The sequence below is a fragment of the Gambusia affinis genome, linkage group LG18, assembly GCF_019740435.1.
Source record: "Gambusia affinis linkage group LG18, SWU_Gaff_1.0, whole genome shotgun sequence".
NCBI classification, from domain to species: Eukaryota; Metazoa; Chordata; class Actinopteri; order Cyprinodontiformes; family Poeciliidae; genus Gambusia; species Gambusia affinis.
In genome coordinates this window covers 12,305,789-12,377,877 of record NC_057885.1, presented here as the reverse complement: position 1 = coordinate 12,377,877, position 72,089 = coordinate 12,305,789, and the positions used below count along the sequence as shown (strand labels likewise).

At 39.3% G+C, this 72,089-nt stretch overlaps 1 protein-coding gene and 1 long non-coding RNA gene across 6 annotated transcripts; both read right to left on the bottom strand.

Moving 5' to 3' along the window:
- Window positions 1–15,463: 15,463 nt before the first annotated feature.
- On the bottom strand, window positions 15,464–59,410 carry LOC122819825 (NACHT and WD repeat domain-containing protein 2). 5 transcript variants are annotated; one of them, XM_044096790.1, is made up of 10 exons: window positions 58,665–58,747; window positions 58,348–58,477; window positions 58,190–58,263; window positions 57,587–57,758; window positions 48,639–48,727; window positions 38,359–38,475; window positions 30,636–30,839; window positions 29,398–29,548; window positions 26,462–27,051; window positions 15,464–22,992 (listed from the first exon to the last, which is right to left on the bottom strand). In XM_044096790.1, exons 4-10 carry the CDS (start codon window positions 57,735–57,737, stop codon window positions 19,096–19,098), a joined length of 5,199 nt encoding a protein of 1,732 aa, XP_043952725.1. In that variant the 5' UTR covers window positions 57,738–57,758; window positions 58,190–58,263; window positions 58,348–58,477; window positions 58,665–58,747; the 3' UTR covers window positions 15,464–19,095. The 5 variants fall into 5 exon arrangements, with proteins under 5 accessions (XP_043952725.1, XP_043952723.1, XP_043952724.1 ...); XM_044096788.1 differs by lacking the exon at window positions 58,665–58,747 and having other exon boundaries at window positions 58,348–58,658; XM_044096789.1 differs by lacking the exons at window positions 58,190–58,263; window positions 58,348–58,477; window positions 58,665–58,747 and adding an exon at window positions 59,075–59,410.
- Window positions 59,411–63,950: 4,540 nt separating this feature from the next.
- Window positions 63,951–66,922, bottom strand: LOC122820332. The gene is made up of 4 exons (XR_006368767.1): window positions 66,734–66,922; window positions 64,979–65,038; window positions 64,815–64,890; window positions 63,951–64,670 (listed from the first exon to the last, which is right to left on the bottom strand). It is a non-coding gene; the product is annotated as an uncharacterized LOC122820332 (long non-coding RNA).
- Window positions 66,923–72,089: the final 5,167 nt, after the last annotated feature.

Genomic DNA, 72,089 nt, shown 5'->3' with positions numbered 1-72,089 from the left:
GTTATGCATTTCTGCGTGCCAGCCACATAAAAACAATAGAGTAAACCCAGACTAAATACTAAATAAAGTCTTATCTGTAGAATTACCTCATTTAAGGACCCTTCAGAACTTTGCCTTTTTATTTAGTATTTGTTTCACCATACTTATTGGTTAAGTATGGTGAAAGAAATTATGGAGATCATGAAAAGTTCAGAACAGAAGTCTAATTGGATATAATTACAATCTATTTCTATAGACTGAGCCAATAAACAGACAATAATTCCTGAGGAAACTAGAAGAACTATGAGTGACTTGCTTGTGGTAGATATAATATTTATTGCAATCACTCCCAAGTGACTGCAAAATAACTTCAGATTAGACAAGTACAAACTGGATCCTGGTTGGTTTGAGACGTCCTATGATGACAGCTCCTTTTGTAGAGAAAGACCCAAACTCTGGTAAACTTTCCAGTGAATGTCACTTTGTAGATTTGATTTCCAGATTTTAACCACAAAACATTCCTACTCCACCACCCTGTAGAGGCCTCTTTTCAGTCTTGCATATCTGATACCAATTGTGCTGACTGAAATCCATCCATAAGCAATTCTGTTTAGCTCTGAGGATCAGTTGCTGGTCTAAACATTACACAAACCATCACTGAAGACCAAAATACAGGTAGATGAGGCAGGGAAACAAATACAGGGAGCTTAAATAACCTGTTTTGGACAAAACGCCATAGGACTTCCTGATGTGTTCGGGTAATTTCTCCAAAGTAGGTCTCAAAGTGCACAAAGAAGCGGTCCCATTCCGAGAAGAACGTGTTTGTCTTCCAGAGTCAGGTTATCTGAGATTGGGAATATTAACTTATGTAAGCCCTGTGACACATTATAAAGTCATATTGTAGACGTCGCTACTAACCTGGGGCTCATCACAGTATGCAGTATGTGTTTTATGTGTTTGACAGGACAGTGAGAAGGGAGATCATATTCATATGGATGACACTGGGAAGGGTGTGGTAACAAGAAAGTAAGAAAACTGGTATGACATCCATCTCACTGTCTGCTGTTTAAGTTTCTTGCACTTTATCTGAGGGGGAACTTTGCGAATTTAACTCAGAATCAGCCATGACAGATTTTTGGAACATTTTGTAGGTGAATGAATATCCAAAAGCAACCTCAGATCTTTCATCTTCAGATTCTTCAGTGCTTCCATTTTTTCTCCAGACCTAAGATGACTTCCTCTTTAGATATACAGTGGAAATTTTCCTGCAAGCCAGAAGACGTGGTCATGTATGCTGAATGTTAGTGTGGCAGATGGGTGCAGCGCCGGGAAACTTCATGACATATTTATGTGAAATACAGTCGTGTTAAAAGTCTTGAGTCATCTTTCGTTTCTTGACCTTCCTCTTAAGCAAACATACTTTAGTCTTATTTCCTGAACTAGTTATTCTGACATTTGAAAAAGCATTGAGTTTTTCTTTGCACTTTGAGTGCCAAAATGTTAAACGTTTGAACTCATTTTTCAATCCAGGATCGGACTATTTTTTTTTTGTTAAAACTGATCAATGAATAATACAGGCATAAGAAAGGATCACAAACTCCAATGATGAATCATTGTTGCCTTTGTGCATAACCACTTAAAATAACAATTTCAAACTTAATATTTTCCCACAAAAGACATAATTTTTAATAGAATCGTTTGAAAATACCAAAGATAACAGTTTGACAGACAGTATACAGTGGTTTAGGACCAACAAGGAGACTCCCAAAATGAGCCAGAGAGATGATGGCCTTCATCAGCGGTTACTGGTGGGCTACTGGAGGCCAGCAACCAATCAAAACGTTGTTAGCCTCTTATTTAAAACTCCTAAATGTGTTTTGTCTTTGATCTGCCTAATTTCGCTTTTTCTGAAGACACAAAGCTTCGGGATAAACAAAAAGTAAGATTAGTGTCTGATTTTTCAATGCTGCCACTAATGATCCGAACAGGGACTGGCTGACGGGAAAATGAAGCGTGCATAAACAACGTTTGCTTTTTAAAAATTGTGACGGTGAAAACTGTTCACAAGTCTTGCCCTCCGATGCTCCATAAAATCTCAGAAGAATAAAGGGAGGATCAAACACTGACTAGATGAAACATTTACAGTGTCATAACGACGAGAGGCTGGCTTGTGGAAACTGGTTCTTCTACAGAACCAGCTAGGAACTGGTTATATCAACATCACCTTTGTGGGAACACCCTTGAAAACGTGACACAGAGCAAACGATAGATATGATGGAAATTTTTTGTGATGCGATACCATACAAGTTTAAAACCTTGATACACATTCACACACACAAGTGTCTATGGGTAGTCTCTGACGTTTTGTGGCTGGCTGTGAGAACAGGACAGGAAGTTGGTGAAAAAGTAGCTGAAGTCTAAAGAAAAACATTAAAAGACCTTCAGAGAGTCCATACAACTGCTGATCAAGAGTCCTGGTAGAGACAAAAAAACAGTCTGGCTCCTTGTAATTTGCCTCCCACTAAATTCTGGACTTTGAATTATATTTTCAGAAAGTTTGTCTGGAATTTACAGACTGAAAACATATAGTAAAATTTCCTAGGTGACTTTTTGGTCTCTAAGATAACTGACTAATAAATGGTTATAGTCACTTTATCATCCCATTTAATGAGAGAATTTTCTTTCTTTTTTTTCACCTGTAGTTTAATGATGTCAGGCTGGGATTTAATAGACATATTTTTGAAGAAAAAACAGAACAGAATAAAAACCTCATTTAGGCTAAGTTCTACCAGAATCCCAATATTTATTATTCTGGATCACATTACAGCATCCCAGTTTTATATAATAGGAAAAACTGGCTCCAGATGTTCAAAAAACAAAGTATTTAACCTTTTTCAAATACTTGGATTAAGTCGATACACACATGATGTTTTATAGTTGAGGTAAGCCTTCCTTCTGTTTTGATGCTCATGGCTTTGTTCGGCTTTTCTGATCCCCTCCTCTGCAGGGACAGATGGCACACCGAAGCTGCTTCTCCATTTGCGTGTCGTCTTTGTAGGCACTGCATCAGATGTACTATGTTTTTCCCCCTGCATGGTCTTTCCTTACAAATACGCCAGGGTGAGATCCCAGTGGGATTCAAGGCGTGAGGAGCGAGGTGCCGCATTGCTGTTGTGAGACGGACTGGTAGTGACAACTGTGACTGCGGTGTCATCGGCGGTTTGGCAGTCGTAGTAGGAGTGTGACAAAGAGATAAAAATGGCCATTTTACCACCTTATCTCTCAAGCTTCAATCTCTAAACATGGAACAGAAGAACTGTACTTGCTGCCAGTTTTACAATAACATAATTTAGTTGGTGTGGACACAAAACATTGGCAACTGACAACAGTTTTTATTGTATTTAAGTATAAATTTCCACCCTTAGAGGCAAAGATTCTTCTGTATGCATATTAGCAGTATTAAACTAATTTCTGTCAAATTTTGGCCACCAAGGAGTGGATATAAAGAGGAGGCACAAGTGGAGATGTTTTTAAGTAATAGTATTTTCATCACTCATGCATACAATGTCTCCTGTATTACACAATATCTGTCAACGACTGAATACAGTCTGTGGCCTTAACAAAGCATCAACCATTCAGGCTGTCATGTTTTTATGAGCAGAGAGCACCATAAACTGTTCTAATTAGTTTTACCATAAACTATTTGAAGTTGATGGTGCCTCATCTGCTTAAGGCTCTTGTTGTGAAGGTTTGTAGGAACAGTGTCGAGTCGTTGAGATTTCTTTCAAAGCCTTTTGAAAGAGTCAAATCTGCTGTATGACTGTGTTTTAGATTTTCAAAAAGTCTTGAGGAACGGCACTTTGAAGATTATTCATCTGTCTCCACATTGAAAAAGAAAACAAAAGCCCAGAGGGAGACAGGGATAAAATAAGTCATCTGCTCCAACCAGTTATACTACTCTAATGCAAAGCAGGGTGAATTTTAAACTCATTGTTGCCTTTGGATCAAGACACTTCATGTTGTTAATTTAATTTCATTGCTGTCAAACATGTTTTGCAACTCTGACCTAGAGTTATGAATGGCTGTAAACCTATTATGATTGGTGGAATTATAGCATGCAGCTATTTCCCTGTGCTCTTCATCTTCCTGACAGTGTTAATTAAGGAAGAAAAAACTTCCTGTGACACTCTGTATAACAAGAACCTTAAACAGATTGTCTATAGTATCTCCTCAGGTTGAGACAATATGTTCAAATGGTTCCGTTTATGACTTGACCAGGTCTTTAACTTCTAAAATACATTTACAAGCTGCATAAAAATAGTTATTTGTGATATCCTTATTGTCTACAATGAGACTGAGATCAATGTTTTCTAAGGTAAAGTTAAGAAGCTGTCACTACATCTTATAAACGCAAACACCTCAGACTTTAGCTTGAAGCAACTTTTTCAATAAAACCGTAATTTTGTGATGGAAATATTAAATTTTACTTAATTTTTCTCTAGTAGCTGGATAGCCTACTTATTATCTGGGTTCTATGTCAGTAGCATAGTAACACTTTTGATTATTGGTTTGTTTATCAGAAGAAAAATCTTAACATTCAACAATTGTATTACATATCTTACATTTTCCAGCTAGCTTTATAAAATGGAGTAATACAAGCATTGCAAATCGAGAAAAATATAAGAAATACGTATTTAAAATATAGAAAAACAGTTCCGGAGATTATAAAGTCTGACATTTGCAACCAAAGAAAACAGAGATGCTTAAAGTTTCATAGTAAACTCAGGATTTCTAACGTGTAAGTGCAGGACAAGTCCATTCAATTCATCTACCAGGCTATTCAATTTCCTTAGTGCCTATTGGCTGTATCCCCAACCGCAGAGATAAGAAAGAGCATAGATGTTCGACTTTTCTAGTGACGTGCTAAGACTGTTTCTAATGTAGATATTAATGCATATAGAAGTATATTTGGTGTTTGAACTATCAAAACAGACAGTTGTAAGTATTTTAAAGTGGCTCTCGTGTGTGAATGTGAATACTGGGGGTTCACTGTGTACAAATACATCCAAAACTCTTTACAGGTTTATTCCAAAAGTTGCCACCAACTACAGTTTGGCAGAGAACATGTAATCTCACATGAGACAAGCATCAAGCTGTAGCTTTAAGACTCATCTGATGTGTGAAGATTATTTTAATTTGTGTGAGCAATCACTCAAATTAAAAGATTTGTTTAACTATCCACCAAACCTTCTCACAGATTTGACGAGCTTTTAGTTTTAGCTGGCTTCAACTGGATTTTTCTATCATTTAAGTGACAAACTTGAAGTCCTGCAGTAATACCGAGAACAATCCCCTTATTGACAGTATTTCCCTGCCGCCTGCTGCTCGTCTGACACTCAGCTGAAAGGAAACCGCAGCATTTCGATAAGATGCTTCATTTTAAGACCTCTTATCAGCTGGAAGGCTTTTAGGTCCAAGCTAAGATGTCAACACTGTATTTGAAAGTCTTTGTAGTGACAGAAAAATGACGAAGCCTCAGCCACAGCTTTGTACTGCTTTTCATAACTTATCATAGCATATGATAAGATACCCCTTCGATAACGCTTCCCATAAAGGAACTGCAGCTTTTCATCTGATTCGTCTTAGTGTGTCACTTTTTCAATTACAGCTCGCACAGAAAAGCCCAGGGAAACTATTAAACGTGTGTCACGGAATGGAAAGACGTCGAAGCTGGGTCGGAACGAGACGACAGCTTTAGATCTGAGTGTTTGACAGGTGTGTTCAGCAGTGTGACCTCGAGGTGGGCTGATTTGAATAGGCCGGATGTGATTAGGGAAGAGCATTCAGGGTGAGTCATACGGAAGATAAATTTCTACAAAGCTTGTGTTGAGAAAACATTACAACCCGTCTACGGATTTCAGACACGGTGAAGCCGACTGTCTCTGCTGGTGTCTTTCTGTGGGTGTGATGCAATGTGCCGTCTCCTAACATGCCTCCCTCACACGGCCCCGGGCGGCAGTCTGCAGTAAACAAGTCCCGTCTCTTCTGTACTACCCAGCAGCCCACACTTATCAATAGCTCTGCCCTGTTCTGTGTTACACTGCAAACAGGCCTGCTGCTTGTTTTGCTCCTCGCCCAGGAGCCCTGAACTTCAGAAGGAAAACAAGTCTGCAGAGCCGCTTTAAATAATGCATGGTTAGTAAAGCTCAGGTCAATAGAAAGTGAAGATCACTATGTTCTTAGAAACTACTGGGCAGAAGTTATTACAATCATCACAAACTTTAATTCATTTCATGAGGATTTTATGTAAAGTAGTGCAGAATTATGTAAAGCACTGCAGCAGAAAGAAGTTATCAGTTGTTGACAAATGCTAAGTGTTAGCAGCATAACGTCCAGTTTTCAAGTTCGACCTGGGAGGATTTTATTGATTGATGATAATGTCTGGGTCTTTGTCGTTTTTCATGGGACCTATAAGCATTCTTAAAAAGACTGGCGCGATGCCTGGTTTTTCTCCTCCCAGAGCTGCTGCCTGGTGGCGGTTCAGAGCGAACAGTGGGGAAGAGCGCTGCAGGTGTATTTATACAGGTGAGCGGATAGACCGAACACTGTGGCCAGCTGTGCATCAGATGATTAACGTAAGTGTAGCTTTCTGGATGAACCGGAAAATTTATTTCATATCATTCCGGTCTCAACAAATGCGGGGCGAAACGCATCGTGACGTTACATACCTGTTCTGTGTGTGACGAACGAGGAAGTCAAATCCCGTCGCTAACAGGAACACAAAAGCTATAAATGTCTGGGCAAGGTGAGAGTTCATCTATTAAATTGACTGGAGATGAATACATAAACCAAAAGCTGGAGTATAGAAATTTTTTATAAGCATATCTGTGAGCCTGCCTCTTTATTACTGAATTGAATATAATTTCTGATTTTTGTATATGTTTTCTTCAGGTTAACTTGGAAAGTGAGCTATTATTGTTACGAGTTAATTTTCTAAAGTTATTGTTAGGGAAGCTCAACTGTGAAAAATTGGACTGACGTTGATATGCGATAGTAATACTGCTGTTATGTGAGATTTACCAATGTTTTACTTTATGTTTTTTTATCCCATTACTCGATTAATCGTAAGAATAATCAATAGTTTACTCGATTACTAAAATATTTGTTTACAACAGCCCTAGCTGCCACCACCATGCTTCATCATGGGGATGATGTGCAGTGTTAATTTTTTACTTTGCATTCATAATGCAGATGTGTATATACAGACACAGGTGTATTAATAGTTAGGCTCAACACATATTTTCACTCAGATAAGCAAACACCTTCTTAGCCTTCGATTTATTCACCAAACTTTCAACCAGTAATGGAAATGTGCCAACTACCTCCAATTAGTAGTAATTTGATTTTGTTCTCCTTGTTCATTAAAAGCGTTGAATGTGAAAAGTCCAACTTTTTTCCTGTGTTCAAATACAACAAACTGTAAAGTCACCGATTCTTGAAGTTGAAGAAAAATATGGCCTTGTAAAACACTGAATGCTTTGGTATCTATGACACGGATATCATTGATAAGATCCTTCTCTGCCTTTTTCCATGATAGTAATCATTTGATAATCATCATTAGATAGTAAAAATTTTGATTAATATCAAATTATATTGATATATGTTTTTAAATAGATAGTTTTTTTTCCATACTTCGACATTTTAAATGGATTGTGCTTTTAGAAACATTTTTACCAAACATTTGTAATGATGCAAAGCATCTTTTGTCGGAAAAGCTGAAGGAGGCAACTTATTGCTTTTGTTCGATAAACAACAATTACAGTGATTATACTGATTGTGAAAATTGCTGCTGCTGCTGCTGGTATTTTCCAGTTAATTTCAAAGCCTTGCTGAATAATTACCAAGACAACGAGCATGAACGTTTCCTCAAAATTATTCTGACCTTCAACCAAAAGGAATTTGATACTAAAATCTTACATTGCCATGCAAAAGTTATCAGACATCTTGAAACTTTCCAGATTTTGTCAAATTGCAGCCACAAACCTCAATGTATTTTATTCGGATTTTACATGGTAGAGCCACATGATGTTTTTTCTGGGATTAAACCAAAGAAAAATTAAGGAATTTGTTATTTGCTTGATGCTTCTTACAGATCGTTTCTTTCATTAAACAAAAACAATGAAGTTTAGACTCTTAACTTGATACTATTGAGTTTCAGGCAACAGACAAGATGAGCATGTGTATGAAACGAGAGATGGGAAGGAGAAAGAATCTGTCTTTTATCAAAAATATCCGTTTGTGTTCAGAGCAGCCTAAAACAATTGCTCTCAGTATAATTTTAAGTATTACCACTCATTGTATTTAACATTTTTATAGGCGTTTTAATGACATGGTAAAAGTCCAACTGCCCATCAAATTTGACATCACTTATGGAATTTTCTAACAGAAAATGCGAAAAAAAAAAACTCGTTTCTAGACGTAACAGCAAAGGCGTGATAGTGAGTGGATTGCAGAGGGCTGGGGGCGATTTCAAATGCACACCACACCTTTCAGATTGTCTATGTAAAAAAAAAGAAAAAGAAAAAAGTGAACCCATGTTTGGTTTCATTCCTCTTCAAAATTGTATGCTTTTTTTTTATGATGGCGTATCAGACAAATGTCAATATAAGCTAACTTCACAAAATGTGGGAAAGTGAAAGAGGGAAAAAAGCACTTTCTCAGATCTGTTCACTTCTTTTAAGCTTTGAATGTTTGCAGTTTCGTCCTCCTGTGCTTTAATATAGTTTTTTAAAAAGGAAACTGGTTTTCCCACTTTTACAGAACAAGGCCTCCCTCATCTCTAGCACACCATTTGTGCAACACGATATCTGAACGCAATGTAAACAACAGTGCTGAGCTCAGGTTTACATCCTGTTGCAGGTGTTGCCGCGAGCTCAGGAGCAACAAAACAAAGCACAGAGCCAGTTCATTTGCATCCACTTTTAATACTTTGTTTTAAGTACTGAGCTGCCACTAAAGGCAACAAAAAGGAGAGGGGCTTAGACAACCCACAACACAACTCTGTCAGAAAAACCTGCCACTGCAAATTCAGGACACCAAGTGATGGGTTACACCTCTGTAATACATCAGTTTGTTCTGGTCCAGGGTTCAGCCTCATGTTAGAGGAACAAACACAAGCCAAGGCCAGCCATGTGTGCAGGACCACCTCCTTCTTTCCCACTTCCACCTATCAGGAGCAACCAAACAACAGCCCTGCATTCACTCATTAACTTCACCTCTGCAGCAGCCCTCTGTTATGGACATTTTTTATGTTCCTGACTCCCCATGGATCAGGATAACACCAAAACAAAGTATAAAAGTCAAAATATAAGTCTTTTTATATTTAAAGAAATATTTAATATTTAAAATATTTAATTAAATTGTGGTAAGGTTTACACATGGTGAAAGCTGTAAAACGTCCGCTTTAATCTATGAATGACGCACGTATTTGTGACGCTTTTATTTATAAATAACGCATATATTTAGTATTTTTAACGCTTTTATAAATATTCATGATGCGCAACAGGTGTACACTGACACCTGTGAAGAAAAGCTAACCGTGGATAGGTTTTCTGCAATAAATGTCAGCCTTTATCGTTACTACAGTGTTTTATTACATCTTGCTGGGAAGTGATGTGCTCTCTGCCATATGGCTAACACCGTTCACCTGTCGACGCTGCGTTAAGTAATGTCTAATAACTCCTCTTTAACTTCTCTTTCTAACTCTAACTTCACCATGAAGCGAATTTAAACGTAAGGTTTTTTTTAAATTATTATTATTATTATTTAAAGTAAAAATGAAACAGAGTTTGAGCCTACCTGTTGTCCAAAGAGAAGGTGTGGCACTTTAATTTGCCTCAGGTATCAGAAACACAAGGATGTCATTTAACGTCTCCTTCTCTCTTCCGGTCTTTCGGCCGAGTGAAAAAGTCTAAAAAACAGGTGAAGAAAAGATGGAGGTTTCTTTTCCAGGACGCTCTGAGTTACTGTGGTGGGTTGCTGAGAAAAGTTCCCCCCCTCGGTGACTCCGCAGCCCCATGTTTCCTGTGTGGACTCGGTCTGCTGATGGGTTGGTTAGTTAGTTAGTCTGTAGAACTAGTGCAGAGCAGTGAAGTTGGTTTTGCGGCAACACGGTGGTTTCCGGTTGTGCCTTTCAAATTAAAACATAAAGTATTCCCCCCCACCCGCACTGTTGAATAAAATATATTAGAAAATGATAGCATGGTATGTGCGGAAGGAGTTCAGGTACTCCGGGGAGTAATAATTCCGATTTTAACCGGAATATTCTTAAATTAAAATCCAAATTTTAACAAAATATCAGATTGAAGTCGTAATTTTGTGCTTTTTTGAGTTGTCCTAATTCTCTTCCGTTTATATGCTACTTTATTTCTGTCGAAGAAATACAAATATTTCAAATTATATTTATTTATTTACTTGTTAAGTTCAATGTGTTCTATAGCAGGGGTAATCTAACTTTACAGTTTCAGAAGCTATTTTACCCTCATCAGGACTAAATTGAATATATCTGGAGACTCAAACTTTATACATGAAAAAACATTATGAAGACACAATAATGTATTATAATGATTTGTCTTGTCCCCTTGATCCTTCTTTTTTCAGAATTTGCTGGCATTTATCGACACTGCATTGATAAATATTTAATTAATAGTTAATTAAATATTTTTATCATCAACTGAGAAGGTCCATTGAAAATTATAATCTCTTCTTCCAGGCAGTCCTGGTTTTGAATATCCATTAGAGTTTCAGATTATCTTAGTTTTTTTAAATCCGGAGGCAAGAAGTCTTTTGATCTGATGGTCCAAGAGTCATTGTGTAAATACAGTCCAAATACAGATTGGAGTCCATTAGCTCCAATCTGGCCCTACCCCAGTCCTGACTAATACCCAAACTGCACAGGACTTCCTGTCTGACCTTGTAACCCGCGTCCAGCATGACGCAGCTTAACCTGAGCCTCCTTTCCTTCAGTCACCACAGTGGATCATATGACTCGGCTGTGATTAAAGAGAAAAAATAACTCTCTACAACTTGCTCACCATAGTCATGGGCTCCTTGGCCTGCCTGCACTTTTTCAAAATGTTATTTTAACAAAACCTTAACCGTGTCTATGTGACATGAGTAAAATTTGGCCAGTTTGTGCACTTTAGGGGGAATTTTCTCTTTTTCTAATACAGATTTTCAAGTCTTTTTGTATGTCTCTGAAACTAAATATAGCAATTGCATCTGTTTTGGATTTTTTTGTGCCACTGAGTATCAGTGAAAAATACACTTTAAAAAAAATACCATTGCAATTTAATTTTAATTTGCTTTTCTTTTTACTTTTCCATACATTTTCCATATTGCAATCTCATTACAGTCTCTTGTTTAGTTGTTTTTCTTTCAGTGAAGAAACTCTAATACGCTGTAAATCAACCAATTTGGATACATGGGAAGGAATTTTTGTTTTTAATTTCAACATCGCACAAATAAAATAAAAAAAACCCTATGATTATGTGACATTAAAATTTTTATTTTTAAAAAAATGTGTGACTGAAGTTAATTGTGGCATTTGTAAAAATAAATGAGAAAAAATATACATATTGACACGTAACATTTCTCTGGCAAACCTAAAAACAGCTATTTTTGTGACAAAGGGACACAGGTGTGTAGTGATTTTTGTGTGTTTATTTAGGTTCCTGTGTTCTGTTGGGTTTCTGTGTTGTCCCTTCTACCCTTTGATTAGTTACACCTGTTTCTTGTTTCCCCTGATTGTCTCCCTGTGTATTTAAACCCACCTGTGTTCCATGTTCTTCGCTGGGTACTTGTTGAATCTGTTTTGTCAAGCTGTCAAGTCTTTTGTCAGCTGTCCATTGTTACCAGCTGCTACCAGTCTTGAGCCTTAGCCTTCTGCTCATCTGTGCTGCCTGGATTTTGGATTTTATTACCATTAAAATCATAATTTCTTCATTCCAACCTGGGTCTGCTGCGTTTTGCCTCGCCACCTTCACTGCATGTCATGACATGGTTCAAAAATGAAGTATTTTTAAAAGATTAAACAGTAAATGTAATGGGAAAATAATTAAAATGATCGAATCTAAGTTTTATCAAATCTAAGTTTCTATCAGATCTAAGGACTTTGTGACACCAATGAAAATATTATTTACAATGCAGACATCGGAGTTGTCTTCTGTGAAGTGCCAGACAAGAAGTCGGTCTGAGTTTGACACAGTTCTACATAATCTGGTTTATTTACACATGAACCATGTGATATTGCCCTAATATGAGCAGAAACAAACACATGATTGCATGCAGGTTGACAATGATTACAAGCTTTTATTGTCTTTTTGTTTCAGGGGATTAATTCCGTAGGTTTGTGTTAAGTGTGGTGGTGAATGAATCCCAATTTTTTTTCAGATCCACATTGTCATTTAAAGCACATCTTTTCTCCTTTGACCGTGGCTGACAGTAAGGCAGCCAACATCCAGTCAGAGACGAAAAATATGACATTGTGGAATATGAAATGTGAAGCAGAGGCAGCTTGGATATTTTAAACGATGGCGTGGAGACCTGGTGACTTCGGCCTTTTCATTTTTTAGAAGACTTTTGGGTTTTTTTTGCAAAAAGTATCCTGTGAAGAATGGAAGTAGGACACAGATGAATGGAAGGCAGGAAAGCATTGATAATACAGGTCATACCTGTTTGCTAAATATCAGGAAGTCTGTGCGCTAATATTAGCTTAAAGTTGGTCAGGAGATGCTCTCCTATGACTCATCATACAGCAAATGTTTGGCCAGCTTTAATGAGCATAAATGTAGTTTCATTTGACAGATTTTATTAATCGCAGGGTTGGAGGAGACTGGTTGATATTTCCCGTGGGTAAGAGGCGGGATTAACACTGGACAGCGAAGCGCAAGGGAAAAGAAACACAAACAGGACAAGTTCCTGTGCATTGCCGAAAATCCCTCTTTGAAATATGAAAGTGAGTCAAGTTTGATTTTAAATGTGAATAAACAAGGAAATTCCTCCTCAAGAGAAGACCTCTTTTAATGAACAACTTTTTTTTACCTGAAACTGAGACAGATCTTCCAAACACAAGCATCTCTCCTCCCAGCATACCTCACAGGAATTAGGTCAAGGCCCACAGGTAGTTATCTTTTTCTGAGGTCTGGCCGTGATGCAAAGGGTGACGGGGAGATGAGATAACAGGGATGGAATCAGTCTTGGTTTTCACCGATGAAATATTGACGTTTTGTAATTTTAGACTTCTTCGGCACATATAGCCGCGAGGCTAAAAACGCCTAATCATGCCTGGTGGATTTGTTGAGCCAGATATTGAGGGCGAAAGGTAAATAAGGGTGACTCAGTCTTTCTCATAACACAAAATACAGGTTACAGGTGAGCACAATGACTACAAAAGCTTCTGGCTCATGGAATTAATGCCGCTGACAAGAAAGCGGCTATTTTAAGCCTGGGTAAATAAAGCCACACTGTACAAAGTGTTTGACCCGTGTTCGACAAACAACTGGTGTAATTACGTGGCTGTGTGGCCCTGCAGGTGGAATGTGCTTGCCACAGAGAAGCTCTCGCCGCCCCGCAACAGACGTGAGCTCACCATCAATACAGAGAGGCGTGGCAGAGCCCGGGCCTGCAGCCAACCTGCGGTTGTCGTGGCAACAGAGGATACACACACCCACTTTAGATGCCTGCTAGCATTAGAGTGCCACCGCTGGGAAATTAAAGCGGCAGCTACAAAGCAACAGGGTCCTGTCGGCCAATCATAGCTGGAACGTCGGTGACTTTACTCTGTGAGGTTGTGTGCTTGGCGCAGGTCAGCGTGAAGGTGTGCAGCTCATGCATCACCTAATTATTATGACGCTGTCAGCCGGCATTGCAGGACTATTCACCACGGTTGTCTGGCATTGGGTACCGAGCGCAGGAGGGCAATTACTGGCCCATCAAATCATTTTACAGCTCTGTGTTGTCTGTTCAAAGGTGTTGACAGTGTTGGTGTTTTCTCATTGCCACTTTGCTTCTGCGCAGTCAGACCCTTAAAAGTGGTGTTGATCAATCTCACCCAGCTCTCTGAAGTCGTTTCGAACTTCAAACACTGGTAGTATGTTGTATAGTGTGTGCAGGGGACAAAAGGAGGGCTGAAGTTGATTTGTTTGTGTCAAAGTATTACATTCTGCCTGTTGGAATTTGTTAACGTTGTTCGGTTGTATAGATTCATCAAAAGAAATAGTTCTATCCTAACAATGCACCCATTTGCACCCACACAGGGGATTTTTTGACTCAGTAACTCCATTTAACTCCTTTTGACTTAAGCTAACTTTAGCCTGATCTCTTTTTAGCTTACAACTAGCATCATGTTTGAGAGCTGAACACTGGCAATTTTTTAATTATCCCTCTTTCACTATATCTTATGAGAATGAACAATTTTCAAGTAATGTGGCCTTGGAAGTAAAACATATTCTGGTATGATATGATGGTATGATGCTGGATTGAGAAAGTGTGCAAAAGTAGCCAATATACAAAGAAGAACCTAGCAAACATATTTCCTGAAAGAATCTGTGGCTGCCAAGTAGCACATAAAAAAAAAAAAAAAAAAAAAAAGATCAATTTATGTGCTGTAATTCCTCTTGGGTCAAATGAAAAATAGAATATTCCATACCGAATTGTACACAATTACAATTGACAGCAAAATAAATGTTCAAGAGCAGTGTGGAGGCAAAAAGTGAACCATTTTATTACAGTAAAATGTTTCATACAAACAATGCATACACACTAGGTTCATATTGCTTCAGACATAAGTTTCTTTTCTGTTTTATGTACAGTTAAACAACTCTGTAACAAAATGTAAGTACAACATTTATGAAAATATAAATCTCTAAACAGGTACATCAGTCCTGACAATAAAAAGAATACCATAGAAACATTCATTACCAGTATGTCAACTATAAGTTGCAAACATGTAAGTTGTTAAAAGTCATTCAAGTTACATAACATAATACATAATAATACCATTTACTGGCTTCCATATGGACACATTCAAATATACTCTTAAACTGGCATTCCGATATATTTTTTTGTAGGAGGACTCTTTTAGACTTTTTAGCAAAGATAGCACATTTTCTCTTAAGATAACCACAGTCGAACTCTTCAACAGTTTGGTAACAATATAATTATAGTACAAGCCTTATAAAATAAGTGAGACAGTCATGAAATAAAACAACCAATAATTAAAACTTTGGCAAGTACATAACTGAATCTCTTTCTGGTTTTTTTTTTTTTTTTTAACTCTTGAGTTAGCAGGAAATGTTAAAGCTCGGTGCTTCTACCCCGTTTGAAATTTTCCCAAGGGCCATTCAAAACTGGTAAACTTATATTAGGATAGTATAGCCCTTACAATGTGGTTGTAAGTGGTTGAAATTGTGTGTTTTTAAAAAAAAAAATTAAAATAAGGAATATTCGATAAATCAGAGATCAAAACTGCTAAAAATAAAATTTAATTTAAGGATATGTAATCTCAGAAATCCCCAAACTGTGTAGATTGTCTGCAGATCTTTATTTCAGCCTGTATCAGGTCTACCGACCGACCAGAATGTCCATATGTATACACTACATGCTCCGTACATGTGCTATTGTTTGACATACCTTTGAGCATATAAACAGCAGCGTGTATAAGACACATTTGTTCATGTTTCTTTTCATAACAAAGCGTGCACTTTGTGTTTTACTGGCTTTTAAGTACGGTGCTGGACGCGGTGGCAGTAGGCATGGGCCGGTGTGAGAAATACTTAATCATGGGATTAAGACTAATGTTTAAAACAAACTCATAAAAATGCCTGATCTAATCTGACTTTAATTTAAAAGCATACCTTAAGTATGAAAATGTTATATTAATCTTTCCCTATATCAAATATTTTGATGAACACATAGTCTAAAGAACAGTGTCTTTAGCGTAATTAGATCATTAAGGGAATTTACAACCAATTTATATACTCATTTTTTATTAATATTTATATCTTTCAGTTTTGAATGCAGTTTTAAATTAATCTCAAGCATTCAATGGACATTTATCTTTGTGTCGCGTTAAACATCAGGGAGCTAAGCCAGTTCTGAAGTATTTGTCAAAAAAATTATAAAAGGTAAAGAAGCTCAAATTTCACATAAATTTGCACAAAATGTCATTAATATAATATGTATGTTTTATCTTTGGCTTTTTGTAAAGTAATGTTGCCAGCTTCACAGTATGTGGTTTATTTCACTGATGTACAAGGTAATTCCTAAAGTTTAATTAGAGTGGTGGGTGCCACATTTTAGCAAGAGTAGAAGTTTTAAGGTTTCCTTTAATTTGTCACTAGGTGGTCAAACATAACAAGAGAAAACACTGCATGATAAAAATGTTCCCTTCCCAAATCAAGGCTTTTCCAAAATCATAATGTATTCATTGGAAAATATCATATTTATCAGATAAATATGATATCTTAATTGTTCATGTTTTACACAGAAAGCATGAAATAAAATAATATGTTTTTCTTGAATAAAAAAATGGCACCTTATTAGCAACACAGAAAAAATAATGATGGGGGTATACTTTCGCCAAATAGATCATCCATGTAACAAACATGAATGAGCTCCATAGAAATGAGCTGGCTGAAAACGGTTTTTACCTTAAATGTGACACAGCGAAAATCTGGGATTCCCATATTTCAATTGTTTCATAAGAACCGGAAAAAACCCAAACCTGAGGGAGGACAACACAACACAGTTCATGCCACAGGTCGAGCAGATAGCTTAAGCAGGGAGTAAACAGCCAGACCATTAAGCATATCACAGATGTTTTTGTGAATATAAAGTCTATCAAATAAGATAAGGCCTTTTTTTAACATGTGTGTTTTTTGTTTTTTTTGTGTGTTTTTTTTAGTATCCTCTGTTAAGACATTTACATAACTGTAGTGTAGGTGAAACACTGACTCAATATTTGGAGGGAAGTAGACCTCCACTATTGCTGCATGACTTGCTAATTTACAGTAAACTTTTCTGATCAAAGTTTTTGGGAAGAACATGTTGATGCATACCTGTGAACATCAATACTTGTCTGAACCAGAATAGAAATTGAAACTGAATGGTGCAAAAAACCCAAAACAAAAAAAACACCTAAGTGCTACAGCTTTTTAATAATCTCCAGAGGGCATCAGTTTATTAGGTGTCCAAGGTTCTGCTTACAGGCAACATTTTTACTGACTTTGTCTAACTCACTAGATACATTTTCACATATATTTTCACTTTATGAACTTTGAAAAACAAGACTAGTGCTACTGTGCCCTTTGTGCCAGTTGTATTGTATTATATTGTTGCATGGTGCCAATTGCATTGATGTTTGAGTTTGGGATTCCTAAAGTTATTATTAGGTAACTTTCTGTTGCATTCTTCTCTGCCTTGTGCTATTTTTTTTAACATACTATTTTACATATTTCTCAATTTCAAATATAGAAATATAACTAACTGTTGTGAGCTACAAGATTGGACATAACTGAAAAGGAAAGGTTTTTAGAATGACGTTCCTTAAAATGAGAGACCGGCCCATGCCTAGACACAACATAAAAACTTTAAAACAAAATCAGAACAAAATGACATATCCTGTTATTATGAAGTTTTAGATGTTTTATACAAGAACTATGAAGCCTGTGCCACTTTTTGTAAAGCTGTGAAGATTTCTTTATTTTTGAACTAGGAATTACAAGTCTAGGCAATTTGTTAAAAATGTACTAATCTGTGCTCAGATGTTCACAAACACTTTTTTTTTTTTTTTTTTTTTTGCTGGGACTAAAACTTTTTTTCCCCCCACATTTGCAAAATTATATTACAACAGAGACTTAATCTCAAAAAGCTTGTTTAGATGTCTCCATCTTCCATTCCATTAGGTATTCTTCTGTAATATTGTAATCTATATACATCTGTAAACTGAGCCAATAATTGTTTTAAAAGAAAAATCTAGGTTTTTTTGTAATTCATATATTTCTGCGGAATAAATCTAAATATATCTCACAAACCACTCCTAAAGTGCATCCACCTATTGACTAAACCTCTAAATATGCTCACTTGGCCAAGTTTTTAATGTAAAACTCATTCTGTCCTTTTATAATGGACAAACAGACTCCACAGAACCTAAAGCAAGTACACAGGTTAAGGCGTTAATGTGCGTGGTGCTATGCTACACTGTATGCTCAATAGTGGTGTTCCCCATAAAAACAGCCTGCACGCGAACTGATGGAACAGCAGGTGAACTTATATTAAAATCTATGTAAACAGTTCCAAAAATTATAAAGCAATCAATTTTCAGAGTTGCGTTGCGGTTCTCTCCTGATGTTGACTGGGTTTCAGTAGAATCGGCATCAAATGCAATTAATATACAACAGTGTGTGTACTATGTTTACAAAGTCCCTGCACTTTCATTAATTTTGTGATCTGTACGTGATGAGCATTTTTTTTATTTATTTCCAGGCACTCACTTTGATTGCATTAAGCACAACGTAACATTTTTAAGGAGTTGCACAAATTGCAGCAGCCAAAATGAGATTTGTTCTATACATTTGTTCATCCTTTTTGTACAGTACCACCTGATATTAATACAAACACGGAAATACACTTTTGGAACAACATTATGGCTTAATGTTTATGAAGAAAATAAAATAAAAAAGGTGGCTAACAAACAGTGGATACAAAAGATCACTGGACTGGATTGGAAAATGCTTAAACAAGACATTTTGATACGAATTTTGTTCTTCAAATGCAAAAGGACACATAATGGTAAACTAATACAGAATATACTTTTTTTGTTTTGTAAAACAGAACATTTTCTAACAGTCTTCATGTTTGAAACTAACAGAAAGTGTATCATATATTGGAAGTAAGTAATACATCATTTGAGTGCAGCGTTAAAATTGTCAACCCAATAACTACCCACAGGGCTGACATCTGCAGCTGAATCACGTGGCTGTAAACAAGAATCAACTGCAACCCCAGAGATTCCTAGCTCTATCCCCCCGTCTCTTGTCTTAACTCCCCCCCAAGTTTTCACTGCAGCAGTTCAGTCTTCTTTGTAGGTGTGGTCGACTCCCCTTCTCCTGAGTCCGACACGTTAATGGGGCTGTCCCTTGAGAAGACTTCTGTCGATTCCCTCCAGATGCAGTCGGCAACAGTCTTGAATGAATGGTTGCCACATTTGGGGCGCACCTTCTGTGAAGCATTGTTGACAATCTGTCGGCTGTTGGAGGTGGCTATCTTTATCTTAAGGGCGGCGTCCACGCGGTCCACAACCGTGTATGTGCCAATGCTACCGTCCTCGAAGCCAATGATGATGTTTAGTGCACGTTGGGACAGGGACAGGAAGGTGGGAGTTTTGTAAAGTGAGCATGTGCCGATGCTCTTGCCGTCAGCAAGACGCATTACGATCAAATTAGACACCACCCCGGCCTCGTCATCCTCATCACAGTTGCGGAAACAAACATACACTAGATAACGGCCATCTCTTGATAATTTCTGACGCCAGATAATACCGGCTGCATGGACAAGCCTTAGCTTTCCACTGTGAAGATCCAGGACATTAATGTTCTCATCACCTTTGGAGACTATTCCTAACTTTCCATTGGGTGAGATTTGAAAATCTTCGAGATTTTTAAGGAAGTTGGCCGGCAACTGGACTCTCCTGCAGACTGACTCATCCGCCACACTCCAGATGAAGACCGTTTCTGTGGACGTGATAAAGACCACACAATCTGGACAGTCTGGAATGAGCTTGAAGTTGACAATGGTAATGCCATCATCGCAGACAAATTTCTTGGATACACTGCCCGACCACAGACTCACAGCAAGCAGTTTATTCTTGGAAGTGCCCACCAGAAAAGTGTTTGCTGTAGTGATAAGTGCATTCTGGAGGCTGACTAAAATGTTGCAGACTTTGTGCCCAGTAGCCAGTCTCCAGACCCTTGAGGCATTCTGCTCACAGAGAGAAACCACAAACTGGTCATTGTGGGTGATCAGCAGCTGTGAGATTCTCTGTCCGTTTATGCGGAAGATGTTTTCTCCGGTGTTGGTTTGCCAGATATACTGACTGGACTTGTCGTCCGAAGTCACCATGAGATCCCCTGAGGAGGTTAGGACACAGTTCTCCACCATGCCCTCGTGTTTGAAGACCGTCTCAATAAACCCGGTGCTAAAGTTCCACTTGTGGACTGCCTCTGAGCCGTCCATGGTGAATACATAGTCCTCTCGCCCAGTCAGCTGTAACGTCTGGATCTTCTTGCCTGTTTTATCGATGTTAGACATGGCTGTAATTATATCAATGTCCCAGACAGATAAAACGCCACTGCTGGCTACAGAAAGAAGCAGGTTGTGGTGGGCTGATTTTATGAGTTTCACAATAGCTCCTGAGATCTCAATCAGGCTGGCCATGCACTGCCCGCTGTCTCTCCTCCAGACAAAAATAGATGAAGTATTCTCCATTGAGGCAACAATGCTTTGTCCATTTTTGGAGAGAACAGCAGCAACAAATCGCTCACTACGTTTAGCTTTGAATTTCTCCAGCATTTTCCATACTTTTGTATCCAGAACCTCAATACTACTGGCCTTGCAAATGAGAATGGAACGCTGATCTTCAGACAATTCAATGCCCACAACTTCACTTTCATCCCCCCTGCAATCATAATCCTCCATCAGCTTTGGGTTGGTTATCTCTTTGGTGTTCCACACTGATAGACTTCCCTCATTGTCAATCATTACCATTTGGCTAAGAGTGTCCAGTACTAGGATAGACTTGACAAACCCCCCAGAGAACTCTGATGTCACAGTAGATAACTTTTCTCCATTTCCTAGATGAAAGACTGATGTTGTGTTCAGGTACTGGCCACAAAAGGCATACATGCCATCTGGTGAGCATTGGACACAGGTTACTTCATACCAGCAATGGAACTGGTAGAGGGGCCAGCCGTACACAAGGTCAATAACACTGACATCCTTACTAGCCTCAAGCCATGCAAGTGCATGGTGGGTAGAAAGCGTAAAACCGTTTATGAAAGCAACTCCTCCAGCAACACCACTGTGCTTTGACCCTTTAATTTCAACCTCTGATAAGAGGCAGGATTTGTGATTATCATAGATGAGCAGAGTATTTTTGGTTGTGGCAACCACCAGGTACTTCTCATCGGTGGTTAGTCTGATTCCCAGCACAACAGATCTGGCTGTGTCAATCTGCCGAAGGAGCTGCCTGCTTTCTACATCCCAAGTGCTGATAGATCCATCTTCCAGTGCTACAAGGACTATGTTTGGGGCTAGTGTGGGTAAAATCTCCACAATCTGTATGTAGCTGGAGCAAAGAGGAAGCCTCTCTGGACTGTAGGTTACGTCCATGGAGGAGTGGAGAGGCACAATGGAGCAGTACTTGGGACCATCTTTGTCACACTCCAGAAGAAGGTGTCTGAGTTTAGGCAGGGAGGTGACAACTGGCAGAAGCCTTTGCTGCAGTTCTGCAGACAGTGATGCAGGATTCTTTAGTACTTTCACCTTAATGCTACGGAGAGTGGCGGCCAGAAATTTTAGCTCCTTTTCTTGGCTGCATGTGTAAGCAAGATCAATATCTGTTATAGCTTTATCAAACTGACTAATCTTGATCATTGTGTAAAGCCAGCTGAAGTTCATAATGACACCAAACATGAGATCGTCGGTCCGGCCACTCCTGGTCAGGTGGTACACCAGCTCTGTCATCTTTCTGTGATTGACGAAGAAGATGTCAGGCTCCAGCAGGTTGCACTGGAAAACCCAAGGCTGTTCAGGAGTCTGTCTGTCGTATGAGTATTTATCAGAGGATGTTTTTTCATGTGACTGTTGATGATGAGGGTTTTTGTGGTGTGAAATATTCAGGGAAGTGAAATGGTTATTGTCATAGGTAAAGATCTTCTTCCTGCCTCCTGACCATGCTCCAAGGAAGTACTCAGCCAAGAGACTGTGCATTTGATGTACATCCTCCTCATTGCTGAGGTAGAGCTTCTGGGCGATGAGATGTAGGTGCCTGTTGGCCCAAACCATCAGTGTGACATTTCTTACTTGCCGCTCAACCAGATAGCCTTCCAGCTCTTCTTTGAGTTTAGCAAGTAGCTCGTAGGAAATCCTTAGTGGATTTTTAAGGTAACTTGGTACTATGACGTCTCCAAGAACAATGTTATCAAGAGATAGGATGTCTTCTAACTCAACCTCCGTTAGCCCTGCCTTTGCCATGGTGACATATCCTAGTGCCCTGAAGACAAATCGTTGGCCTAGTTTGTTCTCCACAGAGTAGAAGAGTTGCTCAATGCTTTCGTGTACTGTTGAACACAGAGATTTATCATCGACATCTTTGTGAGACCTCCAGTGAACTACTTCTCTGTAGATGAGGTTGACAAACATGGGCAAAGTACACTTGGCAAGTGCCTCATTGACATAGATCTGTTGGCCTGATGTTACTTTCCTCTTCACCCCAAGCAGCTGCTGTTTTAACATTTGGCTGCAGACCTTTCGGTCTCGCTGTATTAACTCCACATAGTACCTCTCATCATGAATGAGATGACGCAGCTTCTGCAGAATACCATGTTTGTTGGGCAGTGTTGATACAACTATGCGGACGGTGCGAGGCAGGTGTACGGGAAGCCACCACAGCTTACGGGCCTCGTCAGCATCAGAAAGTTGCTCCATGGCATCCAGGACAATGACCAGGGGCCTGTGGAAGGATGACTCCCCAAGGAGGTTGATTAGAAGCTCCCTCATCTCCTGAATCTTGTTAGGCAAGAAGTGAATCAGGCAGCGGTAGTTTATTGCAATCTGCTCACAGATGCTCTGGAGAAGAGTTCGTAGATCAGTGGAGAGCTGGCTGGAGCCAATAAATCGGACGATGACCACTGGATCTGTTTCTGGACCCATCTCTTTTTGAAGCCATGTGTAGGCCTGGAAAAAATAAGGAATAGCACAAACATAGTCAAAATGGTTTCATAAAAGAAATCTACATACAAAGGTTAAAACCAAATTGGTTGAAAGCTGAACCTTTTCTGACATTAAAAGATCCTTTTAGTATTTCTGTTAATCAAAACTGAAATACTGAAACCAAAACTGAAAAATTAAATTGATTAAATACTTTTCTAACAGAAGTTTTTAACACAGCAAACAAAGGAGGCAATCAATATTCTAATTCAAATAACTTTGTTTACCTTAGCCTTATTTTCTTATATTGCGGACATGGCGGTATTGTAATTTCTTTTTTATTGATGGGAGGTGTCTGCGGAGAAAAACTGCTCTAATATTGAGACTAGCATAATATCATAATTTCATTCATAAATTCATTAAATGGCCCAGTTGAGAGTTTCAGCAAGTATTTTAATGCTATCTGACATTTTTAGGGCAACCCAGATGACTCTGCTTTCCATTTTAAGCTTTGTGTTTGACGGAGACAGAAAACCCCCCCAGAAACATAGATTCTGTTTGGAGATGATTTACAGTTTAAATATGATGTAGAAGAGATCCTACCCTTAAAGTGAAATTACAGTTTTATTCCTGGAAAAATAAAAATGCAGTTTCATCCACATATATGGATTTAAAAAAATAAAACCGCAAAAGTTCTGATTATGAATTAAAAAACCCAACAGAAAATGTATTTCAAAGAGTCATATTCAGTAGTGACGGGATAAAATTGAAGATCCTTGAAGGTAAAATGGGAAACTACTAGAGGTTAACCAAAGCCTTCTGGATGACTGTTGTAATATGCCAGAATTTCAAAGAATAACTGGCAAATTATTTGTAAACATGTACATATATCTACTTTGAAGGAATATTTTCAGTAAATTCATTCAGCCTTTAATCGTATATAATTGCAAATTTTCTTTGAAAATATTCTTTAAAATAAAACTTTCCAGGTGTTAGAGCTATTCAGTACCTATATTCTATTTCATGTTTAATCAAACAAGCTAACATAAAGCCCCAGCTTGTACACTGACTGATCCAATACCAAACATATACAGTACATCACCGCAGGTCACTTTCTGAATTTGAATTAAAACAAACAATTCTTTTTAAAAGTCATGGAATTGAAAACACTACAGAGAGTAGGTATTTTATTCTGGCTGAGTACAACAAAGGGTAGGGATGGAACTACTTGTGAGCTGTCAGCTAGCTGTGTATAAAGGCTGAACACTTTCCCTGGTGGAATAGAAAAATATGTTATCTGGTTAGAACATGCCCTGGCACTATAAAACACCAGAGTACTTCCTATCACTCTGATAGTCTCAATAGCAGAGTGTTTTTCAGGCGACACTCTTTTTGAGACAGGAACAAGCCATAAAATTTATCATATGAATTTGGGTTCATTTTCCCACTTTCTCACTTTCTTCATAAAAAGGAGAACAGCAGAGAAAAATAGATGTACTATTGCTTTAATGATAGAGGTCCAGCAAACAACCAAATATTTGCCAGTAAAACTGCTATGACCAATTATCTACATCGGGAAAATTAGTCTTTTTCATGCAAATAGAAAATAGCTGAATGTTGCTTTAATAGTAGTTTAATGCACAGCTCTGTTCACTTGGAAGAATTTAGTTGCCCTCTTATGTTACACCACACTCTGCAGGCTTAGATGAAGCAAATCAAGTGTAAATTACCTCCAGTGGGACTGAAGTGGAAGTTCAGTGACCTCAGAGCACTTTTCCCTCTCTAGTTCGTTGTGCACAACATTCAATTATCACTCTGTCTACGTACAGCTGGTATCAAAAATCAGAATAGAAAATAAATATTCCCATCCACTTACACTAAAGCAATAATGCTGATGTGAAGTGATATTTGTCTAAATTAGTTAAATGTATCTGTTATCTGTATTCTAACAGATATTTTAAACATTTTCTTGCATCGTCAACAGGAATTTTATGCACTTTAATGGGTTTTATGTGATAAACCAAAACAAAGTGGTGGATACTTATAAAACGGAAGAAAGATTATACCAAATTTTCACTTTAAAAAAAAAAATTAAAATGTAACACGTTTGTTTTAGTTCCCAACCACTCAGATACCTCTAAATAAAATTCAGTACAGGTAAATCTTGAAGTGAAGTATGATGCTTCTATTGCTGTGTTTCACCATAGGGTTGGTTTGCTCAGGGTGACTGTTGTTTTCTGCTTGTTGCAGCATTTTGCATGTAGGACATAAAGCTCAACTTTAATCTAACCAGGCTCTTCCACATTTGCAAACATTTCTGCAAGCTATAAATAAGACTTCTTATGGCTATTGTCCTAAAAAAAAGGCTCTCTTTTTGTTTTTCTTTCAAAAAACGCCAGATTTCTGAAGTTATGGGATTATTTCAGATTCTCTCACCTCAGCTATGGATTTTGTTCACTAATGTCTAATAAACATTTAAACTAAGATTAAATTACTGAAAAGTTGATTAGAAAAAGAAAGTAGTCAAGTATCTATAAGGCTTTTTTCTGAATTACTTATATTTCCTGGAGTGCAATCGACAAAACCATACAACTATCAGTACTTCTGATACTGGTTTTACAAATAAAAATTACCATCAACATTATTGTAATTCCAAAGAATGAACCAAATAACTAAAGATTCTTTCCCCCACTAAATACAACTGGGTTTTATTTAGTGGCATCAGAACAAGAGGGGCTAAAGACAGCAACATTTCGGATATTTATTCATAATAAAAATAGAGAACTTTGTTTTCATTTTTGTCCACATCATCGTAATGGATAACTTTATGTCTCAGTGAAATATGCTAAGATACTTTTACATGCATGTGTGGATATTTTATATTACTCTAAAGTTTAAAACTGTATATTTAATCCCTTTCTTTATTTAAAGAATGCGGTTGCCATTGAGATACTGCATAAAATGTTGACATTAATCATGTTATTTGTCTCTTTAACCTGAAAAGGTGCATAGAGCTAATGTGTGACCCTGGAGGAAAAGATTGAGGACAGCTGTACGGTGATCTTTATGTGGCTGGGCAGGCAGATGGCAGCCACACAAGCAAAGGGTGAAAGATGAGAATAAAAATAAAAATATCAGTAATAACAAGTACAACATTAAAAGTGTCCCTGCCAAAGTTGGCACATGGACAAAAAGTAAAAAGCAGAGTTGTAAAAAAAAAAAAAAATGCATATCAACTTGTGCACACTTGCTTGGCTTCACGGGAAATGAACGACACATGCATGCATGGCGATGGAGTGCCTCTTGGCAGATGCACAGATGGTGAAGCGAGCAAGCGCTTGCGAGAAGATGAACAGTTGCACGCCCCCTCATGCTTTGTTGTACAAAGATGGACACATGCTGAGATCAGACAGACAGACGGAAGCAAGCGTGAACAAACTGAGATAACTGGGGAGTAAAAAGTGCCAGGGAGGACATCCTTTTGTTTACGCCTCACCTGCTTGGCCACTTCGGACAGTAGGAGCGTCTTTCCGGTGCAGGGCCCTCCGTACACCACCAGAGGGCTCATCCTGCTCCCTTTAGACGGCATGAGGTACTCCTGCACGTAATCCAGAGTCTCTGACTTGTACTTATAGAGGGTCGCGTAGGTCTTACACAGGGACAGGTGCTGCAGAATCTCATCATACAGTAGGTCGGTCTCTGTGTCAAAGTTCTGCTGCACGGTGGCCTGGATGATGTCCACCATGTCCTCGTAGAACTGCTTGCAGAGACCTTCCACGTAGTGGCTCTCCACCTCCTGGGAGTAGCCCAGCTTCATGTCGCAGTGAGTGACCGAAGAGTAGACGCGGAGGTTGGAGGCGGCCACGATGGTGGGGATGAACTCGTCGCGCACTTTCAAGAGGCGCTCGTAGGCCTCCTGGTTGCGCATGACGCGGTCGGCGCTCACTACGATGTCCATGTAGCGGGTCATCTCAGGGATCTTGGCGAAGCGGTCGAAGTTAGAGATCTTGCGTATGTAGCAGACGCATTTCCTGAGGAAGGCGGGTGTTTGTTTCCCGAGGGCAAAGTCCAATTCATCCTCCAAAGCTGCAGCGACAAAAAATGAGAGTTTTCAAGGATTTTTGGATGTGAAAAGCACTTTGGTATAACATCTATGACAAGAGATGAAACAATCAGTCAACAAGGGATGAGAATAGTAAATTTTTCGCCTCATCTCCTTTTTTTATTCATTAAGGATAAAATGAAGGTTCAGAACATATTTTGTAATTAATAGGGATTAGAACTGGTAGCACAATCTCTTCCTGTTTATGTGGTATAATCCAAATGAAATAGAAATGAAAGAAAATAAAAAAATTGTATCTGCTGGAAAAAGCCTGCCAGTGAGTGTTATAGCTTCTCCAGCTATAACGCTTAATATCAATCAGCATAAAAGTGTGACGACCGCTTAAATTAGCTTTCCAGTCTGAGGACAACTGAACATCTTTTCAACATATTTTTATTTCAGACTCAGTTGTAAGACAGGAAACAGAGAGAAATCGACTAGCAAGTGACTATTTTTGCTGCTGCTTCAACTTGCAGAGAGCAGTATCCAACTCATTTATGTATCAATCTTTCTGATGTTTCTATAGTGATTCATTTATTGGCATTGTGCATAAAGTCACTGCTTCTCTGTCAGTAGAAATAGGCTGATGTTTACCAATTCTCTCCACAAAATATCTCTATGAAAAATGACAGTTTCTTGTTTCTTTGCAACTTCGTCCCTGTGGTAGAAAGATGGTTCAGGAAGCAGTGGTTTTTGTCTTTAGGCAAACATTTCATCTGACCAGCCTGACTCCTTGATCTTTTACCTGATTGACACAAACCTGTTGCTCAGACTTATAAATGTTATAAACAAACCTTCAAGACTCAGTTTGTGGTGCTTCAAAAGCAGATTAATGTGTTGTTGTTCTGAGTTTATTATAGTTCCACTTTTATTGAAGTGTTTTCTGGGGGATGGAATGCAGAATATTAGGTTGATTTTACACTAAAAATCATTAGGTCTCTTACGGCGGATCAACATTTTAACTGCATATTTGTGCTCAGTTGTCTGCTTCAGTCAAGGTTTTTCATGTAAAGAAAATTTAAAAATATAAGTAACAGCAATCCATTGTAAGCAAACATTTTTGCTGTCTAGTAGCTATATTTAACTGAAGTAAAACTCAGTTCCAAAGTTAAAATTACTCATGTGCTGTATAGTAACAACACCGCTCTGATATAAAGCTTCTGACAGATTTAGGTCTTCTGCTCTTAATGAACAAAAACTACAGGAAAAAAACAAGAACCTGGATAAAATTAAACACATCCGAGAGGAGACTCACCATGAATAAAAGTGTCTAGACAATAGCAAACAAGAAAATGCATTAAAGTTGCTTTAAAAAATTTTTTTGTTTCAGTAACAAAAAACTGTCTTTTAAAAGGTTGTGACAGGCTGAAAGAGTTAAACAGAAGACAAAATACATCCCATCGCTCTCGTCTTTTGAGCTGATGAATCCTGACAGTACTTCATCAAACAAGATGATCCTAAACACGCATCACAACTGCCTTTAAATGGATAAAACAGGCTAACGTTCAACTTCTAAAACAACTCCAACTTTAATATAACTGACAATCTGTGGACTATGCTAGCAAGCTAAGTTAGTTTACCATTATAATTTTCAGCCAGAATTGCTTTAAAACCTTGTTGAAGACCACAAAACTATGTGGTTGCAGAGCAACATGTTAATGGACATATAAATAAATTTGAGTGTGTGTATATTTAAGCCTGTAAATTATTATATTATATTATTATTATATATTGTGGTGGACGGAAAAGAAAGGAATCTGTTGCCTCTTTTCTCTTTTTGTCTCCACACTGAAATGTGTTTCAATTATTCTGCAGCACCAAAAAACAACTGCAACCATTTTTTAGACAATAACTTAAAAAAACAGGGGAAATCCAAATTTCTTAAAGAGACAGTACCCTTTAACTGAGAAGAACCCAAAGCAAAGGAACACAGTGCACAAATAATGTCGCAAAAGGTGAATTATGCTTTCACTAAGAGTTAATTTTAAACCTGCTTCAAAAATGACAAAGGTTGTTTGCCATAATAGGACCCTGGGGGAAAAAAAAGAAAAGAATTAAATACACATTTTAACACAGAGTATTTGTTTTAGTACTTATTAAGTATGAAAAACATTGGAAAAAATATTTTAATTTCAAAATAAAAAAAAGATTTATTATCCAGAGTTCATGAAAAAAGTTTTTTATAAAACAAAAACAGTAAAAGACTCACTTCTGACTTTTATAAGGTCAGAGGTGAGGTTTAGACCATGGCTTAACAGGAACAATTCAAAACATTCGTCTTGAAATCTAAAAAAAAAAAAAAAAAGGGAAACAGAAGGCCTGAATCTCACCAGAGCAAAGGAATTTGTTGGCGTCCGCGCTCTTCATGGTTCCTTTCTCTTGCAGCTGCAGAACCGCCGTCCGGAAGATCCTCTTGATCTCCTCTGACACATTCCTCCAGGCCTTGTCATTCTTGGTCTTTGCTGCGCTGCTCGACTCCATCTAAAGGGGGATGAGGGCCAGAGAGAGGAAAGGCTGACTGTAACGCTCGTCATGTACTGAAGGAAAGCTGCCATTCTTGTCTGAGTGAGTACTGAGCCAATCTGAGCAATAAGAAAGGGGGAAAAAAAATCTATATGTTACTGAAATTTGTAACAGTCCGAGAGTTTTTCTGGTCTGTTTTCAGAGCGTTCTCCAACTTTGAGTCATTAACATCATTAGCATAAGTGCGAAATATTCTCATGTTTTTCGGACGTTTTAAAGTATACTCAACCAATTATTTAATTTCACTCTCAAAAACATAACGTAAAACCTCAAAATAGACCTTGCCGACAAAAAAACTGTTTTTAAAGGATTTCATGGGGCCAGTTGTCGGCTGGGAAAACATTAAAGCAGAAAACATGAAAAGGGCTTAAGAGCTGCCTGAACAAAAACAACTGCACGCGCAAACTTGATGCAAAGCCTCCCTTCTGCAGCAGCAGATAAAATGCGGTTATCAGGCAGAGCTGGGGTGTTTCATAACATGGATATAAGAGCACAAATCTACAATAATGACATGGCCATAAAAATTTCATTCATGGGTTACAAATTCTGTTTGTGGATCTACAAGATAACAGCAGAAAACAAAGCTTCAATTTCCCCCCAAAGTTCAGTCAAACTGAACCGTTCATTCCCCTTGAACTGCTTTTGTAAGTTTTCACATCACAACCACAAACCTTATTGCTTTTCAGAGCAGTGGTAAATGGTGAAGTAGAGGGAAAATGAAATAATATAAATGAAATGATGAAACGTAGTGTGGCCCTAATTCAGATCTGGACGTATTCAGGTGTTGACACATGTACAAAGTATTGAATCACAAGTAATTGAATACATAAGTAAGCCACACGTTAAGACTTATATTGAGGAAAAAAACAAAAAAACAAAGTATCAGTTCAAATGCCCATTAAAAAAAGTGTGAAATTCTGTTATAACACCTTGAAGTTTTTGGTTTTAATGTGGCAAAATGTGAAAACGTCCAATGGGTTTGCATATGTTTGCAAACAGACAGAAAGGCATCTTAATCAGAACATGGTCAGCCGACAGGACTCACAGAGTTCTGGTAGTTCTTCAGCATTTGGGCTTTGGGTTTGAGGTAGTATGCGGGTGGCACAGAGTTTTCATCCCTGCAGTACCACTCCTCCAAAATGTGGGTGTCCAGCCCCGCCTCCACAGCCGCGTCCAGGATCATCTCGAACTCCGCCGACTCCACCTCGCCCGGCACTCGGATGCTGCCGTACTTTTCACCCACCAGACCCTGAGGACGGAAGGATGGAGACGGAGACAACAGAAGATGAGGAACGCCAGAACGCGGGAGCTAACGTGGCTCTTCGCAGCAGCTCTGTTACTGTGGTGCAGGTGGATGGTTAGAAACCCCCACTCTGTGTGGACACAGTTTAATCCTTGACGCGGTTTATTTATGCCACGGCTTTGATTAGTAGAAATATAAACTCAGCCCCAAACCAACAGTTAAAACTCCAAATTAGTTTTCTTCTGAATATTTTTCTGGCCTTTGTTCTCTTAAACCCAAGATTTTATGTTACATCAATACTTCTTATTTTTTCTGATTTCAGCTAACTGTTGATATCTACCAGGGAGTACAAATTTATTCATCATTAAATCGATCCTTTAATTTTACCAACAAGTTTCCTCTGATTGGTAGTAATTTCAGTCAGAGTCCTGACTTGAATCTAAGGAAAAATTAGGGTGATGGCATAGAGGCCTTCCAAAATACCTGGAGTTTATAACCATATTGAAAGTGCTCTAATTGAATTTAAGATTCTCCGTTGAATAAAGCACAAAATATCATGTGATAAAGTAAATCCTAGAGCTTCAGAGCATAAGGAGGAAAATCTAGAAAACTTGAGTGAAATAACCCAGATAGCGTGCAAAGAACTACCAAAGATTGTTGTCATGTCTTAAAACAAATGCAGATTTTAGCGAACTGAGGAGATCTGTTGACTGCTTTATGATTTTTCTACCTGCAGGTATAACAGAGGGTTAACTACGATCCACAGGTTCCAGGGAGGATTTTCTTAATGCTTCTCATTTATCTACAGAGAAAAGAGAGGGAGAGAGTTTTGCAGCCTGATGAAGAGAAATGTGAAGCCTCAGGAGCTAAACATTGGAAGGAAATGTATATCTCTTTTGAGAACCGGAAAGTTGGACCGCAACAAGTAACAATGAAACAAAAGAAGAAAGTCGACTGAATAATTTGGAGATTCTGAACGCAGAAATGTGAAATTAAAAAAAAAAAAAATCACTTGATGTATTATGTGCAGTTATTGTACATCCAAAGTCTGTCTAGAGAGGCGCTGACACCAGGCCTGACTGGATTAAAAGAGGATGCAGATGTGTCCTGTCTTAAGCACAGCTGATGAAAACTAATGAAGTCTTTGATTGGCTGAATGAGGCGTTTAAGAGACACCAGAGGGACCAATGTGACCTTTTTAAAACGGTTCTTTTCAGAAAGGTGAATTTTTTTTTAAGATGACAGCATTCACTGAAATCAAGATTTGGTGCTGAATTTGAATAAAAATAATTTTAGTATTAGTATAATATAACAAGTTAAGTAGTTCTTATGTAATATGTTTACTTAAAAACCTGAATAATTTGGAGTTTTCTTTCTAGATCTTTTTTTTTTATTGGACTAAACATGCTATGAAACACACAATAAATTTGCTCTGAAAGAAAGCAAAGTTTTTACTTATTTCTTTTCAAAAAGTTTTCCATAAAATTATTTACTTGAAATAAATTTGTCCTAAAGCAGAAGAACAACAGGAAGCTCGCTTCCTGCTATCCCTGCCTTGTGAATAATCCTCATTTTGGTGAATGCGGCAGATTTGTCCTGCTGCTACATGGCAAATGTTTTTGAATGACACACTGTTACGTAAAAAGACGCAGACTCGGCCAAATTTTATAATTCCCAGTAATCAGCGGCATTAAGAAAAATGAGCAGATTTTCTTTTTATATCCAAGAGATGGGGTTGTTTGTGGGAGAGAAAAGAAAAGAAGATTTCAGAGGGATGTATGTGGATTTGTAGGTTAGCTGTGAAATCTGATTTTCATGGGGTTTCTTGAGCTACAAGTTTGGGTTATTGAAATGACATTTGAAGTCTGAATGTGGGGGTGAAAATGAGCACATTGAGACATCCTAAAATCAAGCTGTAGCCTTTCCAACCGGTTGCTCATCCATGGATATGAGTGACAGTAGATCCAGTATCACTGGAAATAATCAGGGCAGTTTGTTTCCCTTTTGTCTAACGTTGTCTGCCACTCATTTGTGAGAAGAGGAAAGGCAAAAATAAAATAAAAAAAAAAAAGCTACAGTGACACGACCAGATGATTCCCTTTTCACTCAATGTGCCATAACGCTCATGCACCTTAAGCCACTCCTTTGGGAGGAGGCAAAGCCCGAGCGGGAGACGAGCCAAATGACTGTGAGGTCCAATGAGCAGGAAAACGACGGCTTGCCCCCCGGCAATGACGCTTCAAAGCCACTCCACGCTGGAGTCCTCGTTCCCTTGGCTTTCTCAGTGGGAACAGATGCAGAGAAGAAGCAGAAATCTAATGATGGCATGCCGCATCGTCTGTCGGATGGCCTACTCTTAAAGCCCACAAATGTCCGCTGGAGATTCATTAGCATTTGGGCACTTTTCTGTCCAACAAGCACAAAGTGGCAAAAGTTGATCTGGGCGGTGAAGATGGTTTTCTACTAAGGGAATCAGTGACACCCCCTTTTTTTTTGAAGGGACGCCCCTAGGAATTAATACTATACTTATTTGTTAAGATTTTTGTATTAGATGACATTAAACTGAAAGATGGTGAGAAAAAAAAACAAAAAACAATGAGATGAAGTCTGAATTAAATGGAAAGGTTCATCTAAATGTCAAAAACCGATTTGGTGTAGCAATTTTATAGCAAAGGAAGACTCTGTTATTCTTTGAAAAGAAACATAAGATAAAATAAAGAGAAAAAGTTAAGATGCTTCTCATGTGCCAACAGAGGCTGAAAGGCCAACCTGCGAGGAGGAAGCCACTACACCAAATGAAACACAGAAAGCTGGATTGTAAGTGCACTCATGGACAAAAAAGACGATCATTTTTGCTTTCTTGCATTTTTGCTTATAAACAGGGTATCTGCAATCCTCAGAAAGTCAAACTTTTAAAGAGCTTTAGAATGAAACTGAAGACCAAAGAAGCAATAAATATGGGGGATGATTAGTGAATCCTGCTGCCTTACAATCAATCATAGCAAAGACGGTGAAATTCCTGGGGTCTGTTTGTGACTCTTTGTGCCTCATGTAAAAGTGTTTTCATGCCGAGACTCAGACGGGATGTCAACAGATGTGAGTCAGAGGCGAAAACAAACGTCTTTGTTACTTGGCGATAAATTTATGCTTGCTCCTGTTACATGAAAAAAGTTATCAGGAGCCTCAACTTTTTTGCGTGAGATTCAAACCTTTACAGAAAAAAACCCTGCATATATGAGAATGCAAAAGATTAAGTTGTCCTTCTATGACAATTAATACCTTTAATTAACATATATATATATATAACTTAGATTTTTTTTAAATGAATTTAAGACTTGTTAAGGATGCTTGGACAGACGACTAAAACTTTTCACAGCACTGTACTGTATCAGTGGTACTTTCAAACCACTGAAGGCCTTTTGAAGCGCTGCGCTGCCCCGCAGGTCACCTCATGCTTCTGACTCACGGCTCTGCAGCGATGTGTCAGTAAATGATGGAGGCACTGGGCTAAACGACTGCAATACTGGGACAGAAATGTAGCAGAGAGAACAGAGGGAACAGTCACTCTCCATGCTGCTGACAGCGTTTCTGTCAGTTCGTCCTGTAGTGCTGCAGCAGGACAAATGGAGTGGGTGAAAGCTGTGTAAGATGGGGGGGGGAAACGAAAGTTTTCTTTTCAAATCACAACACAGGTTTAAAAATGCTGACATAAGCGAGTGTGTTCACACCTGTCAACCCAGCTCTCCAGCATAAAGGTTCGCCAATCATCCTGTTGACTTTCAAAAAGGGTAGAGATGTTAAAGGAAAATGGCCCAACGTCCTGATTTTTAGGAGCTTTAACACATCTGTCTTAGCTGGGGAGCTAAAACTATCTTAAACGGATTAACTCATGCTGCAGCTTCACTCTTTTATGTTTCAGTCCATGTACAGTACGTGCTTGTCTGACGTTTAAGAGGGATTTGTGGAGCTCTTATTCCTCCTCAGAGGAGAGGAAGGTGCGAGAAACACAAGAGGGTAAAGGGAAGATAGCAGAGGGGACAAATGCAATTTCAGGGTTTATTGAACTCCTCTTCCTCCCTTCTTCTTTCCTCAGTTTTTTTTTTCTCTCCCATCCTTGGACCGGGTTTTATACTCCGGCTAAGTGCACTTTATCTGATGAACCAGCAGGGAGAGGCAGCTAAGATTGCGCACAGCCACAGTATGAATTAACAAATCAATCAGTCATGCAGTCAATTAATCCACAATGCCCACAGTCAGCTGGGTAGATGTCTGCAGCAGAGGAGAGGCAGACATGATGTTTCCAAACAGAACAGGAAGATCTGATTTTTTTAAAAAGTGTACTGTATTTAATTATTGAAACGTCTAAATTTATTGAACTGTAAAATGGATTCACTTCTTACAGTTGATTGTTTCCTTCCAGCAGGCTAATGTTTAGATAGCGAAAAATAGGATATGACCACAAAACACGATGTTGGCAGCAACATGCGTGACAACTGCTCAGGCACTTTTTCTAAAAATGGGTTGTTGGCTCTTAAAAACATTTTCAAAACTGACCCATTTTAGGAAAAAAAGAAAAATTCCCGTGCGGACGAGGAATTAGTTTTGCTCATTGTTTTCTGTTAGCAAGACAAACTTTATGCAAAATTACGCTTGAAAGAAACAGTGTCTTACAATATTTGACATGACAAGTCAATTTTTTTTATTTCCACATCTGCGTGGAAAGCACAAAACCTTTACAGCGTGGTTATATTTGTCACTGTAGTTCCTATATGATGCTCAGACGAAGACATCATCAGCATGCAAACAAATCTAATCTATGAGTATTTTATATACACAGATTTAGCTTAATGAGGTGCATTAATGTGACTAGAGATAAAATGGAGGTAAGAGACGCGCAGCAGAGTCTTTAACTATCCCCTTTAATGCAGCAGACATCTGGAAGCTGGAAATGTTCTGCTGAAATGAATCCTTCAGGCATTTATTGGATTTTTCGGGTTCTTTTTTTTTTCCCCCCACGAGGGAATTTGAAACTGCTGGAGAAAGAGAGAGAGAAAAGAAGTCATGGCTCATTGTCATGCTTAATCTTCGGGTCAATGACACTATCACCATGCCAACCCTCTCCATCGCCATGGAAACCAGCTTTTCCGGAATCAACGGTACGGAGAAAAGCCGCTCTCGCCAAAGGTGTGGTTTGGTATGTATGTGAACGACATGCGACCAATTTAGTCCTCAGACAGAGATTATCATATCGGGGCTGTAAAGAAAGCCTCCAAAAACTCACAAAACTGGATTTTCCAAGGCGGTCATTATGAGGAGGGAAATGATATTCTCGAGCTCTGAGACAGAGACGTCCTGACAAAAGAGGTGTGAAAACAGAAATAAAACTGCATCAACGACTTCCCCTGGAAGGCTCTCATTCTGGTCCTGCAGGACGGCTCTGCAGAGTCGAGAATGAGGGGCCAGTTTACGTGTGGCACGGAGATTAGAGACGTTTCCAGTTGTTGCACACATCTTCTGTGGCAGCAACAAAACAGCCCTGCAGCACACGTCAGTCACCGTTCCCTGTGTTCTCTCTCTCTCTCTCTCTGCAGCCTGCCTACGCGGGGGGAAATCGATAGTAATTTGGGTTTCCAAAGTGTGTCCTCACTTTATCTTCTGTTCTTTTCGTCTGCTCATTCCTATTCCGTTGTCTGATCCACGCTGTGTGGAAGTTGTCTGGATCTTGCGTGTGTGCGCGGAGGTGACACCTGAGTGGGCGAAGAAGCGGACGGTAACGAGAGGCTGCGAGTGTGTTTTCATCAGAGGAATTAGGAGAACGCACGTGAATGCGAGGATTCCCACTTAACCCAGAGAAACAATAAATTATTCTGACAATTTCTCTTGTACTTACATGCAAATCTAGAGCTACCACCCAGTAAAAATAAACATCCACTCTCCAGAGATGCCTTAGACAACCTAGAACTGTCAGAATCTCATCAGAGAAACCACTACTGCTGTTGCTGCTGCCGGCTTTCAGCTTCCTGGTTCTGAAAACGGGGCCGGCTGGCTGACGGGGAGCCGCACCGAGGGGCTCCGGGGACAGCAGCAGCTGGCTTTGACATGTCTGAATGAGACTGCGCAGCTATCATGAGACCCTCAGCATAAAGTCCCCCCTCCCCATCTCCATTCACTGCTGAAGTAGGACCACTAGAATATGCCATTAAACATTAAACCGGCCAGATGGGGAAGACATGCACCAAGGATCTGTGTGTGTATCTTCTAACAGACTCTGAATGTCACGACACAGAGGTTGTGTTTGAAGGCATGAGAAAGAAAAATGAACTGAACTGAAAACCTGAGATAACGTGCGTGTGCGTGTGTGTGTGTGTGTTTGACCCATCAGTGTGATGCAGCTGGGGGTCAGCTGCACAGAAAAAAAATTATATTTTTTTTGTTATCAATTTAGCTTGTGCCAAAGGCCAGATTACAACACGATGCTGAGCAGTCTTTGTTTCCGATGGAGATTCAGCTGCTTAATGTGAGGCATAAATAAATGACAGAACGATTGTCATTTCTTTGAACTGAACAGAAATGTAATTATTCGAGGCAACCTCTGACTGAAAGCAGCATCTGGAAGCGGTGCATGCAGGAAGACGACGAGATACCAAACTCATTCTGAGAAGAAGGGGTTATGTCTTAGAAATTGAGCTCCTTTTGTTCCAATAAGGCCTTACCTGTGAACTCTCACTTCTGTCTCAACCTTTACACTCAATCTGTTCCATCTGAATAATTCACAATCACTTCCCCTCTCCTGTGCTCTTCCTCTGCACACCCTCACTGACGCTGTTTTATTACTTCTAACAAAGCTAGAAACGATCTCAAAGCCCGAAGCACAGATTAAATGCACCATTAGTTTTTTTTTTTTTTTTATAAATTAGAATACTTTAGCATTTTTCCTGTTTAGTTTAAGGTGGTTTCGTGAACTTTTTTGTATTCCAATGGAGAAAATAGCCTGCAGCGGTAATAACCTGCATTTTGTATTTTTCTTTTTAAACATAAGTGGAACCAAAGCAAACTGAGACAAAAGACTTCCAAGCCACTCCGGACCAAAGTACAGAGATAAAAAGCAAAATGTAAGACTTTAGAGGCACCACTTCGTTTTCTTCTGAAGAGACAAACTTTGGTAGACATTTTTAAAGCTGGCATAAAAAGTTTTTTTTTTCAAAGTCTTTCTTTACTCCAGATGCTCCTCTGAGAGTAGTTTGTGTAAGAGCTAACCAGAGCCCTTGTGATATAAAGCCAAGAAGTGTCAGATATAAAAAAAAAACAGCCAGAGAACCTTGGAGAAAGGCAGCTTTAAAAAGGCTGATTCATATAACTTATGAGAATCAACACAAACTGGCTGTCCAGAGGCAAAAAATTGAAATTTTACAATTTTGTCAATGTAAAACTGCAATAAAAGACTAATACGTTAATGAGGTAAAACGGAACAATCAGAATCCTTTCCAGTTTGTCTAATTGCACCTTGGAAGCTTGCAATACTCACAACAAAGCATGGCCCGGCTGACGTCTTCAGACATTCTTCCAGAAGTTTCATTCGGAGTCTCTGCAGGTCTGGATTGTCCCACTCCTCTGGATCGACTCCCCAGTACAGGTCCACCACCTGGACATACGCAAATATAGCCAAACAGTTAGTCCAATTAAGCTGCAGGACTAATTTTCTCTAGTTTTTCTTGCAAGAGTATTCCCACCCTTGAAACTTTTCACTTTTCCAGGACGAACAAGCGTCCCAGCAGCAATGTCTCAGCATTGGTCTGTTACATATAATTTCACTAAAGTAGACTAAAGTTTGTGGTTTTAATGTGACAAGATGTGAAAGCATTCTGCATAAATTAATACCTTTGCTAGACTAAGTATGTTTAAAATAAAAAAGAAGGATGAACAGCAACCGCCACAGCAGTAGAGAACCGGATAGATGTTTTGTGTTTCTAATTTAAATGCATTCACGAGTAAGAACACCACACGTAATCCTAAAAACCAACCAGCTGACAATCAGTGATCCTACCGCTAATGAAAAACGTCAAGAATCAGTTCAACAAAAGAAATCAGCCCTAAAGTTTGCAGATCAAACCAGAATAAGCAGGTTTTTAGCCAAAACCAATTGTAACCTCTACCACAGAAACACATATAACCTGCTTCCTTCCCAGATTGGAGCAGGGAGACACACTCACAAGCGTCCTCTCTCAACACATTCATCACAAAGTTCTGGCGGTTGACACAATTCCTGTAAACATGCCACAGGGGGAATCTCCCGGTGGAGGAGAGAATCATGACGAAATGCCTGTAAACGTGTGTATGTGCGTGTGTGTGTGGCCAACTCCACGGTGAAGCTGCATCGAACAGGACAACAGGCCCTCCTGCTGCAGCTTCCTGGCTCTCCAACAGCTTCAATCCGGCCGGTTCTGACGCGTGGCTCGCAGCGTCATTCCTGATGGCCTTGCAGTTTTCAAGGAGAAGAAGATAAAGGATGCAGGTGCAAAAACGGGTGCGCCTCATGATCAGCGTCACGTGATTCCTCTCCCCTCCTTTCTGCTACGCGTGGGATCCCGGAGCATTTCTTTATGCGCTTCTGCTCAGAGGAAAAGCTATTTGAAATGACTTCAGCCCAGCAAAGTGAGTGGCACGTCTGCCGGTTTTGGTGGAGAGGATGACTGGCAGGCCACTTTAGCCAGAAATTGAACGCGTGACTCAACTTTGACAGGCAGGGAAACTCTCGCCTCTGCCATTATTGGCACAGGGCTGGAAATACACCTCTGCTCATATACTTGATTGTTGTCATGCACCTGCGAGCAGATGTGCTACCGCCAAAGGGAGACAGCTGTCAACTCTCCAGAGGTTTCCTCACGGGAAGCAGTAGATGCAATTTGAAAGTTGAGTCTAGACACAGCCTTCATTTAGTCTCTGGGGGAAAATCTAGACTCAACTTAGAAAGTTTAGTTTTTAAAACTTAGTTTAGATGCAACCAAAGAACAAGTGAAAACTTATCTCAACCTCAACCGGAGCCTCCACGCGTCTGCTTGCAAAAACAAAGTTTTCTCCACCGTTACTCATGCTAGTATGTCGAATAGCAAAATCAACTGTTGAGATGGGAGAGAGATAAACTTATAGATTACTGGTGGAGAAAAACAATAAAGATGTGACATTTTAAAATATCAACTTCACAAGTTTCAAAATTACAACACAGACACAATTGCGTAGCTGCGCCTGCAGACAAAAATACACTGGAAATAACACTCCAACATATTATGTACATGAAACAACATAACATATACTGCACAAAGTAGTCAGTGCTATGTCTTTTGTTTATGTAAATATTATCTTAATAACCATAAATCACTTTTATGCTGCTCTATGCAGGTGTTCAGTCTGCACTGATGAAGATTACCTCGCCTCAGGCACGCATAGATCCTCAAGTGGTTGATTGAAAGATAACAGGGACAGATAATAAATTACAGATATAATTCCTAGATGACGAAGGGTTTGCTGCGTCAGAATGCAGGCAAACAGAATATATGATTCATTAAATGTCTGTTTTATTTGTGATGGCACGTGTAAAGCAAAAATAACAGTTTGTAAACTGAGAAACTTTTGTTATGTTTGAAAACAAAAACAGTTGGAATATTGGTTTTCTTATAAATATTTTGTTCTAAACTGGATTTATTGTTACTTTCCTATGTCTTATTTTTACTTACTTCAGCTAAGCTTAAAGTTATTCAGATTCTGGGCTTATTTACGATAAAATTAATGTTTGAAATGTACTAACAGATTTCTTCTGAATATTAACATTTTGTAGAGTCCAAGCAAGATGTTTGACTTGAATCTGATGGAGATTTTATGGAGGGAACTTGCCGGAAGGTTTTCCAGTCCACCAAAGATAAACCAGAGGAAATATCCAAAAACTGGTCAGTAATTATTAGAAGGCTTTGGTTGATGCAATGCAAATAAAGACTTTAGATCTGGTTATTGACAAGGATATACACAAACGCAATAATTTGTTTCCGCAAAACTGATTTTTTTCTTCACAATGTTGTATTATTATTGGAAGCAAACATGGTTGAATGAAAGATTTTGGTGCAAATCTGCCTTTGATATAAATATTTTCAGCTTAGCTGCATTTAACATCTAAAACTGGGTTTCATAAACCATTTAATCTTCACTTTTAGCCCAATGCTAGAGTTACTTTAAGATCAAATTTTTGAGGGGGCAGTGTGAGGTTCCACTCTGAAACTCAGAACCTTTGTTGTAGGTTTTCTGCCATTTTCCAGCTTAAAATGCAATGAATAAAATCCACTATAGTGAGAAAAAAAAAAAAGAAAAAAGTCTCAAACAATTCTCAAAGTGCTTGGGCTGTGGCTAAGTTTAAACCAAAAACAAAACAAAAACTAACAAACAAACTAACATAATTGTCTTTGTAAGCTTTGTAGGAATAGTTTGCAATTAACTTTTCGGTAAAGACCAAATTGCTTTGGCACAGCCAGCAGGAAAGTAATTCATGAGAGCGTGGGATCAAAACGACACTTTGGTTGATTAAATACACTTCTTATCCTCTCCCACCAGAAGACTGTCATGGTACATTGAAAATAAAAAAAAAAAAATTAAAAAATATCTCCCACTCAGTTGTGTGCACACTTGATAAACATCCCTCATATTGGCTTATTGTGAAAACCTCATTGCTTGGCACATCCGTCACACTGTATCAGTGTCACTAATCTACTTCCAGAGCGCATGTGTTGGTGGCCGTGATGGGACTTGTTTTGACAAGGACCGGAGGGGAGAGGAATGAAGTGAGATGAGTGCCCCCCTGATTGCAGAAGGGTTGCAGCAGGTGATTGGGAGGATGCACAGTAATTAAAAGCTAAATGAAGACATTACTCATTCCTCCTCGCTGCGTGCATGCGGCGAGGATATTTTTGATTAAATCCGCGCCCTCACCTGCCAGGCTTGGATGGAGAGACCAATGAAGGGGAGAAGGACGAAGGGAAGTGGAAATTAGGGAAACGTTCAGAGCGCCTTTAACAAAGGAGAAGACTCCGGCGGGACTGGATTTGTTTCTTCAGGTCTCTTCTCCCTCCCTCCTCCTCCTCTGTTTTTCTTTCGGGCAACTTTCCTGCTCCTCTCTCTGATAACTTCCTTTTCCCCAAACGCTTCCTGCTCGGCTACAGTTGCGGGGGTTCTGTTGCTTACATAACAGATGAAGCAGCTTCCGCTAAGCGGCTTTCCGATGCCCTTGCGAGGCATTTGCCCATGGCAGGTCAAGTGCAGGAGAAGAGTTTGTTTATTTTTTTTTTAATTTATTGAATGTTACACTATTAGAGTTTGGGATTCAGCCCAAGATGCCCAGGAAGAAAGGGCATGAAATCAGGCGGAAAAAAGCCCAACATGAGAAAGACTCAAAGGCAAGAGACGAGTAAAAATAGATACGGCTCCGACATTAAAGTATTTAAGCTCAGCACTGCCGGCAGTTTTATTAAACACATGTCGTTTGCTAAATAATGAGGTCTTACCAACAAATCCACTGACAAATGTATTTTTCCTCAAAATATTAAACAAATAAGATGGAGAATTTGAGATTACCATCAAATCTTTAAACGTTTCTAATTACCTCTCTTACACCGGTAATGCTAATCGTTTTTACGAGAAATGATTTAGCTTTGTGAATTTCTTACCATTTCTAGTACTCGTTCGGTCTTTTTTTTCGGTGACTCAAATGATATCCCTTTGCGTTGGGTGGTTGCTGCTACTTTTAAGTTTGCTATTTATGGATTAAAGTGTCTTCTTGCGTTCGACCGTGCTCAAACACAATATTCTTGGTTTATAAAATAGAGTTTTTAACAGCCACTCTGTCAAAATGGCCAACAGTTTGCGTCATACTGTTCCCGGGGTTTAAAATCGACTTAAATGAGATGCCAGAGAAAACGGAAATGCGGCTTTCTCTGGTTGAGCTTTGGATCAGGGGAAAAAGCTAGGTAATTCCCATCATATCCTTTCTGATCGTGGACATGCAAAGTTGTCACTTTGGACATTTTTTTCTGAAGCAAAATAATAGAGTGGCACAGGTTTTGTACTACAGGAGCTCCATCCGTAGCTGTTTTGAGATACCACTGTTTCGAAGCTGATATTAGTAAGAAACAATGTGAATTAGAATTATATTGTTACATGTCATTAGCTGTCTAACTTTAATTTACCCAGTGTTACTCCACAAACCGCAAAACTTCAGAACAGACCAACTATCGTATGCAAAACAAACATGCATGCAGAACCAAAGCTGAATTCAGCCATTTTGAACGGCTTTGATTCTTCACTTGCTTTGCAGAACCCATTCTGCATTCAGAGATTATAAATTCAACCATTTGTACTAAGAACAAACATTTTAAAAACATTTTAACAAGGTGTGTTCTGCTCGTTTTGTTGCTTTTCCACCTGCTTGGGTTAAGTGGTTGCTAGAAAATAAAGACAAAATGAATTCTCGGGAATCCTACACGACTTTCTTTCCATCAAAATGTCATCGTTTTCAAAGTTAAGGTTTAGAAATCAACATGTAATATTACTACAGAGGTCTAAATAAAACCTGCAGAAAGTGATGAAGGAAGGAAGGAAGAAAAACTTAGATTTGAACTTAACGTCTTTCAACAAAAACATTTGTTTCTACAATGAAATGTCTTAAATTGCTGAAGTGAGAAGAAAAATGTTGGTAAAATTATGAGAGTAATTTTACTTAATAAAAATTGCTCTCTGGTAGGAAATGGATAATATTCCTATTTCCAGGGAAATGGATAATATTAAGGCTAACTTTACTTAAATTAAGCTTCATACGTTCCCAGAATTTTCTAGACTACATCAAACAAAAATGACAATGAGTGACATCCTAGAGGTATAATACTTTAGTGGACGTAAAGATTAGGAGTGGATACTGTGAATCTTTGGCTCTTTTGCTGCAGTTTTATATTTGACATTCTGAAAGATGTCTTGTTGCCAAATTTCTTTATTTTATGACTTACATCAAGATCTAAAGGTTACAAAAGAAGTCCACTTCTGCACAGATTGCTGTAAGAACTTTACTGTTACACTTCGGTTGTGTGGGGAGGACAGCTACCAATTCTTCAAATGGATTACGGGAAAGATGAACAGTGAAAAATCTGTCTTCATCTCTTAGCAATAGTTGAGTCAAAATATAAATTTCTCCAGATTTTTTTTAAAAAGTATAAATATGTGTCCCAGGGCACACATGTTGCATTTCAGTCAAGCCTGAACTCAAAGTCTATTTAATTCTCGACTCAGAGAAACTTTGGTAGCAATGGATCCTTTGGGTATCATCAGCCTTTCCTACTAACTGGTTAAGTGTAAAGTGCAGAGCAGAAAGTTGTCTCTTAGTCAGACTGGCTGCTGGCTGCAAGAAGGCAGAGGTAGTCTCAACCTGCTCGAGGGCAAAAAGTGTGGGAGAGAGTGTAGGTGTTGCTGGAGGGCATTTGGAGAGCACATCTGATCCAAGGGGCAGCATATGTTTATATTTATGTTGTCACTCAGAAAATCCACTTAAATCTGTAATTGTAGAGCAATGTCCTTTCAGTTGTTGTTTCCGAAGGTGCATACGTTCACCGGATTTTACAGAAACAATCTGGCACGATAAGTGAGACATCCTCTACCAAATGAATAACTCTCCCGTGGGTTATCTATAAATACAGCGCCAGCGAAGCCCCACACACGTTTCATATTTGACTTTTGATTATCTCCGTCGATTGTCAGCATCTTTTTATGAGAAGGCAGCTGGCTTTTCTGAACAGGGACTAAACAGAGGAAACATGCGGTGAATAGAGATGATGGCCGGCTGCCAGAGACGGAACAGACTGAGAGAAGAATGTGATACAAAATGAGAATTAGAAAGTCCAGGTAATCAGATGGAGGAACTACATGTGCATTGGATTTATTTATTTTTTCTATAATTTGAGCCTGAAGACAATTAGGATGGCACACCCAAGTTTAAACAATCTATGGAAAATTGTTGGTCAAAACCCTTTTCTTTTTGATTGAGTAAGAGTAATGTTCCACACTCGAACAAAAGCGATGTCGAGACATGCGGTGGTTGTAAATTTCCTTTACTCTCCTTTTTTTCTGGAAACACGAACAAGATTCATAATCCGACGTGCGTCACACTCAGGCTGCTATCTACAACTCGGATTCTTTAACACAGAAACTTAGGACCCCGGGCTGCCCTAAGCGCCTGTTCAAAACCGATCCCTTTCTAAACTTATTTCACTCTCAGCCAGAATACTTATCAACATATATATGAATGTACAGCTTAACATGGACATTGAAGCACAGTGCTTTTTAATAACAAAACAAAATATTCATAGGAAAGAGAATAGAATCGTTTTAATGGAAGGGGGGTCCTTGATCTAAAGTCCCCAGCAACTGGTCCCCCACAGTAAGAACATGTCCAGGTAGAAAGAAGGTAGCGATAGCTAAGTATCCAGTTCTAGCGTGAACTCATTTATATGCCGCTTTGTCCATTAATGAGGAAAAAAGTCTGTGGAAATGCAGTCTTTGTGAAGCAGCTTCTAGACCTACCAAACCAGCACCATATTCAGGGATTGCCCTGCTGTTCCCGACAGCATGTCATCCTCCAAATAATTGGTCATCTTTCAAAAGATGTAGCTCTGTCAGAAAAGTACCGTTTAAAATACTTCTCGTGGTCTAAAAGATTTTCCATTTTATAAGATAGTATTTAGGTTTTCTATCTCTAAAATGTGATTTAATTTGACTCTTTAGTTTCTTCCGAAAAAGATGAAAAATAGATTTAGTAGCTTTAAGAGTGGGTGTTATTTATTATTATTTTTTTTTTAAGAAATCTGTCCGCCATATTAAGCAGTGACAGTTCCCCTCCCTTTAAATACAGGCAAAATGGAATACATTAAGAAAGCTTTGTTTTACGTTCGTCTTTAAATGTCCCACTTGTTTTGCAAGAAATAAAATTCACAAAAGTGACAATGGCTGAACACTGTATACTATATTAACAGGATTATAGCAGCAATGTTAGCTGCTATTATATGCTGTTTTACTCCTGGTTAAGGGAGGAGTTCATTTTGTCTCACCGCTGAATTAAAATAAGAAAATCAAGGTTATTTCTTGGCAACATCAGATGAGAGTAACTGCATTCTCACATAGGATTCATGCCCTTGTTTCACATAATCTTGTTTTCTCTCAAAGCAGGAGAACGTTAAGAATCCCTTCAATTAAAACAACTCAGGTTAGGCTGGTTTTAGCAAATAGAAAACCTCCAGTTCAACTTATAAAATAGAAAAATGTTAAAATTTTCCATTTTTGTTGCTATTCCCAATGACCTGGAGAATTGTCCTTGTTCTGACTAGTTGTTTTTATTAATCAGGTAATTTATTGAAAATATGTTCAAATAAGTTTTATTGTGACTTAATGTGAGAAATGAACACAAAGTACAACAAGAAAATTGTATGGTTTTAGCTTCTTTTTATTATTTTTTTTTTTTTTTACCAAAAAAACCCCAGTGGTTTATGTTTTTATGTAGCTAACCTGTGTCTTTGTAGAACCACCTTTTGCAGCAATAACAACTGCAAGTCTCTTGGTAAATCACTAATTTAATTTATATATATTTATCACATTAGTTTTATTTATCTGCTTCCTGTTTCTTAATTGTCCCTACAAATACGTAAGTACTGAAATAAATCAAAATCCGATCTAAACAGTTGGACAGCAAACTGGACTGACAATTAGGCTTCGTTCCAAAATAACAAGCAGTCGTGGAGGAAACAGACAGTAATGCTTGTAATCTGCCCCTGCAAATAACAGCTCACAGTCTCTGTGTGGTGTCAAAAACACTTCTTCTTCTCCCGAGATGATGTAAATGCAGCTTGTGTCTCTCACTATCAGCTCAATTGGTGGCAATCTGATGGGACCCTAATTAGTTCTCATACGGAATGTGAAGGTTTTTTTTCTTGGTGCCCATTAAAGTATTTCTTCAAGTATTCACTTGCACCTTGTCAGACAGTTGTGTTTCAGGAAAACTCTCTACTGTAACCACTTATTTTCTCGCCTTGGTTTGGTTTTAAATATTGGATGAGAAGAGTAAGGATGCAAGAGACTGATTAAAAAAAAGAGAAAAAGGAGCAGGATACAGAGGAATAAATTTGCTAAAGAGGGCTGAGGAAGCTGTGCGCTGACTGAATGAGGACGCGACCCTCGGCCTCTGGGCTGGATTTCTGTGGCCCATTTCCCCGGCGCTTCATCTCCCGCAATCCCACTCCATCCTGTTTGGGGAATGCTCCGTATGGAAACTGAGCCAAATGATGAGGGACTTGGGAGAATTGGTTTTCGGCAGCAGCTTTGGCATATGTGTGTCAGCTGCGGGCGTGCACGAGCGTGTGTGAGTAATGGGGGGAGATAAGAGGGGTGTGTGGATGTGAAGGAGGAGGCAGGACTGATTGTAAATTACAAATGCAAAACAAATAAAAAATAATAAATAAGGACAAATTCAATTCGTCAAAAAATCCACAACACAGAACGGGGTGGGTAAATCATTAAGGATTTCACACGGCAAATGATTCATGAGCCAAACGTGGTCACACATATTGGCACGCATCATCAGCGAGCTCCAGTGAAAAGGTGATTCCAGCCAAGGAGGCGACTCTCATATGGAGAAGGTGAGGATGAGGAGGAGGAGGAGGAGGAGGAAAAGAAGAAGGGGGAGGAAGAAGAGCAAAGCAAGTGAGTCACGGTATTAACTTCCAGGCCTTCTGCATAATCATTTCAGCTCACGCTTCGTCGCAGGGAGCTGAATCACCAGACAGACACGTGACCCAGAGTCTTCTGTTATCTTCTTTTATCGCACACGCTTCTGTTCATGTATGTGTGACGTGTGTGGCATCACGAGAGGCTGCCAAACGGTTAAAACCACAGGTTAATCTGCCTTACAGGGCAGCGTGTGAGTGTTGGAACAAAGATGCTCTGAAACCAAACAATCAGGATGAATCGATTGCTCCGATTGCAAACCAGCTGCATGAAGTCAATTTGTAATTTGCTCATTAATGCACTCGCTGAACTTTTTACTCAACAGCTTTTTGGAATTGGTAATTAAATAACACATGTAGGGTGTAAAACTGGATGCTGTAAGTATTACAAACTGTAAGGTAAGGAGCCACCCCAACCATATACCACTCTGAGCAGGGCTTTGGCTCCTGATCCAAACAACCTCAATAAAAGGAGAATCAGGTGATCGTTGTTGTCAGAAACAAGTCAGAGGTTCCCCTTTTGACAGAAATGCCATGAAGCTGTCCAGGAACCAATTACCATATGGGAGAAATCTCCCTCCTTTCCGTCCCCTGCCTAAAGGACTCTCCTGGATTTGCTAAACAAAAGCCTCTGATAGCAATCTCTTTGCGTCCATTGATTTGAAATGCAAATTATCTGGATCAGTGGACGCCGCAGAGACGACGTGGCTGCTCTCTTACGACAACAACAACAAAGGGAAAGCCCTCGCATCGCACTGCCTTATCCACATCTACATGCGTGCCAAACTTCACCAATGGGAGCCTTATCTCTGCTACCCTTCTGTGTCCGCTTGACGAGAAACAGACTTGCGCTTGCAGCCCGAGGGGCCTGCAACACCTCCAAATAGCTCTAAAAGACATAATATACGCGTAGCTCTATATTACAAGCACCTAGGAAAAAAAACTAATTTTGAATGTTCTCATTCTTTGGAGGCAAAAACAACAAAAAAGGACAAAGACGACCTCTTACCTGGAATTCAATCCCATAGTTCTCCCTGCAGAAGTCTCGCAGTTTAGGGTAGACGTGCTCTTTCAGTGCATTCCTCTCTGCTTCTGTGTCTGAAACACAGAAAACATTCTAAGTTCTTCAGCATTCAAAATTTTTTTTTGCTGAACTCTTGTGAGTTCATTTAACTGCAAATGATGTTTCTCCCTGTATTTATTCTTTCCTGGTTTCATTTTTTATATGACAACAAACAGGTCAAACACATTTGTATGCAGCTGAACAAACTAAGTGTGTCAGCGTACAACACATGTCTGCCTTACTTTAGTGGCATGTGCTCGCAAGTTTTTCATTTCAAAGAAAAAGATCAGAAAATTGGTCTTGTGTCATGTCATAATTGCACCCCACGTAAGACAGAAGCAGAGGATTAATCATAAAAGTTCCTCCTGTCGTTTTAATAATCTACAGCATCGTGGACTAGTAAGGATCGAGTTACATTCACTTTTCTCAGATGATAAATCTAATATTTAGTCTTTCTACCTTTTTATTGCACCGCTTTATGCAGGGTATTGCAGTAAAACCCATCTGTTGGAAAAATTCTTTGTGAATCCTGAACCAGCAGACAAATCCAATTTCTTCCCCTTTCGTCATGCTCTCTTCCCCGTCTCCTGACACCTATCACTCTCTTCCTCCTGTGTCTTTGCAGGAGAGTTGGGTGTGGGTGTCTGCTGTAACTGTAAGGGGAAACTGAACTTCCTGGCCACTTGATGCAAACAGTGGAGACAGCGAGGTGGAACTGTACACTGGAGGGTTGTGATTTAATAGTTGATGTGGCGTTCTCTGAATTACCAGGGTAGAATTAGCAAGGGATGAGTTAATGTATAAATTACACTAAAAGCTACAATTCAGCAAAAAGTGGATGTTGACTGCCAGAACAATTGAAGATAAAAGTGAGCAAAGAGAAAATTGAGGCATGAAGCTTCACAGTAAGAGGCGCATTTGTGGTAAGTCTAATATAAGACTCCGTAGAGCTTCAGCAGCAAACACTAAAACAGCCCTAGAGGTTTTAGAGGTACGTTGGTATGTTTGTACAAGATTTAAAAAAAATCACAATATTTTGCTTGTGACTAAAAGAACAATAAACAGCAAACAAAGTATTACTCACCAACACATCAGGTAAATTAGAGAAATGAATGGTAAATGGGCGGAGCTTGCATAGCACTTTCCAAGTCATTTTGACCACCCAAAACGTTTTACAATAGAGCCACATTCACCCGTCCATGCATTTATACACCAATGTGCAGATCTAGGTAACTTGGGGTTAAGTGTGTTGCCCAACAGCACATCAAAATGTGACTGGAAAGAGCTGGAATCAAACCTACAATCTTCCAATAACAAGACAGCTGTGCTAGCCACAGTCGACACAAAGTTTCTCTTTAAATTTCTAAATTTTAACCAGCAAGCACAATTGCTTTATTCAAAACTTAAAAATAAAAATCTATTTAGCATAATTGGAATTTTATGTCTAAAAACAAAATCATGATATCTCAGCACCAGTGTCATATATGTACATTTATACCCTACAGTGTTCATTATGTACCATGTTGTTTATGTGTCCCACTTTCTGTTTCCCAACTTTTTATTTTTATTTTTTATTTTTTTGAACTATCTTCCAAATGGTTACTGTAATGAATCTGGACAGGCCCAGTCTTGGTTTCTCTCTGTCTGTCTGTCTGTCTGTGATGGGTGTGGATGGAAAGTTAAAAACGGAACATGCCCCACAGAGACTGCCCCGTGCGGCAGAGAAGCTCACACATACGCGTGCAACAAACAGCCCTTCAGCTGCTGACCGTGTCAGACGCAGCGTGAGTGGACGAGTCCAGCAATCCACTCTGACGTATCTATCTCTCGTCTATCTTTAGTAAGGCTTTGGGGCTGTGACAGAGCAGATATCTGCCCGCAGCAGCCCTGGCAAAATGTCAAACCGAAACCAAATGCATGTAACTGTATGCACATGAAATATACAGCAGATGCTGCATCGGGGGTGCTCTCATCTCATCCCATTAGTACAATAAACAAAACATTTCGGTGACAGAAACGAGAACGTATCTGCAAAGAGTGACAGTTTTTGTGGAATCAGATTGTGCCTGTTAAGGCATTTGGGATGTTTGGAGCTCTTCTCTGTCTCAACACACTCCACTGTGTTGTTGTTTGTGTTGTGCTTGTAACAAGGAACTGTCTCTTGTCTTTCAGTGGGATGATGATGAGTTATGGCAACCTGATGTATGTGTGGGTCCGTCGTCCACACAGCAGCGTGCAGAAGAACAAAGACTGGATCCTACACTCGCCCGCTTCGTCTCCCTGTGTGTCCATCTCTTCAGTTTTCCTATCTGCTTGTTTGACTAGCAATGAACAATACACCATTCTTCTATGTGCTGTCAGGTCTTTTTATTTGTGCTGTCACAGTCTTTATTTTCATCTTTTTCTTTCTCCTCATTCTGGAGAAGTAATGGACGGACGCAGAAATAAGCCACATGTCCCTGATGATTCCCTTCCGAGTCACTATTTTTGGACTAAAATCCAAAAATAGTCTGAGATCTCCAAGAGTCCAAGAATACACCTAGATTTTTTTAAAAGCTACTATTCTCCTATTTGGTTAAAAAGTATTAGAAAATAAGTAATTCCGGTGCTATCTAAGTCTTATTAAAAAGTTACTGACAAAACAATCCAGAGGACAAGCATTCAGTTGCATTTTTACAGAATCAGCTCTCATAAAGAGCTGATGTAAAAGAAACAGCAGGCTGACACTCATTTTTAACGTACCATAATACAAATATCCTGCCTAAAATGTATTCCTTTGCAACACAAGTTGCAACAAATAATTATTTAATAGAGCCATAGAAATAACTTTAAACTATTTTATTCTACAAAGAGAAATTCTTCTGTCTGCACAAGTGAAGACTGACAAACTTAACTGAAAGCAGTTTGCTCTTTTGGCTGAGTTACTCAGCTACTCATTATTTGACCACTAGGGGTCAATGTCCTGATATTTGAGCTCTCCCTGTGCATGTGTGGGTTTTCTCCGGGTACTCCGGCTTCCTCCCACAGTCCAAATACATGAATGTTACGTTCATTGGTCTCTTTATACTCTCCTTAGGTGTGAGTGTGTTTGTGCATGGTTGTTTGCCCTGTTTGTCTCTGTGTTGCCCTGTGATGGACTGGCAACCTGTCCAGGGTGAACCCCGCCTCTCGCCCAAAATGTCTCGCTGGAGATGGGCACCAGCACCCCCCTAACCCCATCAAGGAGAAGGGTGTAAGAAAATGGATGGATGGATGGATGGATGTTTGAACTTTCACCCCAAGATGGCTGGTTGGTTAATGTGAATAGAAAAATAAAGTGTCCTTGTTGTTGTAAGATGCGGTGCACCTGCCAACAACAAAGACGGCCACTTCACCTGTCATTGCAAAATGAAGCACGACAAATGACACACATCCGGAGAACATCACTGAAAGACACCAACAGCGTGACAGGTAATAACAAAACACCTGAGAAACAAAATGTCTACATCTACACCACTGAGAAGTAACACGTTCTTTACCTGTGCAGTTTCAAGACATACACTTTCCCACTATTTTTCCAAAGCACAGGCTGTGCATAACTGGCCCATAATCAGCACACATACATAATTTGTGAGAAAGAACTTGCTGTTTCACCAAAAGTGGTGAATGTAGTGTTCAACACCTTCCACTGAACTGAACCGAAACATGTCAACAGAATGGTGATCAATAACAAGTGACCTGGAAAACCCCATAAGTCAAAAGGATGAGATGTTCTTGCATTATACGATCAGGAGGAGACCTTAGAGCTTATGTAAACAAGATTTAATGAGGGTGGAGAAAACCCACTGGAGCTTACAGTGAGACTACCTGTGTCAGCTTGATCAGCGTTGAGGATAACTGTAGAAGTTTCCCCAGCATCATGGCCATTGACCTCATATTCGATTAGATCGTCAGAACAGCAATGCCCAGCCTGACAGAAATATGCATATGTTCTAGCAGCTGCCCCTACTGCAATAAAAGTTCATAGCATGTTCAGTTCAAATGCCAAAAAAAGTGCTTTCCATTTTAAAACTGTCAAAATTGAAGGAATCATCTCAATTCCCCCAAATTATGAACAGATGTGATCAAAATATCAGAAAGAAAGAAACTTTCAAAAAGCATTTTGATTTAATAGAACCACTTTGCGACCAACAAAACAACTTGAGATGAAGACCAGTTTAATTTTTACAAGGAAATCTGGCTAGCTACAAGCTAAATGAAAAAAAAATCAGGGACATCTTACAGATTTTCATCTTACAGATTTTGCACACACGGTCTTTGGTAAAAAAAGAAAAATATAGATTTTATTGTTATAGGGTCACAGTAAAGCAGAAAATCGACAAAAATGGCAGTAGCATTAGCCGTATATTATAGGCTTAGCTGCTGCAAAGTCAAAGACTCAATGCAGTCAGCTGGCTTTTCTTACACAGTCTTATCAGTTGCAATAATAAACTGAATTTGACCGCATTGACTAGGATTGGATAGAAATACATCAAACTGATATTGAATCTGTCTGTATGATTGGATAAAGTGCACTTTGTATCTCTGTTTAGAGGTTTTTGTGAAGTGTTCTGCCACAACATTTGATAACAATTGTAACAAATTAAATAAACCGAGTTGAACTGGATCAAAGTGGGTGCATATCATCATCAAAAAAAAAAAAAAAGTTCTTAACATTCATAGAAGAGATCAGATCATTTTTAACAGAAAGAAAATTATCCCAAACAAATCTGGGTTGTGTTAATAAAGTTAGCAGATAACCATGATTAAATTTTGGACAGACAGTCAACCAGAAAGAAGATTTGATTTTTTTATACATGTAAAGCTAGATATCATCAGCATAAGACAAAATACCCCTGCCTTATTTAAAAAAAACTTAGACCAAAAGGTACAGAAGAAGAATAAATAGAAAGAAGGGGAAATTGGACAGCGCCTTGGGGAACATCAGTGAGAAATGGTGAACCTGAAATGTTGTTACTGTACATATTAATTAAGAACTGGAAGACAGAATTTGTGAGATCCCACTGATGGCAAAAGATTTTAATCTCATCAGGAGAATAGAATGAGAAACTGCATCAAAGGCAGGTCACTGATCAAGAAGTCTTGTTAAAAGCAAGGAGTAAGCTTACATCATTTGATGATTGAACTGTGTTGGGGCTGAAAACATGACTGAAACTGTTGGATGGTAATTGTTAAGATTGGGAAAGTATGCACCAGATTATTGGTGCATAATTAAATTATTCCATCTAATAATTTAAGATGTAAAATTAAACAGAAAGAGGATACACCGGATGTAACACGAGCGACAAATGAACCCAACTGACAGATTTCTGAATGAATCCAAATATTTATATTAGCACTTCTGAGTTTTTTTATTACACATATAACTGGAGGGAGTCATCACTATCACTTTTTACAGACATTGTCTTCCAATTATCCAAAATTGGGCCATCTTTATTTGCAAAAAGCAACACCATCTGCCTCTAATTAAATACTTTTTAATTTAACTGGTTCCATTTTAAGCCTCAAAGTCTCACAGAGTTAGAACCAAAGATCAACTCTTCCGAGTTTAATTGTGCAGCGATGCTTTGCAAAACTAGGGGAGAGGTCAGCAGGAGCTGCTGCCAGACTTATCAAAGGAACCTCCTCTGTCCCCTCAGGGAGCAAGCAGAGGCAAGAAGCCTCAGGAAAGAAGAAATCATCTGGAAAACACCAACATTTTCTTAGCACAGAATGGGGACATGCAAAGCCCCCGAAGTCCAACTTTCAGCACCCTCTCGATGAAGCACTTTTATTAAAAAGCAGCCACAATTTGACATAGTTTTCCCTCAGACTCAGACTCAATGGAAAGAAACAGATAACTAAGAAGCTCGAGAAAATCTAAAAGAAATTCTGGGGAAGTAGCCTTATGAAAATAAAAAATGTAAATTAAAACAGGCGGGATGACTGTGGTGCTTTGGAGGCTGGATTTCATGCGTCTTGCCTTCCAGGTTTCTTGCTTTTACCAAATTTAAACAGCTTAAGAGATATCTCGCCGTTCGAAGGCAGGCTACGGCTTCGGCGCCAGATTCCCCACAGGTGACTTGAGCTGGGTGCTGCGGCTGCCTCCGTATGGCTCCATGGGCACACGCAGATAATCGACCGATTAGACGAGCTGTAAAATCTATCCGCTGATACATGCCAAAACAAATCACACGAGGATTTTTCCTGGTTTTGTTACTGCTGTCTGGGTACTGCAGCAACAAAACCTAATGGGTTTTTAAATGATCGGCTGTGGTCGCACACACATGCACATAGATTCCTTTGTAGCAATGCGCATCGAAGATTTTCCCATTTTATATCGCAAACACAAACCACAGTCTGGGATGTTATGTGACAAATCAACGCAATTTGGACATAAGTGAGAAGTTGATGGAAAACGCAGCATAATTTTTTAACATTTTTTAAAAATAAATAAACATATAACACATGTGGGGGATCTCTTTTGCTCCAATGTGCTTGAACACTACTGGTAATTGTGTACAACTCTCTCAATCATTCTGAAAAATATTTCAAATATTTGTTTTATATTATGATTTCAGATTTGTTTTTTGTGAAGGACTGTTACAATCAATAGCTTTTTTTTGCTTGTTTTGGGATTTGAATCCCAGTAATGAGGAGAAAAGAAGCTGAGCTGCTCAAAACACCATCATAATGTGAACCGATTCCTCTGATCCAGGTCACTGACCTTAGATTAGAGCATCTTTTCACCGAGATGCACTGTACTGTGCTAAATAAGTGCATGGATAGCCCCCTCTAGTGAACATAAGGAAACACTCTGCAGCAGGGCTCATGGGCAAAGAAAGGTTATTTTATTATTCAGAGATGGAGGTGATTGTTAGATATCAATTAAATCTCCTACCAACAGGGCAGATTTGTTGGTTAGTAAAGTTTCTGAACACTCTTTGGAGTTTTTATGTAACTGAGAGAGTGGAAAATACAATCTAAGCTAATGCCATGAGCATTAGCTTGCAATTATAGGTAAATAGTTAAAGTTACGGCAGAATCTGCTACCTGGAGACTCAATGCACCAGCGCATTGCACTGGTTGCTTGTGCCTCACTAATCTGAAAACAGAGGTTCGTAATTGGAGGTCTTTGTGTTTTTGACTGAGGTGTGTATCTTTCCATTGTGTGGATGCTGTTTAAAGATTTACTCCGAGCACGGCTCGCTCGCCCTCTCATCGTTTTTCCATCGTTTTTCCATCCACGCGTAGACCGGAGCGTTAAAATCCCGTCGACACAGGAAGCCGCCCCCGTCTGAGCAGGCCACAGGTGGCCAAACAATACCCGGCTCTTTACAGCCCAATAATCTCAGGTGAGTTCACGTGTTCCTTCGACGCAGGCTTCGTTCCGATTAGAGAAAAGAAAGGAAGTGGCTGAGAGAGCGCCCTGTCCGTCGCTCTCTCTCATAGCCTACTCTACTTCTCCTGCCTTGTTTACTCCAGTTTTACCGAGACTATTTTTACACCCTCGCCCAGAGGGCATATTCAAATCCAGAGCTGCAACTGGGTGTCTCCTCTGCGACCCGACTGTCTTACACTCTGCTCGCACCACGCAGTCTGTGCTGAAAGCAATCTGTTGTGTCACATGCTTTATTGGAAAAGGCTCACAACGTTTTTTTCTTTTTTTTTCCCTTCCTTCCCAGCTTCCCTTGCTGTGCTACAATTAGAATAAGTGGGTAAGTGAACACCTCAGTGCCGTGTAAATCAAAGTGCCATGTTTGTAGCAGCAAGCCAAAGACACATATGCTCGGAATGTGGTGATAATGTCTCCTCATTTGTGATATATGCAGGAAATAAAAGTGGACACACGCTCGGGATCTAGCTGCGGTAAAATTTGATAACACACCGCAGAGGCAAAGGCATGAAACCTTTGCAAAAAAAAAGTGCCTTGAAAATAGAGAATAAACACAAGGCGATACATATTTGTGTATTAGAAAGAAAGTTCTACATGGTTTTCATTGTATTTTAGAAATTATCATTTCAAAAGTGGAACAAGTTAGTGAAATTGGTTGAAGACCGTCTGTAAAAACATCAGTTTTCTAGTCTTGCCACTGAGTCTCGACTCAGTCTAACTCATTCTAGTCTTTTCTTTCACCGTCCTGCTGGAAACTGTGTCAAGTCTTCTCCAGCTACTAACCTCCACCCATTTCCCATCAGCTGTGACCAGATTCCCTGTGCCTCCTGAAGCATCCACATGGCATTATGCCACCATCACCATGCTTCAGTGATGCTTCAGGATGGTGTATTCAGGACGATGTGCAATGCTGGTTTTCTGCCACACATTGTGTTTTGTGTGTAGACCAAAAGTTTCATCTGTCTTAACCCAAAACTTTTCTTTTTTTTATTTGAGGCAAATAGTACTTCTTTGAACTTCTTTTGAACAATATTTTTCTTCCATAAATGCCATATTTTTTCAGTTGTCACAGACATTTGGACTTTTTCTTTGCGTTTTTGTACGATGGACTGGACAGTGCTCTGTGATACATTCAAAACTTTTCATGTTATTTCAGATTTGGCTATTGCTGCATTATCTAACTCTATTTTAAACTCATCCCTTTCTTACCACTGATGTGTCTGTTGTAATCTTTAGTCTTCATGATGTAAAGAGGGGGGGGGGGGGCTTGGGGAGCTTGATGGGGCCTGTCTTTTCATATTTCACTTTGCATTAAGCACTAAATGATGCTGCTCAAAACATATTGAAGCTCATGTCTGTGCCTTCAGGAAGTCTATGAACAGTTTTGCAAGGCACTGTGGGTGATGGCTCTGGTGCCACGATGAGAGGCTCCACGGGGTTGAGCTCTGTATCAGGCAGGTGTCACGCTCTCAAGTCTTACCATCGGGGTTAGCGCAGATGAAGATCCGGACGCTGCGGCCGGTGGGGACATGGTGCGGCGGCAGGGCGTTGATGTTGCCGCTGATGGCCGCCCTGCGCAACGCCGACTCCCGCGGGCACGCCTGCCTGCTCCCCACTCCCGATGGCCACATGGGAGGCGACTTCCAGCGTGGCTGCACACACACAGACACACGCATGAAGAGGATCGTGTTAGCGCAGCCAGGAATTAAAAATAAATAAATAAATATTTAACATACATTTGCGCGCAGATTCCCTCTGACCCATCCACGCACACACATTTAATAGGGCGTTGAAACATGGCAAACCTCACATCTCATATTATTTAACTTTTTGGAAACAATTCAAATTCCAATCCTGTAGTTATTATTATTATTTTTAATAAAACCTATTGGTGAAACAATGTGATATGCCACAGATGTAACCCCCATTAACACACACGCACACGCCCACACACGCACACACGCACGCACCATGCACAAACACATCCGTCAAGTTAGAATGAATCTGCCAAATCTGTTCTAAAACACAGCAACGATATTGAATGAATCTGTTAAGGCATTCATAAAAGAAGGAGCTTACGCACAGCCTACTATACCGCCACGGTGCATGCGTAATGTGCAAACATGTCCTTGGACGCATTCATGAATTGTCATGCCACTGTGGGGACAAACAGACAAACAGAACGAGACGATACAGAAGTCGAACAGACGAGCAAAGGCAAGCATCAGTCGGGTTCCCCACCCCAGAGAAAGAAGATGCTTGTGGAGGCGAATAACCGCTAAGAAAGGTTATTCCAGATGCCAAGCGAGGTGGTCGCTGGTTTTCCGGAGTTTCTGTATCTTGAAATCTTTTTGTTTCACAGACGGAAAACCTCGAGAAAAAGACAACAGTAATAATAAAAAAAGAAAGCAAGTAGTCCAAGTCTACATTAAATCCTCTAAACAAGGACTAAGAATAGTGAAAGCACAGAGGCACCGCATCCACAGAGAGTAGTGGTCTCTACTAGTGATGCTGGAGACAGGCACAACAGCAAGGATGCACTTCTTGTTGTTGCTCACGTTCATTCGCTTCATTTCGCGGCTTCCGAAAATGTCCAAGCGTCGAGGGCAACAAGAAGGGGGCAAAAACGCCCATCAGAGTGGCCGGGACCGATGCGAGACGTCTGGAGATGGTGAAAGGGACGCCGAGAGTCGGAGTGCTCCCCGTGGCATCCTGCTGTGTTTCTGCGAGCAGACTGTTCGGAGCTCAGAGAGAGCGCCGGGAGAGAGAGAGAGCGCATCAAGTCCGCAGACATTAAAGCACCGCTACCGGTGGACACCTTCAAAATAAACCCCATTGCGCTCAGAAACGTCCTACAAGCGTCTCATTTTTAGTATTTAATAAAAGAAAATTAAGAAAATAAGTAATGAATACCCTTTATACATCCCGGGAGGGTTATTATTTTGTACGTTTTTAGCCTCGTACTCACCGAGACGACGTCCGCCGAAGTTGCGCTTTTGACGTTAAAGAGGAGCACAGTTCCGGCCGCTTCCTAGCTTTGAATGTCCGGCTTGACGGAACAAGCAGAGGACGCTGTGGAGGTCCCTCCTTCTCTTACACCCTGTCACCCTCCTCTCCGGCGAAGGGGGAGCTTACTCTAGGCCCCATTAAAATTGTAACGGCCCGCCAAGTCAGCATTGTGTAGTCATAAATGGTGTTACCTCTGTTATGGCCACACCAAATGAATAAAAGGTGCAAAAGCTCGATACAATAACCTGATATATAATCAGCAAATATCACGTAGCTACATTTGAATTAAGTTTTTACTTTCTGATGTTGGCTGTCTTTTTGTTCTGGAGACTAAGTTTCTCAGTTACTCTCTAAGATAGCGGCAGCTAGCCAATTAGCTAAATGAGGAACAGCCGCTGATGTCTGAATATTGCCAAACTTATGTAATGTGATGGTAAAAACCAAAGTACATCCTGTGCTTAATATTGAATAGCACAGGGATATAATTTTGCATTTCTAATGAGGAAAAAAGTTAGCAATTTTCTGTCTAAAAGGTAGCAGCCAACTGAAAACCAAATTTGTGTCACGTTGTCAATCTGAATTAGAGTTGACTTATTAACACAGTCCTTGAGAAGAGAAAGTGTTTGGTCAAAAACATCATATAAAAATTAAAAGCTTGCTCTCTTTGTTTTGTATTGTTGTATATTCTCATTTTGATTGATTTAAAAGTTCACCATTTTCAGACCAAGATTATGGCAGCTAGCCTAATTAGAAAGAACAGGAACAACCTCTTATTAAACTATATATGAAATATAAGAAAGCCCTTAACTGCCAGAGCCAGGAAATAAATACAGAAGAAGATGCGAGAACATTTTTCACTACAACACGGTACAAAATTCTAAGAGATATAAAAACACATACGCCATCAAACATCCCAAGAGGTGTTACCGTTTTACTGTTATGACCTTTCTTGTTTGAAAGAGAATATATATAGGTTTTTACAGAGATATAAATGTCGTTACCACCAGATATTACATCTGGTTAAAATGAAAAACTGTCTCAACATTCCGAAATATGACTCCAGTATCTATTTCCAAGCTCTGGCAGTTAAACACCTCGGTGGAAAGGTAGAAGTATACCCTGTGTCTAGAAGTAAAACCTAACATAAATATATTAACTTTTTTAATTTAATGTTGGCTCTCTTTTTTGCTCTCCTTTCTCCCTCCTCCATCTTCACACCAGGAACCAGGGCCAGAGGAGAAAAGCAGGTAAAAATCTATCCCAGAAAATGTTCCAGAACTGAGGTCGAACTTCTTGGACACAACCTGGAAGGTTTTCTCTTTTGTGATGGACATTGGCTAAAGTTTTCTCAAGAACTGAACCTTCCTAGCTTTGTTCTTCAGCCATCTTAATGTTTAAAACCCCTCCACATTTTCACGTTACTTTTGTGGAGTCAGATTTGGCCTTGCCAAATCCAAAAATTGGAAACAAGATAACTCCCTAATAAGTTATTGCAAAATAAATTGAGCAACATAACTAAATACATGTCTTTTTTTCAATTTATACAACTATGTAACTTTTGCTGTCTCTTTTGTTTTTATCAGGGCGTACCTGACTGTCCCTTTTGCTCAGACAGGTTGAGCAGTGGATGAGGAGGGGTTTAAATTAATTGCTTTATCGATAAATGTACCTCTGCTGTGCAGCCTCTGGTTATTCGTGCTGGAAGTTTAAGTGCATTGGACTTGTACTAAATGGAATTGATTACTGTGCTGTTCTTGTGAGGGTGGTGGTGTTGGAGGTGGGGGATGCAGAACCATATATTTTTCCTCACTTCTCAGCCTTCGGTGTTCCAGCTGCTGTCTGAACCTGGCGAGAAGTGCGTGATGCCCTGACCCAAAGTTTAAAATCTGATCATTTAAAAATTTTGATTCACATGTGAAGAAATGTTTGGACCGGCTGCACAGCTGCATTTTAGCATTTAGATCCAGAATGTAAACAGAAACCTTCAAAACACTACACTTTAATAGTAGAGTACACTGATCCGCAGCTATATCTAAATCTAATTAGATTAGTAGATTTTTAAAATCTACATTAACCACGGTGAATTTAAATAAACATATTCCTCTTGCCTGATTAGACAGCAGAGAACTGCTGCAGGTCTTGAGGATGATGAGGGCTCTGCAGGCTCTCTCCGACCCATTTAAGTCAGCCTGCAGGGCCACCAGCTCACACCAGAACAAAACCGAGACTCCGCTGGAGCTCAACTGGAGCACCGGGGGGACCGGAGCCTTGTTCCCAACAGTGTTATGACCTTTCCTTATTTGATTGTTCCGCTTCCTTTCATAACATCCAGCTAGTTAATCATGGGTGCACCTGCACTGGATTATTACACTGCAGTCTTTCGGAAGCATGCGCTTTGATGGGCTAATGTGATCAGGCCGAATAAATATATACTTTCACTCTTGCCAAAGCAAAGCTATATTTGGATTTAATGGAGTTAAATAATGGAGAGTTAAAACATGTTATATCTTGAATGTTCTAGGACTGCTGTATCGGACCACCCATAGCAAAATGTGAGTCACTGGGATGATGAGATGTGATGTGTCACCTGGTAGACACACAAACACAAAGAACAGACACTGGCTGTTCACTTGGCATCCATACACACAAACAGAAACGACGACTGCACAAACAGCTGGTGATGGATGGTTGATTCTTCAAAACAGCTGGAGAGGAACAGAGTGGGAGGAAAGGAGGAACACTGGGGCAGGGCTGGTCTATTTTGGTGTGATACCCTTTGGTACCACTACATTATCTCTTCAGTTATAATGCTCCCTGGACTAGTTTGTTGACTCAGAGTTGAAACGTATTTATAACACGTTTGTTTACTTCTTAGTTTTAAGACACTGACATGGTGGTAAGATTTTTACAAAGTGAGAGTGAGATTTAGATTGTGGAATTGGTTGCAGTTCATGCATAACACGTTCATTTTTAGTTTGTCAATGTAAAGACAGTGAATTATCTTGAAAAGAAAAACAACTTGCAATGAAAAGTCAATCAATGGTTAATTTATTAGGTATTTGTTGCTCATATTGATTTTGATGGACCTACGTTTGTTTCCAGAACTGTCTTCATTCTTCAAGGTGACAAAATTCAGCAACCTTCCTGAGTTCCTGAGAGATTTTCACTCATATTGACTTGTTAATGTCATGCATTTTTATCACATGCACTTAATCCATGATGTGAATCTTCTGTTTTACTACATACCAAATGTTGTCTGGAGGACCTGGTCACTAATAACACTTTTAGGAAGACTGTGACCTTTGAACAACGCTCAAGAGACCAAAGTATTTTGTTAAAATACCTCCCACACCATTCCACTACAAGTCTGAACCATTGACACACTTTCATGTCATTTATGCCATTTCCCCTACTAGCCGAATATTGCAGCTGAAATCAATACTCAATAGACAATCTGTCATTGTCCAATTTTGACATATCTTTAGAGATATCATAAGCTGGTTGTAATGAGTGGTTATTTGAGCTACTGTTGCCTTCCTATTATTTCAAACCAGTCTGTCTATTTTCCTTCAGCCTCTGTCATCAACGAGGCACTTCTGTCCACCCAGCTGGCGTTCACTGGATATCCAAAAGCTGGTTGCATGTGAATGTCTGGGCTGAACGAGACTTTCTGAAATGCACAGACCAGGGCGTTTTTCTTTTAGAAAAAAAAAAAGTATTGTGTTTACTTTAAATTTACACAAGTTCCTTGCGATTTTAAGGTAGCCCATTTACCACAACCTGGTGGAGAGTTTAGCTCCTGGCAGGGTCTCCCATGTCAAACTGGCCTCAGGAGAGTGGTCAGACTAAATCTGATTCAGTGATTCCAATGGTCTGGTTGTTCACAAGAAGATGTGAACCTGACTTGGATTAGAAAGACAATCTCATAGAGCCAAACCAGGTTTCAGAGCTCACCAGTGACCCTCCCTGGTAGCCCAGCTTTAGTTATTTGTCTTTGCTTAGCTCAAAGAAAATACAGGAAATATGTCCTATGTGGCCCACTTGTTAAAGGAGTTCTGTCCAAGGCACAGAATGTCTAATAAATAGCATGGACTAGCAAAAAAAGGTTCAGAAGATACTAGTACCTAGTCACCTTGGGCCAGGTAATTGCATTTTGTAATCGCATCGGTTTGGATACTTGGGTGAAGAAAAGGGCAGAGCTTTCAACCAATCACCACCTGGTAGAGAATTGGGTTGGTGGCATAGGTGGCTCCTAGACAGACTAGGTAAAAACAAACACGTGGCACAGGTGAGCTGGCAATGGATGGCAGAGGACATGGTTGAGTGATCTTTAACTCATTTCTCTCATTTCCAAAGGAGGGTGGGGACACAGAATATGAATAGACCATGTTCTCAAATGCAAGTGTAGAAACTGTGGCCTGAAGGTTGTCGGTCGGTGCCTGTTGCGCTGGCAACCAGATAGGTATGGTCATGAATAACAATAAATCAACAGTAATAAATAGCAAAGTAAGGGACAAGGAATCCAAATGTATGCAGATGTTTCACTGAGTGAACACAAGCTTGCTCTCATGAAAGCACTCTCATACCAGAGGTTGCGCTCTGACCCCGCTTCGTTTCTCTCCGCATCGTTCATTTCATTTCCATAAAGTATCATTGAATTTTTAATGAGCTATGTATATTTGTTGTATGATTTAGATTCATTCCAGCTGTTGTTACCATGACCTTTCTCACCCATGTCCTACGGTTTGTGCTTAAACAGAATGGTAATTAGTTTGATTTTTTTTTTTTTTTTACATTTCATGTGCAAGCTCAGGTTTGTCTCTAGTGTATGAATGAGTGGGCAATTTGCTGATTTCCTGACTTGAATTTCAAGATTCCCATAAGTAACGGATGCTGCTTAACAATTTATGTATGCAAAGCAGATTAACGTTCGGCACCTTGCAAATCACCAGGTTTATTCATGAGTAAAAAATCTTCCACGTCAATAAATTGGAGCTGTTCTTGTCACTTTGGTTTTGATGTACGGAAATGATTTGAGCACTCCGAGGATGAGGTGTTTTTTTTCTTCCTAGAAACACATCTGTCCTCCTCCACATTGTCTCCCTGGACGGTGTTTACATTTGCATGTCCGTTAACGCCACTCGCATAACGAAACCCAGGAGATACCCAAGAAAAACAAGAGAATCAATCCTGGTAGTTCTGGCTTTAGCAGACTCAAACATAATCCTACTATTAGTCAAACCAGCATGCAGATCGGAGATCAGCATCATTACTTCCTCTCACTGTTCTGTTCTGTTCTAAACATCTGCACAGGATCAGGAGGTGGTGGGGATGGTTTGGCGAGTTTGGGATGAAGCAATCAAATATGAACATATAGGATAACATGGCAATTAGATTTCTGAAAAGGAAATACAAAACAATCAAGGACAGTTTTTAGAGAAGAAGAAAATATTGCTTAGATTATGATACACTGTGGAAGCCAGAGTACCCAGAGGGAACCCACACATCCACATGTAAACCTCAGGCAAAATGATCCCAGGCTGGGACGGGAACTCCTGCAAGGCAACAGTAAAATCAACCGAATAACCATGCAGTCAACATATGTATATTATGTATGTAATATATAACCAGTATTATGTATTTTGTGTCCAAAATACATAATAATGTCAAAGTCTATTGTTGCGTATTTAGACTCTCACAGGTAGAGTCTACTGCCCTCCTATGACAGATGTGAGACGTCAGTTGTTGGCGCTGTAACCTTCTCTTGTGCAGTCCCTTTGAAAAACAAAACAAAACAACATTAGTCATATTTCTGAAGTCAAACATTTTAATTTCTTTCATTTTAAGAAAAACTGAAACATACTTTTATGCAACATGCCCAAATCTCCTCCTCCTCCTGCTAACTTCCCACAGAGTGTGAATCCTGCACCACAACAACAATCAGCCAAGACACTGTGGTTATATTTGGTCACTTAGAGAGAGATCAGCTATTTGCTCCCTCGTTTTTCAAACAATCCAAAGCCAGGGTGTGAACTGAAGTTATTCATAGCCTCTTGCAGTCACATCAACTGGGAATCTCTCCATCCTTCAAGCTTGTTTGGTGGTCCAAACTTGCCTTCTAATAAACAACAGCTTTGAATTGGTGTTTTCAATTTTTTCTCAAGTGGGAGAGACTGGCAGGCAAACTGATGGTTGCTGCAGGCTTTGGACATGGGATTATTCACAAACAGGAACACCCGGAGTGAAAAAAAAAATTAAAAATTAAAAAATCACCATCTCTGAGAAACTGTTTTGGAAATCAACACTGCATAATCACATGGAGCTTGTTGGACCAACACAGGAGTAAACTTACTGTGGGATTTTCAATCTGCTCATAATCAGAACAATTGGTAGGGAAAAGACAACTAAAACAGATATGTTTGAGCATAATACAAAGTTTGAAGAAAACAATACACAGCATGTTGGCGCAAAAAATTTCAAACCAACGGTTAAACAAGGTGGTGAATGTGTGATGATATGGTCTTGTGTGGCAGACCAATGACATGACCTGAGCATCTTCCAGCCTCTGAGTGGAGATGAAGTGTCTGTCTTGGCATTCTAGAGTAATTTGTCAGATAATATGTCTAACAGCTGAAACTATTCAAATTTTCAACATAGCTTAAAAAGAAAAGAACCAGGATGTTGAGATGAGCCAATCAAATAACAGATATGTGTCTGATATAAACACACTTGCAGAATTCTAAGAAAGTTGCACGAAAGAGGTTTGTAAACCTGCAGGAGTCGAAGCATTGTTGTAAAAAAAATTCAGAAAAAAACAAAAAACGTTCCACTAAGATATATATTCCACTTAAATATTTTTCTTGACTCCACTCTCATTGGTTAAAAAAAAAAAGTGACATTGACATAAAACGTGTTTTTTGCCCACAATTTCCCATTTCTCACTATTTCATTAATAGCTAAGCACCACTTCTCATGTCACCATCTTGCACGCGTCCTTTGATCTGTTTTACTGGAAAACAGCTGATATGCCAGGAAGATTGTGGCTTCAAACAGAAGCAATAGATTATGTCATCAATCATGCATTTAACACATACTGAGACAGACCTGGCACTGAAAACTGCACTCTGTCTGGCTGCTGAGATGCCAAAACAAGTCTTTGGCATTCACACTGCTGTATGCTGTATTTCAGAGATTTAAGGGTAAGTATGCTGCATTGAAGCACTTGCATTATGTTGAGTTCTTTTTTTTCTTTTTGCAGCAGCAGAGGAGCCATGAAATGCACTGCTAATTGACTTGATAATCTTTAGGTACCTTCAGTTTGAATGCAAACAGGCTAGGTAAGGCAGGTGTGAGTGTGGATGAAACAGAGACAGTTAAACTTAACTTCTGCTTCATTTCCTTATTAGACTAGCTTACTAAAATGTTAGGCAGAGTGGCTGGGCTGCCATCTTCTCTTTAAAGTGTAGACTTGCTAAAATGGATACCAATCATAGTTGCTGTGTGTACAGGAGATCCTACATAAAACCTTTAGAGAAGCTGCTACCTGATTAAAACATAGGATAAAAAAAGTGAGGAAACCACATATGCAGTGTCAGTTATTTAAACAGTGCAATTTTACCTGTTCAGATGCCTGCTGTAGGTGGGACAGTGCAGAATTATTAAATAACGTTTAACTGATAATAATTCATACATCTGTCAAGACCTTGAGTTGTTTGAGTTGGTTTTGGGTTTTATTATTTCTGTGTTCCTTTTCTTTGATTAGATCAATCATGTTTCTGTTTTACTTATATTCAGTCCCCTCTGGTGATTCTAGTTAATCTGGTTTATTTCCTGTTCTGCTATGCCACTTCCTCTTTCTCTCTTTCCCTCTGCTCTCTCCTCACACCTGCAAACCGTTAGCTCATCAGCCGAGGTATTTCGTTCAGCATTGCACTTCCCAGTACTTAAGCACTTCATTCTCAGTTCCTCCTTGCTGGTTCCTCCCATCTATCCTGTTTAGTCATGTCTATCCCTCTTACCTCCTGGTTGTTCCTGGTTCCTATTATTTTTGTTCTGCTCTGGCTCCCTGCATTCTTCATTTTTTTTGTAATAAGTTTTGGTTTCTTCATTTTTTATTAAATCTTCAAAATTAACTCAAAGTCTCAGCCTGTTGTATGTTGTGGTTCCAACATCGGCACTCATTATGACATCAGTCTCAAAGTCTATTTAAAATGTGAAGAAGAAATACTTTCAAAAACATTTAATAGATGGATGAAATTTCTGTAATATTCTTCGGGTTATGATTTATTTAGCATCAACTGCAAAATTTAACAACGATAATATTCTACAAGAACTTACACTGAATTAAATTAAAACTTAAATGAATTATTAATCAAATAAAGATTTACTTCTCCCTAAAGATTGATCAGTGAAAGATGGACAAAATAAACTCATCTAAAGAAATATAAACCAAACAGAATTTACTCTACAATATTAATTTAAACAAAGTCTTGCCATGATTTAGGACATGAAGGAACTTGGAGTAAAGTAATTATTTTGTGAGTGAAATGCAAATTTAAGCACTACAACAGTACTGGCCCTTTGATCTATTATTGGACCCTCTTCCTTTAAGAAAAATGGCAAACACTGTAATAGTAGTTATTAAACACATCCATGTGATTTCCATTCATCTTCTTCAACGACAAGTCTAAATTATTTTAAACTCCTTGTTGCCCAAATAAATAGTAATAATCCCCTTTTTCCATTTGACATCAAATAATGGGCTACAACTTCACTCAAGGAAATATTAGACCCAGAATGACTCTGGGCTGAATACGAAGTGGTTGTAACATCAAGAGACCTGTGACCACGTTTGCCAAAAAAAGGATGAGTAATTAGTTACAGCAGAAAGGTTACGCTGAAACACATACAACAGGGAGAAGGAGACAGATGGTGGGCGACAGCTTAAACAGACAAAAACAAATGATCTCTAATGCGCAAGAGTCCGTCTTTATAGATTCTCTTTTTTCTTGTCTTTTCAATGAAAAGTAGCATAAAACTACAGACATTATTAGCTGCATCTCTCGAGTCCTTGGTTTGACAAGCTTAGTGGAGCCATTACAAAACAGCGGCGTGACGGCAGCATGACTGCAACCTATTGTCACATTAATCTAAGGATGATGAGTGGCCTACGAACTCTTGTCTTACGGGATTAAAATGATGTCGGGACAGGAAATGTGAACGTCCTTCTGCTCCTAATTAGTTTTGTCAGCTGTTTCCTAAACTGTGACTCAAGGAAGAATGACTGTGGATTACAGGTGCTCACATCCCCTCTTGATAGAATAGAAAATGGCAAGAAAGTAAGAGGCATGCAAGTTGCCACAGGTTAGATGATTTATTTCCATTCTTTGGGATGGAAGAGACAGTAAATGTGACATTTCTTTTTGCTTTAGATTCCTAAATGAGCAGTTAGTGCTAATCTCTTCATACGTGTCAGTTTCTTTTTTCGCAGACGAACCACTTTAGAAAAAGACCCTAAAGCAAAGATTAAATTACAAAAAAGAAAATGACAATCTACATATGTACTTTAAACACGTTGACATGAGTTTAATGTTTACAGCCAGTATTATTATAGGTAATATTTTTGGGCAATATCTAATATAGTTATATGCAGTATGTATGAAGGATATTTTAAAATATTCTTTTTTATTTGATAATTTTCCAATACAAAATTGAACTGATATTAATACTCTTGCTTTACAGCAAGAAGAAACTGTTTGAGGGAGTGTTAGGATGTTTGTAGATAAAAAAAAGTATATATTTCAATATATATAATCTAATATTTTAATATTAATTTCCAATATTTACAGGAAAAGTCTGGATGTTTTCTATGTAAAAAGCAGTATGTTTATAAGAACGACCCCCCTGTTTTCCTTGACTAAAGACAAATATAAAATATTAAATTAGAATATTTTCTGACATTATAAAGTTAGAAAGCTGTGAGAAAAAAAAACTTAAAAGCTTTCTGACATTATAAAGTCACAAATTTGCTAAGAGAAGTGACAGACGTCCTGCAGAGGCATTGAATTTATGAGGCGTGTGTCTGGATATTTTCCAAAGTAGAAATAATAGATCTCAGCTCCTCTCCCCTAGCAGAACAGCATCTCCTGGGTGCAGACTGCCATGAACACCTTGAACGGGATCCAGGATTCATGTGTGAGATAATGACTACGAAACTGGCAACATGGCCTCAATGGTCTGCAGCAGGGACATGCAGACTTACTGCAGCCCTGAGTCAGCCATTGTTCCCCATTGTGGCGTCTCAACGGAGCCTTTCCTTTGTGGAGTTTGGATATTCTGCCACTGCATACGTAGCTTCTCTCCAGGTACACCAGCTTCCTCCCTCCTTCAAAAATTGTGCGTTGAGTTAAATCACAACTGGAATTTGCCCTTGAGTTTAGTTGCTTGTGTGTGTGCTTGGGTTTGTGTGTGTAATGATTAATGATCCTGTGTGTTTCTGGGTTACTCTGTAATGAAACCTGTTGACAGTTGTAGTCCAGCTTTCACTCAGTGAGATTGGCACAGTTTAACCCAGCAGTTTTAACGGTGTATAGAGAAGAGTACAAATAGAGAACTAAAAATAACTTATAAAGTGAAACAAGTCACTCTTACTCTATGTAAGTTGCTCAATTTGTGTATTATATATCTTTTATTAAAAATCTTTGGAATCAAGTAAGTTTATGTGGTGACCTTGCAGCTGTGTGGTTGGAGTACCCTCTATCTCCACCTTGGTTCTGAAAATCTGAATTGCAACTCAGAGAGTTTTTCATTGTAGTGTCAAAAGATTACTCAACCCTTTTGCAAAATATTGCAAATATATACAAACTCACAGTTGACTTTTAGACAGGACAAAAAACAGAAGGTATATCACTTTTTTTTTATTGGCTTATGTTAAAATAATAAGGTTTGTGGGCTGTCCATGTGCAGTTAGACACAAGGGAAAGCCTATTTCTATATAGAATTGTGGCAGCACAGCTAGGGTTTCCAAAAATCTATCCAGTTCATCTCCAGAAACCACAAAATGTATGTCTTCACAGACATGATAACAATCAATACGATTATTAACATGGCCCAGGGGAAACTCTACCTGTGTGCAATTATTCTGTGGCCGTCCTTTCACAGTTGTGCCTGGACAGGCTGCTGATAATAAAAGTTACTCTTCAAGATAAATGGATGGATGCAAGATTATGGAGGTGTTGCGGCGTGAGAAATACCATCCGGCTTTATTACGAGATGGCTATAAGAAGCAATCAGACAATATGAATTCAGCTCACGGTTATCCCAACCTCACAGTGGTGAGATAGATGAGAGTAAGTGTGCAATAGTGTGTGTGGTGCTCTCCACGTCTTCAACCAGGACGGTTCACACTTCTCCTCTGCTGGATTTAGAGCTCAATTTGCCCAGGGTCAGAAATCACACGTTCCAATTAAGCTTTACAGAACATGATAAAGGCAGAAGTTTAATTTCCATAATTTGTGATGGTTTGTAGGGACAGATGAGAATCTTATTGAAATAGCCGAAGGTAAGACAAGATCATAAACTTAAAACAAACACACCAACAAAGGAGAATCAATGTAGCAATAGGTAAATAAGCAGTATAGCTAATCAGGACAAAGCAAGTATCCAATAAAAATACAAAACTGAAAAACTGACACATAATCTAAATGTGAAGGTTAACAGACGATACCAGTCAGCTTGTAAAACTAATACAATTTTAACAAGATCCGAGAGAACCCCAAATTTCCCTTTTCAAATGTTCTTAATTTTACACTCAGTTTGGTCAAAGGTACAGTAGGTAATTCTACTGCGATTTATTTGGAGTTTGACCAGATGAAGCACAGTCTATTGGAACAAAGACAACAGAAGTAAACAAAACTGCTACATGACCACATAATATGATACCTGCTCAATTACGTTAAGATCTCAACATTTTTGAAGACTATAAAATGCTCTGTCAGTGCATGAGTGCTGCTTCATATTGGGAGTACGAGGTTTCTGTGAGCTGTTTAGGTTGTGCAGATTAATTAATTCATCTTTAATCTGCTGAGCTGTGAACTGGCTCAACAATTCCAGGTCCCTTTTGTTTTATCTTTGACCATATCGCATGACTGCAGTTGAGCATTGTAATGCAAAATGACACATTTGCCTTTGAATTAAGTTCCTGCCTGAACATGCCAGACTGGAGCAGTGTTTGCCTTTGTGTGAACAAAGCCCTGATCAGTCAGTCCACCTCGTGCTCCATACTGTCATCACTTGGTACCAAAACACTGCAATACCTAAACTCCTCTTCCGGCCAATAAAGCCCAGACCTGCATCTTCCAAACACTTCTCTTCCAGTAAGATCAGGAATACCTTGCCTTCGTCATAAACCATGAACGGCAGTGTGAGCAACAAACAGCTTCAGGCTTATATGCGTAATCTTTTCTCCTCTGTGTTAGTTACTTCATTCACCGAACAAGAGCAGTAGACAGAATAATGACAGTGGAGGATAGATGCAGATTAAAAAAGAGAATGAGAAAGAATGTGCTTTGATCTAATTGCACTTCAAAGATACTTTTACCTCTGGGGTGAGTGTCCCTGCATTATAGCCTGACTCCAGCCCAACAAAGATATGGAGTCTCCTGCCCTGTTATGTCATTTCTGTCTTTGTACCCCAGTAAAGCTTTGACACATTATTGTTCATTCCAACCGCCAATGTGTAACATGCAGCAGCTTTGATGGGAATGACAGTAATGCATGTGAGAGAGCACCGGACTCTTCTCTTCTCATCCGACAAGTTCTGGATTGAGCTCCTCTTGTGAAGGTGTGCAATTCATGCAACAAACACTCCAGATTCCACCAGAAACCTTAGTGATGTTGGGGGCCTAAACGTCTGGTCAGATATTCATGTGAACTTTTTATTACTATGGATGTAATAAATGCTGGGATTATAATGA

Coding starts and splice junctions, on each gene's coding strand:
- LOC122819825 (XM_044096786.1), bottom strand. Junction 38,476..48,638: donor ACTATGGGATTGAATTCCAG/GTAAGAGGTCGT, acceptor GCGTATGTCCAG/GTGGTGGACCTGTACTGGGG. Junction 22,993..26,461: donor TGTCCGAAGTGGCCAAGCAG/GTGAGGCGTAAA, acceptor TATTTTTTCCAG/GCCTACACATGGCTTCAAAA.